Raw genomic sequence first — 67,238 nt, 5'->3', positions numbered from 1 at the left:
AGTCGACTGGTAACGGGCAAATCAGGTTCTGATTTGTTCCAAGCTCTATAAGAAGGAGCTTGGTATGGCCGGCCAAGGCGACGAAATTAGACTTGGTTAAAGCCTAATTAGTAGTCACAAGAGTGCTCAAGTGTTTGTGGAATCCAAGAGGTCTTGGTGTGTTGTGGTGAGGTTTCTCCACCCACAAGGAGCGACTTGAGATAGCCGGAGTTTCCGGGGGCTAATCCACCGAAGGATCGGGATCGTCCACCTTACGGACAGCCGTGGAGTAGGAGCATCATCTCCGAACCACGTAAATTGACGTGTATTGGTTTGCTAGTTCTTTTCCTTGTCTTTAGCTTTCGTATTCATTGCTTTAGTATTTGTATTTCCGCTTGCGCACTAACAAATACGTAGGAAGCGAGTATTTGGGGGCGCCGTCTATCCAACCCCCCTTAAAGCCGGCCGACCGATCCCCCAACAAGTCTTGTGTGGTAGAGTCCTCCAAAGCTAAGGCAAAGAGCTCTAGGGGGAGCTCTAAGAGTCAATTTGGGACCCATGGCCAATGGATCTCAGGTGGATTCTACTTGGGGGTCTAGAGGAGCCATGGAGTGTGCCAAATGGTTTGGAGATGGATTTGAGTCTCAAACCTAGGGATTTGGCACACATGGTTTGTGTTTCATGCAAGAAATATGACATTTGGGGTCATATAGCATGATAATTGGTTTTGGATGTATATATGCCATATAAACCAATGCTAGGGATGCATTGTGGGTTGGTATGGGCAAATACATCAAAAGGAAGCCAAAACTAGGACTTTAGGTCAAGGTTCAATTGAACCATTTAGCTAGTTTTGGATTTTGTGTCAATCTTGGGATTGGTAATAGATATATTTTTTAATATATTTTTCCCAAGTAGACAAGGGTACAATAGACCTCTCCACAAAATTTGGGAATTTTTGGAGGTCTAGGGAATTTCTGGTGCATTTCTGAAGGTGGCCTGAAAAGGCTGATTTTTTCAGAAATAGGGTACCAGTCGACTGGTGCAGATACCAGTCGACTGGTAACAGTGTTTTTGAGCACAGAATGGTAGTCGACTGGTAACAGTGTTTTTCGACCACAGAATGGTTCTGTAAGGTTCTGTCGAAGGGGGCAGTCGACTGGCACTTAGGGCAGTCGACTGATACCAGTCTGAAATTGGCTTCAGCATTGGTTTGTGACCATGTCAACTCACATAGATGTATGGGATCCAAGGGGGATTAATACATGAGTTTAGGGTCAATTTAGATGACAAGTTTTCAACAATTGGGATATTGTTGGAGAACTTTTTGGATGTTAGGCAAAGGGGGAGAAGTAAGGTTTAGTTGGGAAAACCTTAGTCCTTTTGCGTAGGGGGAGCCTTGGGATAGGTTCTTAAAAAGCCCTGTGATAAAATCCTAGCTCAATGGGGAGCGTAGGTGTAGGGGGAGCCTTGTGATAGGTTCCAATACTTGGTGCATTGTTTCGGCGGTTGCCAAGTGTGTAGCCTTGGCAATGTAAGTCCATTCGGTGGTTGCCAAGTGTGTAGCCTTGGCAACGTAAGTCCATTCGGCGTTATAAGTCCAAGTGTGTAGCCTTGGCATCGTAAGTCCATTCGGCGGTGTAAGTCCAAGTGTGTAGCCTTGGCATCGTAAGTCCATTGTTTTTAGCATGCTTATTTGCTATATGTTTTCCCTAACTTAAACGTATTGCCAAACACCAAAAAGGGGGAGATTGTTGGAGCAATCCCAATGGTCCGCGGGACCATGTGTTTTGGTGTTTGGGCAAAGGGTTTAAGTTAGGTTTACCCTCGTTATTTGATATGTGTACTTGAGTTGTGCAGGACTACAGGTGACACATGTGACTCAGGTTGACGGCTTCGGGTCCGATGAAGGATGGCATTGAGGACAAGCCGCGGGCTTGAATGCATCTGAGGGATCGTGGACAAGGCAGCAAGGACAAGGGCCGAGGGAAGCGACTTCGAGGCATACGCGAAGGATGGCATTGGAGACAAGCCGCGGGCTTGGATGCATCCGAGGGACGAGAGCCAAAGGAAGTAGGCTTGAAGGCAAGAGGTCAAGGCTGCAAAGAAGAGTCAAATGAGTCGTGAGGGTACGAGTACATGAGAGATTGTACTCGGAGTAAAATCCTAGTTTTAAGGTTTTACTGTAGCGGCACTGTAGCAGGGACTGTAGCGCATTGTAGCAGTTACTGTAGCAGTCGACTGGTGTATGGACCACTGTAGCAGAGAGCCGTTGAGATAGCCGTTGGGCTGGCATCAGTCGACTGGTGCAAGGACCAGTCGACTGGTAACGGGCAAATCAGGTTCTGATTTGTTCCAAGCTCTATAAGAAGGAGCTTGGTATGGCCGGCCAAGGCGACGAAATTAGACTTGGTTAAGGTCTAATTAGTAGTCTACAAGTGCTCAAGTGTTTGTGGAATCCAAGAGGTCTTGGTGTGTTGTGGTGAGGTTTCTCCACCCACAAGGAGCGACTTGAGATAGCCGGAGTTTCCGGGGGCTAATCCACCGAAGGATCGGGATCGTCCACCTTACGGACAGCCGTGGAGTAGGAGCATCATCTCCGAACCACGTTAAACGAACGTGTATTGGTTTGCTAGTTCTTTTCTTTGTCTTTAGCTTTCGTATTCGTAATTAGTATTTGTATTTCCGCTTGCGCACTAACGAATACGTAGGAAGCGAGTTATTGGGGGTGCCGTCCATTCAACCCCCCTTCTAGCCGGCCATCGATCCTCCAACATAAATGAATTGATCGGCTGATCGATTCAGTGACCTTCTGCTCACAGGAAACACATCCCAATCGATCCATTGATCGATTGGGGCCCTCCAATCGATCGACCGATCGATTGGGGTTCTGTTTTCCTGAAAGTGAATTTTAGCAGAATTTAGAAATACCCTAAAAATTTTACAAAATTCTAAAAATCATGAAAACTCTTGTAGACATTATTTAGGGTATATACTATCACAGAAAAATAGTTTTCTAAGAAAATACATCTTATTTTCAAAGATTGACATAAAATTGGAAACTTGTAAAAACTTCAATGTTTCTTCCAAGTTTGTGTTTAACTTTTCAATGATAATTACTATCAAAAGATAACCTTCGCTAAGGTTTTCCAAAGTATATTTTAAATGATTTTCAAAACTAATTTCCAACCATCTTCTTTGGGATCAATACATATGACTTGTACATTAGCTTTCCCAATGATTGGAGTATACATCACTGTGTTTTGATGAAATCAAAACTCAAATACATGCACTAAATCAACATCTTGAGTCTTGTTCATCATCATAATATCTCACTTGTATCTAATGTGCACTAAAACGCATACAAGTTAACTTATAGTCTTTGTGAGATATAGATTTTGATTTTGCCCTAAACTAAGGATCATGCATATCTATCTAGGCATTTTAGGAATTATGAACATCTATCTAGAATGTCACTTGTTAGTAAATTCCATTGTCCTTAATTACAAGAAAATTAAAATGATGCATGATGATTTATAACATACATCAAAATAAGTAATTTTAAAAAGAAAATATATTATAGCTAACCTGATGTATGTATGACATGATATGGTATTTTTGTTTATTTTCATAACAAGCATGAATGCAAAATATGATGTCATTGCATATAATGGGCAAATAATCATGACAATTAGCATAAATAAAATATACTTAGATAATCTATCTACGTATCTTAAATCCTTAGCTAAACTAAAGATGATCCTAGAACTTGACATTTCTTTTACCTTTTCTTAGTTGTGCCAATTAAAATTAAGTCCAATTCCTCAAATTTTGACACATTTTACTCTTCCAAAGAGTAATCAATTAATCATTTTCATTTTCAAAGGTTAACAAAGACCTTGAAAATGCCTCCAAGTGCCAACTTTATCAAGGTTCGATTAACCACCCTACTCATTTAGAGTTGACACTCTCTAAACCCATCTAGGGTGTAGAGAATATGCTCCTCGAAACCCAAAACCTATTAGTGCTCCTTGGATGCTCTAGGTACTCATTAGGGATAACTTCCCTAGTTATTTTCCTAATGATCTTTCTAGGTTTCTTAGAAGCCTTGGTCACTTCCTTTAGGTCAACTCTAAGGATTGCTTCCCTTGTGACCTTCTTAGTGACTTTCTTGGACTTCTTAGAAATCTTTGTCACACTAGTCTTTCCAAAAATACTCCTAGGGATAACTTCCTTTGTATTTTTGACTTGACTGCTAGACCTAGGGTTGGTTCCATAACTATATGGAACCTTATGATAAGAGGCTACATCCTTCTTGGTTTTAGGTTTGTATCTCAAACCTCTATGACCATTGGATGCCCCTTGTTCTAAACCTAAGTTATTATTTTTGGACCCTTGTTTTTCAAGTGTGATTTTTCTAAGGGTCCTCTCTAATTTATCAAGTCTTGACATCAAGACTTGATTTTCCTTCCATAACACCTCAACCTTAGATTTTTCACTAAAGCCTTGATTTTTCTTTTTCTTAGGCAAATATCTAGAATCCTTAGAGTTATTGGCTAAATTGTTTTCTACCCTCCTAGCCCTAGGTTGAGTTGTTTTAGCATGATAAGCCACATGATTTTCATTAATTCTATCATGCCTTCTATTTTCATGATAAATAGCATTAAAGTGATATAAACTAGACCTAGCATGCTTTTTATCATGTGCCAAAGGAATTGGTTCAACAAATGATACCTTAAGTTTCCTTTTAGAAGCTTCCCCTTGACTTGAGTTTCCTCCTTTGACTTTGACTTTGACCCATTTTTTTCCCTTAGGACATTGACTCCGGTAATGCCCTCTTTGATTGCACAAGAAGCACACTACGTGCTCTTTGCTCTTCTTTGTCACGGGAGTGATCTCTTTGGGTTTCTCCTTGCCCTTAGGTGTCATTTGGCTCTTCTTCTTAGCCAATTTGGGACACTTACTCTTGTAGTGTCCTTTTCCCCTATACTCAAATCATATAATGTGACTTTTATTATTTAAAATTGAAATAGTTATACCTTCTTTGCTTGTAGGGGTGGCACATAATTCTCTATTTGATTTTTCTTGATTTGCAGAGGTGGCACCATCTTCTTCTTCTTCATTTGACCCCGAGATGGAAGCCTCTTCTTGCTCCGATGTCAGTGAATAACGCTCCCCCTCAATCTTAGAGGTGGAGGCCTCTTCATCTTCATCCTCTTGCACATGAAACAAAGAGTATACTCCCTCTTTGCTCTTTTGGTTGCACTCCTTTGAGGATGAAGATTCTTGGACTTCTTCTTCGGAAGTTGAGCATCTCTCAACTTTGGAGTTCTCTTCCTCTTGGTCTTGCTCTAATGAGTCACCCTTTTTGGATTTCTCTTAGTTTGGTGCAGTGGAGGGTTCTTCATGAAGCTTGGCTAATTTTCTCCATAGTTCATTTGCATCCTTGTATTCTCCAAGTTTGCAAATGATTGTGCTTGGCAATAGACTAACCAATAATTTGGTTACCTTGTCATTCACCTCGCTTCTTTGAATTTGCTCTTGGCTCCATTTGCTTTTCATGAGAATTTTGTCTTTTGAATCTCTTGGAGTTTCAAAACCTTCCATTAGAGAAAATCATTACTCTATCTCTATCATGAAGAAATTTTCGATTCTTGATTTCCAAGAATCGAAGCTTGTCATTGTGAATGGTGGAGACACCCTTATGTCGTATCCAAGTCCATCTTGGAATTCCATTTAAAGTTGAACCTTTGATGAAGTCTTTGAATTTGTTGAACTTTGCTTCAACTTCTTCTTGCTCTAGCTCGTTGCCATTTCCGGCGATGATTCCAGTGAAGAGTGACCTCACTCTGATACCACTTGTTAGGATCGATTTGTAGCTAGAGGGGGGGGGGCGGTGAATAACTTGTTGTGCTTCAGTTGCTTGCTTTGATGATATTGTTACAGCAGAAAACACTTAAGCAACTCTCACAATGCTAACACAAGAGATTTACTTGGTATCCACCTCAAGAAAAGGTGACTAATCCAAAGATTTGACCCTCACTCACTCATCCATTATGAAATAACTCCTTCTCGGTAACTACCGGAGGTAGAGAAATCTCGTACAAGCTCACAATACAGCAAGAAAAAACGAAGAAGCAAATATAAAGAAAATCTTACAAGATTTTACACAAATAAAACCCTAGCTAGCTTCTTCTTCTTGTGTGGAACACTTCTTGACCTTGGAAGTGCAGCAACACTTTGCTCCAAGAAGCTTCAAGAACTGGCGAAACCTGTGAGAATCGTAAGAGAGGAGAGCTTCGAGAGATGTCGAGTTGCTGCAAGGAAGATGAATTTAAACTCGATGCTTCCTTCGCAATGGTCACATCCCAATCGATTGGGGAGACTTGAATCGATCGGTTGATCGATTCAGAGCACCTCTATGCTTTACTGGAAACTATCTGAATCGATCGACTGATCGATTCAGGCTTTCTCGCGATCATGTGAGGAAACCATCCCCTAATTGATCGGCTGATCGATTAGCAGTGCCCAATCGATCGACTGATCAATTGGGTAGCATATTGTGCTCGCGATTTTGCTTCCCAATCGATTGATTGGGCTAGCCTTCAATCGCAACCCACCTTCAATCGATCGACCGATCCATTGAATCACAGTTCAATCGATCGGTTGATCGATTGACCTTCCTTTGACTTGCTTAACTCAAGTCCAAGGTTCCCAAACCCAACATCCGATCAATCGTGACCTATTGGGATTTCTTCACCAAGTGTCCGGTCAACCCTTTGACTCACTTGAACTTTTCTCCTCATGTCAAGTGTCCAGTCAACCTTGATCCACTTGGACTTACCATCTCGTGTCAAGTGTCCAGTCCTCCATGACCTACTTGGACTTCCTTCCACCAGATGTTCGGTCACCCTTGACCTATTTGGATTTCCTTGTGCCAAGTATCCGGTTACACCTTTGACTTACTTGGACTTCCCAACACTAGGTGTCCGGTCAACCTTGACTCACCTGGATTTCCACGTGCCTGGCTTCACTCACCAGGTCTTTGCATCTGTCTAGCTTCACTCACTAGGATTTTCTATCTGCCTGGCTTTACTCGTCAGGATTTTCCATCTGCCTGCCTTCACTCATCAGGACTTTCTCACTGTCTGGCTTCACTCATCAGGACTTTCGGCTAGCTTCACTCACTAGGATTTTCCCACTGCCTGACTTCACTCACCAGGACTTTCACCTAGCTTCACTCACTAGGATTTTCCCACTGCCCGACTTCACTCATTGGGACTTTCACCTGCCTAGCTTCACTCACTAGGTCTTTCACCTGGCTTCATTCACCCAGATTTTCCAACTGCCTAGCTTCACTTGCTAGGTCTTTCACCTGCCTAACCTCCAGGTAGGACTTTCCCAGTCAAATATTTCGTCAAGCCTTTGACCTACTTGACTCTCATTCGCATCTAACTGATTAGTCCTAGACCAGAGGAGAATTATATCAATAATCTTTCTAATCGGACGATTACTCTTGCAATCTTTATATATTGTCAAACATCAACACCCAAATATCGAGACTCAAACCTTGCTTAAGCTTAGTCAACCTGGTCAACCTTGACCCAGGGGATATTGGACCAACAACAATATGTTGGTACCCCATGGTAGTTTTGATATGATCGACCAAGTCAGGTTGGGTCTTGTTAGTGTTTAACTCTTGTGTTTAAGTGTACAGGAGCTTAGGAATACAGGAAGTTGAGCGGAAGACGCATCTAGTGAGAAGGACGACATGGGAGAGAGCCAGCGGGCTCGGTGCATCCAAGAAACGAGGTGTTGCTGAAGAGTACACCGGTGGACTAGAAGGATGCACGCGGCGGTCCGAGGGACAAGAAGTCGGGGAGGAAATCTGCTCATGGAGAAGGCCAGAAAATGGGTTCGGGTGAGCCCTATTCCGTTTGGCCGAAATCACCCTAGCAAACGAAGCAGCAGAAGAGCCAAAAAGGAGCTGTGGAACTGCTGGAGGCACCTTCATTGGAGTTAAAGGTGCCTCCATTCCTTTTAGTGGGAAGGCGCCTTCAACCCACATGGAAGGTGCCTTCAATCTGGCAGATTTGAACGTTGCCGAGGATAATGTTTTATCTTCGACAGATAAAGTTCTATCCCTTGAAGGCGCCTTGAACCTTTATTGAAGGCACCTTCAAGCTATGGATAAGATTCTACAGGAACTATAAAATTACTCCTGGATCTAGGAATAGGTAACAACTTATGTATTGATTTCCTAGCTACTTTCTGAGCTTCCAACGAGTGTAAGAGGTTTTTTCGCCTTTAAAAAAGGAGATCTTTAGTGCGTTTACTTATCTTGGATTACAACCTCCCCGGTTGTAACCAAGTAACTCTTTTGGCCTCATTTTTTTTGTTGTTCATTTATTCTATTTTTTTGTCACTACTGATTTGAGTTAAAAGTCGAGGAAGGTTTTTCTTAACAGCTAGTTCACGTCCCCTCTCTCCGGCCTACCTGGGGTAACACAACGCACTTAAGCAGGGGCCTAGAGAAGGCTCTCTTATACAGCTAATCTCCGACCAAGGTGAACCGTCTAACCCTCTTTCTTAATAGTCACGCTGCCTTCTAGTCGACTAACTTGCTACCCGATCGGAGGAACTCAATTAGCAGTGTTCTCCAGTCGATCGAGAAGACTACTCTCTCCATTCGGTCGATGTGCGCCACCAATGAGACCTGCTCAATCGGCTGGCTGAGCATGACTAGTGATAATGAATTAGCTAACTTAGCTAGTTCATCTGCTGCTTGATTGTTCGATCGGGAGATCTTCTGTATAGTGACCTCTTGAAAATTTACCTTTAATTTCTCGAAAGCTTCTGCATATAACTTGAGTCGGGAGCTGCTAATCTCGAACATCCCTGATAGCTGTTGGGCGCCCAGCTGAGAGTCCGAGTGAATGAGGACTTTTGTTGCTCCAACATGTCGCGTTGCATGTAAGCCGACTATCAAGGCTTCATACTCAACTTTGTTGTTAGTGGGTCGATAATCCAGCCAAACGGAAAGTTGCATCTGGTCTTCCCATGGTGAAATGAGAAGAATGCCGATCCTGCTGCCTTGTTGAGTGGACAAACCATCGACATATATTCTCCAAGTTGCTACTGGTTTGGCGTTCTGGACCTCTATGATGAAATCAGCCAAGGCCTGAGCTTTGATCGCCGTTCGGGGTTGATACTGAGCATCAAACTTGCTTAGTTCAGTTGTCTATTTGATTAGTTGCTCAGATGCCTCTTGATTGAGGAGGACTCTTCCTAGGGTACTATTGGTTATGACGATGATCGGATGAGCGAGGAAGTATGGATGGAGTCTCCGAGCAACAAGCACCAAGGTGTAGGCTAATTTTTTAAGACCAGTGTAGCGGGATTCAGCGTCTTTCAATATATGGCTTAAAAAGTACATGAGTTGATGTTCATGGCTGTTCTGCTTGACTAATGTCGAGCCGACCTCATAGTCGGTGGACAACAAATAGATCCAAAGTGGTTCCCCGACGCTCGACTTAGCTAACACAGGTAAGGAGTTAAGATACTCCTTGAGTTCTTCCAACGTCTGGTCACACTCTACATCCCACTGGAATCTTGTCACTCAACGCAACACATTGAAGAATGGTAGACTCCGATCGGATGACCTAGATATGAATCTGGATAATGCTGTGATTTGTTCGGTTAGCCGTTGGGCCTCTTTCAAGCTACGGAGTGGGGGCGTGTCTTGTAATGCCTTTACCTTGCTCGGATTCGTCTCGATACCCCATTCGATGATGATATATCCGAGGAAGCGTCCACTCTTAGCGTTGAATAGATACTTGCTCGGGTTCAGCTTCATCCCATATGTCCTCAAGGTTCAGCATGTTTCTTCGATATTTGCACACAGATCAGCAACTCAGGTTGACTTTATTAATATGTCATCGACATATACTGTTGGAACCCCAAGGTTGTTTTGGTGTGATCAACAAGTTAAGTTAGGTCCTGTGTGTTTTTAACCTTGTGTCTAAGTGTACAGGAGCTTAGGAGCACATGTAGTCGAGAGGAAGACGCAGCTAGCGAGAAGGACGACACGCGTGCGTTCAAGGGATGAGGCACTACGGAAGAGTACACCGGTGGACGAGAAGTAAGCGTGCGATGGTTTCGAGGGACGAGAAGTCAGAGCGAAAGACTGTTCGAGGAGTAAGAGACGCAGCTAGCGAGAAGGTCGGCACGGGGTGCAACCGAGGGATGAAGACTGCGGATGAGTACGCTGGCGGATGAGAAGGAAGTACGTGGCGATTCCGAGGGATGAGAAGCCGGAGCGGAAGCCTGCTCGAGAAGACCGAAAGTTGGGTTTGGGTGAGCCATATTCCGGATGGCAGAGATCACCCAAATGAGTAGAATACTCGGTCTGAGACAAACGGAGCCGGAGCAGAAGACCCGGGCTAGAAAAAATCAACAGGGTTGACTTTTCCCATCGGGGCGCCTGGACCTGTCCGGGGCGCCCGGAACCCTTCCAAGCGCTCGGAGTTGATTTTTTGACCAGATCACGTCAAACGCGGTCGTTGGGGGATAAAGTTTTATCCCTCTCAGGGCGCCCGGAATCCCTTCGAAGCACCCCGACCAAGGCTATAAATACAACCTTGATCCAGAAGCTTTTCAACGAACTCAAGAATTGTAATTTCAACGCTTGTGTGCTTTAAGTTTAGAGTTGAGATTCTATTTCTGTGCTTAAACGCTGTAAGAGGCTTCTCCGCCTGAAGGAGATATTCTAGTGTACTTCATCTTCCTTGGATTAACAACCTCCCTGGTTGTAACCAAGTAAATCTCTTTTGTCTCTTACTTTTAGTTTATTTGTTTAATTTATTTATGCAAGTGTTCTGTTGAGAGTTCGAGAAGGGTTGGTTTTTGTTTTTGTGTTTGCTGGCTATCCAACCCCCCTTCAAGCTGACCCGCAACGGTCCAACAAGTGGTATCAGAGTCGAGGCACTTCAGGAGGACTAACCGTCAACCGAAGCAAAGATAATGGCCGGACCAAACATCTACCCACCAGCATTCGAGGGGGAGTTTGCTTTATGGAAGCTACGCATGAAGGTATATCTAAACACAGATTTTGGTATTTCATTAATTATGAAATTTGATTATGAAGCACCAAAGACAACGAATGGAGAAGAAATCAAGAAATATCTCTGGAACGAGAAGCAACGTAACAAATCGATGGCAAACGCTCGGGTTGAATTTCATCTTCTAAGCGTAATACCAGATGAAGATATTGACAGAGTCGGAAAATACAAAAGCGCAAAAGAACTTTGGGAAAAGTTCTTAAAGATCTATGAAGAACCAGCTGAAGTCGAATCCAACTCTTCGATGGACCAAGTCACCATCAAAACAGTCCGAGAATGAGGAAACTGCCAAGACAGCCGAACTCTATCCTGAGGACATAGAAAGCTCATCCCATATGAGCATCGATGAAGGGGGAGAGACTTTGGAAGAAAGCAACACAACAGGGGGAGAATCAACAACTGACAAGATAAGTCAGGTATGGTCTCTACCTTCTGAGCAATTGGTTAAATCAATTGAAAAGTTGCCTGAAGATTTTTGCAAATTCGAAATTGAATCGTCAAAAGAGTTTTTCGGATTAGAAAATCTTTTGTTGAAAGAATTTAGCAAATTAGAAGCATTGCCAAAAGATTCTTGTAAGTTACAAAATACTTTGTTGAACGAATCTTGCAAATTAGAAACATTGCCGAAAGATTTTTTACTAATTATGTTGTCGAAAGAATTTTCTGCATGCTTAATATTGTTTGTTTTAAATCTAGAAAATTATGATTTGAGAAATTATGATAGACTAAAATGAAAATTTAGATATCATAATGATATTAAAGAAATGACAATAACTTGAGAATGAATTTTGTTTAAATAAAAATAAATAAATAAATATTTTTTCCTAAGTTAAAAGTTTTTTTGAAATTGGAAATTTCTGCTTAAATTTTTACTTAGAATTTTCAAAAATATTTTTACAAAATTGCCTAAGTCAGAATTATTTTTACTTAAAGCGATACTTAGAAAATTTTTTTTAGACTGCTCCTGTGAAAATTATTGCAAAAATTTTCAAAGCTCTCAAAATTTTCTAAGTCTCAACCCTTAGATTTTTTCGGAACCCCATTTTTTTTATGTGATTAAAGGGGGAGAAGGAAAAGTCTAAGTCTAGGGGGAGGTAGACCAAATCTAACTTTTCTATTTTTTACACTTTATTACAAATTTCGTTAGTTTATTTTTTTATGTCTATTTTTACCCTAACTTAACTTGGGTTGCTCACATCAAAAAGGGGGAGATTGTTGGAACCCCAAGATTATGTGTGATCAACAATTTAAGTCAGGTCCTGTGTTTTTAACCTTGTGTCTAAGTGTACAGGAGCTTAGGAGCACAGGTAGTCGAGCGGAAGACGTAGCTAGCGAGAAGGACGACACGCGGTGCGTCCGAGGGACGAGACACTGCGGAAGAGTACGCTGGCGGATGAGAAGGAAGCGTGCGGTGGTTCCGAGGGACGAGAAGTCGGAGTGGAAGACTGCTCGAGGAGCAAGAGACACAGCTAGCGAGAAGGTCGACACGAGGTGCGACCGAGGGACGAAGACTGCGGATGAGTATGTTGGCGGACGAGAAGGAAGCACGCGGTGATTCCGAGGGATGAGAAGTCGGAGCGGAAGCCTGCTCGAGAAGACCGGAAGTTGGGTTCAAGTGAGCCATATTCCGGATGACAGAGATCACCCAAGCGAGCGGAAGACTCGGTCTGAGGCAAACGGAGTCGGAGTAGAAGACCCGGGCTGGAAAAAGTCAACGGGGTTGACTTTTACCTCTGGGGCGCCTGGAACCCTTTCGGGCGTCCGGAGTTGACTTTTTGACCAGATCATATCAAACGCGATCTGAACGTTGGGGGATAAAGTTTTATCCCCCTAGGGCGCTCGGAATCCCTTCGGGGTGCCCCGACCAAGGCTGTAAATACAACATTAGTCCAGAAGATTTTCAACGAACTCAAGAATTGTAATTCCAACGCTTGTGTGCTTTAAGTTTAGAGTTGAGCTTCTGTTTTTGTGCTTAAACGTTATAAGATGCTTCTCCACCTGAAGGAGATATTCTAGTGCGCTTCATCTTCCTTGGATTAACAATCTCCCCGGTTGTAACCAAATAAATTTCTTTTGTTTCTTACTTTTAGTTTATTTGTTTAATTTATTTATGCAAGTGTTCTGTTGAGAGTTTGAGAAGGGTTGGTTTTTGTTTTTGTTTTTGCAGGCTATCCAACCCTCCCTCAAGCCGGCCCGTAACAGTCCAATATATACCTCCAAGTTACGGCCGATCTGTTTCTAAAACACCTTATTCATAAGCCTCTGGTAGGTGATGTCGTCGTTCTTCAGTTCGAACGACATGACGTTGTAGCAGAACGTTCCATCAGTCATGATAAAGCTAAGCTTCTCCTGATCTTCTTTGGTGAGCGACACTTGGTGGTAACCTTGATACACGTCGAGCATGCAAATCAGCTCGCAGCTCGCCGTAGAGTCCACCATCTGGCCTATTCGGGGCAGCGAATGGAAATCCTTTGGGCACGCCTTATTTAAGTCACGGAAGTCAATACATACTCGCCATTTGTTGCTCGACTTCGAGACCAGTACGACATTAGAGAGCCAACTCGGGAATTGGACTTCCCGGATGTGGTCGACCTCTAGTAACTTCTCTATTTCTGCCCAGATGATCCGATTCTACTCCGTGTTGAAGTCCCTTTTCCTCTGCTTTATAGGTCGGACATCTGGTCGAATATGAAGCTCGCGTTGGGCAATGCTCGGTGAGATTCCAGGGAGCTCGTGGGTCGACCAGGCGAACACATCATGATTCCACCTGAGGCAGGTGGACAACTCCATCTTTTTCTCGCTCTCCAGATCGGCGACAATGAAGGTGGTCCCATCAGATCGATTCAGGTGAATCTGGACTTCTTCATTTTCTTCATAAACCATCGCCGGGGGCTTCTCAATGATGGCGTTAACCTTCAGGTGCGGGTTTTTCCGGGCGGTCCTTGCTTTTGATTTGACCATCTTGATGTAGCATCGTCGGGCGGCCAATTAGTCTCTTTTGACTTCTTTCACCTTGTCGTCCACCGGGAACTTAATCTTTTGGCAGTAGATGGACACCACCGCTTGGAACTCGTTTAGGGTCGGTCGCCCTAATATAACGTTATATGCTGACGGTGCGTCTATCACAATGAAGTTTGTGGTCCTTGTCCTCTTCAGGGGCTCCTCGCCAAGTGAAATGGCTAGCTTAGTCTGGCCGATCGGAAACACTTTGTTGCCTGTGAAACCATAGAGTGGGGTTATCATCGGTAGTAGCTCGCTTCGATCGATTTGCAACTGATCGAATGCCTTTTTGTATATGATGTTCACCGAGCTCCCTGTATCAACAAAAGTTTGATGGATTGTATAATTGGCAATTACCACTCGGATGATCAGTGCATCATTCTAAGGGACCTCTATTCCCTTTAAGTCTTTAGGGCCGAAGCTGATTTCGGGTCATTTAGTTTTCTCCTTGCTGTAGCCAACGTCGTGGATCTCGAGCCGCCAAGCATGCGACTTCCTTGCTCGATTAGAATCTTCGTCAGTCGAACCACCTGCGATTATACCTATCTCCCCCCCGAGCGGCATTACTCCGGTTCTCTTTCTCCCGTGCCAAAGGTTCATTCCTCTCGATGAAGCCTCGAGCGAGATTTGGGTTGTTCCCATGCTGAGGCTGATGGCGGCGTGGTTCGGGCGTTGTCCTTTCTCCCTCCCTTTGGATGGTTGATCGACGTCTTTGTCGCCGATTAGGTGACCATGATTGACGGCGATATCCTTGCTAGGTTGGCCTACTAGCTGTCAGGTCATAGCAGTCCTGGGAGTTGTGCGTTGCTGACTGGTGGAAGGAGTAGAACATCGACGTCCACACCTTGCCTTTTGCATCCTTTGGATGAGCGGCCGCCACATGCTATATGACATGTGTCCTAGGCTCGTGTGGTGGGGCTTCTTCTAATCGAGGTCCCTTGGGAGGTTGATGGCTACTCGGTTGCCGCTGTTTAGATGCTTCTGCAGACTCTGCATGCATCTTCTTCTTCCTTATCACCTAGGATTCTTCCACGTTGATATATTCGTTGGCCTTTTTCTGTAGGTGGCCAAAGTCCTCCGGTTGTCTCTGGATGAGCAAACGGAAGAATTCCCCTTCCGTGAGCCCTTGGGTGAAGGCGTTTACTAACATGTTTGAGGAGACTGCCGGGATGTCCATTGTCGTCTGATTGAAGCGCTGGATATAGGCCCTTAATGACTCTCGGGGCCCCTGTTTCAAAAAGAATAGATTCACACTCGTCTTCTGGTGACAGTGAATGCTAGCGAAGTGGTGCAGGAAGGCCGCTCGAAAGTTTTTGAAGCTGTGGATCGAGTTGCTCGGCAACCACTTGAACCAGCGTTGCGCTCATCCAGATAACATGATGAGGAAGACTCGACACTTCACCCTATCCGTGTACTGGTGAAGCGTGGCTGCGTTATCAAATTTGGCCAAATGGTCATTGGGGTTGGTCGATTCATTATATTCCTCGATCGTCAGTGGGGTGTAGTGTTTCGGTAGAGGTTCATTTAGAATCCCCTTCAAAAACTGTTGATTGATCCGCTCAGGCGAATTATCCTCTTTGGGCGCCTTCCTTTTCCTTGTATCTTGAGCGGGTGCCTCATCCGAGGGAAATTCCTAGTCTCTATCTGCTTGGGCCCTTTCTTTCGCTGGAGTCCATAACGACACTCGGTGTAAGGGGATCATCGTATGAGGTGCTTCCCCACAGGTACCGATCGACCTCTTATTCAGGTCCCGAATGGAAAGTTGTTCCGTTCGGTCCCCTCGCTCAGCCTGCGACTTGCCGCGAAAGCTGTGGGCTCCTGCACTTGCCAATCGACCAGCGCCTATTGTTGCTGTTGCTCCAATATCTTCGTCGCTCGAGCCTGTATTAGTGCGTCAAGATCCTCTTGCGTCAGCATCACTGTTGTGAGTCGTCCAACGTCTTCCATCTTCTCGTTCGGATGTAGCCTACGTTCCCATATACGACGCCAAAATGGTCCAGTTCGAAGGTGCGAAGCTGGAAAGCCAGAGATGTGGCAGTTCCACTGACTAGATGAAGACCTCGCTTCTCTCTGCAAAACAAAACCAAAGCTAGGGAAGGGGTCCCTGACGTTGGCCCTCCGGCGCTCAAGTTAGAAATTGAAGAAGAAGAGAGTGAAAGTACTCGGGCAGAGATTCATCTTGCCTTTCTTCATACTTGGCATACTCTTTTATACCTTTCTTAGTGACCCTCCATCTTCCCTTGTTTAATGATAATATTAATTATCGATGGAAGACATCTTTCTCTTGGCTTCTTCTCATTTAATGATAGATGGAGTGTTCTCTTTTGTTTTCTTTTTCCCTTATTAATTATCTGTCTTTTCCTCTTTTATTATTTTATCGGTTCAGTATGTGTACAGTGCCAATGCCATACCTCGAGCCGAACAGGTGGTCCGCTCGGCTCGGGCTCCTGGCTCGCTAAGTTTGCTCTCCTGTCGATCGGGTTGACTAGACACTGGTTTACTCAGGTGGCCGACCGGACCATGATCCCTCCGATTTTCAGATGAACCGCTTCCCGCTCGTGTGTGGCCGAATCTTACTTATGACCTGACGTTGACCGCCTTGACTTTGACCTACACCGTGATAATTGACTTGTGCCAGATAGACTCCTCTTTATCACCACATCAATATAAAAATAAAAACTTTTTAGATTAAATAATTTTTTTTTTGAAAACTTACCTTAAACAAGATTATTTATCAAATATATAATAAATGATGATAGAAGAAATCAAAAGCTTAGCTGATGAACTTAAACAAAAATGAGTATGCTACATTTAAATTAAAATATGTTTACATATTATAGCTTGGTAGTCTTACATTATTTAAATGTACATATAAAATCTTTCTTTTTTTTATTTGAATACTAACAAAACATTAAAAAAAATAAAATCAAAGTAAAATTAAATCAGACTTAAATGCAAACTAAACAACAACAAAAGATCCCCGGAACGTCCGTTCTGACTGTTCCGTGTCCCTTCCTACGAACCTATATAGCATCATCAAAACTTACTTTCTCCTCGTATTAAAATCAAATATTTATATTTCCAAGACCACAAAAGCATGTAGTCAGTCCGAGCATGTCTAACAAGTACTTTCAGCGCCCTCTGCCGTTCAAAAATAAGCCAATCGATCAACTGCTTGCCGCCCTAAAAAATCTTAGAGAAGTTCCTGACCAAATTACCAATGTCAAAACAACTAGAAAGTGAGACCAAGCTGCAAGTTCATTCACAAATTGTGTATGTCCCTTTCGGTCCATGATGTCCTCCACCTTCTTCAGACACTGTCCGACCTTACTCAAGAGTTTCATGAATAACCCATATAACAACCCAATGCCTTTCTCATACTCCTGATTCCCATTCTCGAAGACCTTCTTAGATATTGCCTCCTTTGTATTCCTCCAATTCTTGACCGTACCTTCCATTGCCCAAAAGAAGCCATCTAGTTTTTCTGAGACTTGGTTGGTGTCCCTTGAAAGTGCCACATCCTCTAGACCGACAAGGCCGGCAATAAACAGATACACATCCGACAGCAAGTTAGTGCATCCCAGAGGAACAGCGTCGGGAGCAGATAGAAAGTTAGCTAATGTGCTCCAGCATTCAATGTAAAGGTGATCGTTAAAGCCTTTGGCTCTGAAAATCAACTCACAGAAGGTTAGGACAATGGGGGCGCACTGAAAGTGCATGCACTCCGGTAGGAAGGCATCATTCGAGTTGAGAAATATCCGAATCGTTCTGAGGTCACTGTCATGGATCTCTTCAACAGGTGAAAGATACAAACTCACGAGCAGCGATGGAATGCCCGAGTAGCATAAAGCGTCGAAATAAGTTGGAGATTTTTCTTTGTCCTCTTTTGGTTCAGATTTTGGGATACGAAGAAGAAACCGTCTCATATGCAGCTCGATGTTGTTCCTTTGCAGATTGAGGGCGTCGGGTACCCGTACCCGACGGGTGGATAGAAGGAAGCAAATGGAAGACCTGAGATCTTCGGCCATCTGAAAAGCCACCGAATTCCTGGTGCTCCGAAGTCTCGCCGTCGTTCTTTACCCCGCAACGTAGGAGAGTGGATTGGCCATGGATCTGGCGGACGGAATAGATCAGCCGCTGCTCGGCGCATGGGATCCTGGTGATCGATTGGATTTTCTCGATGACCGAATGGACGGTGTCCGATGGGCGGGCGCGGACGATGAGAATCCCCTGCGACAGAAATCGGACAAAGAACTGTAACTCGGTGGAAGGCGGCGGAGACGGTCTCCGGCGAGCAATAGGCATGCGGTGTGAGTCACTGGAATCAGCGACGGTGGCAGTGGAAGGGGAAGAGAAAAAAAGGGGCAGCAGGATTCGAGCATCTTCGATGGGAATATGAATGTTGGGTATTGATCGGCCCAGTCTCGATCTCTCGATGGATGCCATAGCAGTTAGTGGTCGTGGCGGCGGAGGCGGAGCCGCGGAGGCGAAGGCGGAGGCCTATCGGGGAGGAAGAGCTCAAGAGGTTTAAAAGAACGCATAATGGTGATGGAAAGAAAAAGGTGCGGGCCTCGTCCGTAGAGAAAGCGATTTAACCGGGTCAGCTAGGCAAGGGCGTGTATACGTGGCGGTGATGGCTTCGCTCTTTTCAATTGAGCATTTTACCAAAAAAAACACCTCTGATAGTTTATATTTACAAAACTGCATCGTAATAATTATATTTTACTACCAGCTGTAAAAATATATTTTTTATTTTCAATTTTGAGACACACTAAAATTGAAGGATGTATTCTTCTTCTACTTTAAATATTATCTCAAATTGATTTGCATCCACATCATTTTAAATTTTCTAGCACATTGGCACACTCAATTATTAATCTTTTGTTTTTAAAAAATATTTTTTTTAAAAAAATTAAATATTTATATTTTTTTATGCGACCACCTTAAATTTAAGGGAGTGATAAATATTTATTTTATCTAGTTCATAAATTTTCAAAATTTTGATTTTTTAAAATAAAAATAAAAATAAAAATAAAACGAACTCATTCATTTATGGAACTGTCTGAACCGGACCGGGCCATGGGATGCTCGTCGGAATATCGCCATGCCAAGCCCGGAACTGAAACAGTTCGAATTGCCTCTAAAAAATCCGTTGCGGTCCGCAGTTTAACGCTTTTCCTTCCTCTCGATTCTTCTTTTTACAGCCTCCGCCCTCCTCTTCCTCTCCGCCCCGCACGCCACCTTCTTCCACTTCCTCCCAATCTCCCCCAGAATCCATGCTCTCCACTCGGATTGCCGATCGAATCCGCTTTCTCAAGCTCGTTTCGGACAGTTTCTTCGTCGTCGGCTACGGGAAGTGGTGCTGAAGCGGCGGATCTGTTCGCCGCGAATTGGGTCGTAGTGCAGGGAAACCCCTCTGTCTTTCAACTCGACGGGTTTGGAGTTTCTAGGGGATTTACACAGCGGGGGTTTAGAAAGCAAGGGATTCCTGACATGGAATTCGGTCCTTCTGATAGCAGTGGTAAGCTTTCTCTAGCATCCCTTCCTTCAGATCATGATAGTCTCACGATTTTAGGGTTACCTTTTTGGGTGTTTATTTTCTAGAATTTCATTAAAAAATTCCAGTGAGTATGAGAAATTTCTCGAAGATAGCTCTTTCCTAGAAAGCGGCAAGGTTGTGAAATTAGGATAGTTGAATTTTTTTCCTGGTTTCCATTTATCTGGAGCTTAAGCTAATATGGAAATGAGCGAGCGCTAGAAGGATGCTTTCCTTTTATGTCTGAGCAAGGGGATAAAAGGTAATGCCAAGTAAACAATAGTACTTACCCTTTCTCTACTCTCCATCATCCTACTTTCACCTAACTACGGTGTTGGTGCTGAACTCAGTTGGTCCCGTTCTTTACACTGTTAGCTTTTATTATAGACCCCCTCTGTTGGCATCTGTACTAACGACATCTTTAAGAACTTCCATGGTTATTCATGAGAAACAAGGAATTTTCCCATTAGTGGTGCAGTATACTTTAATATCCAACCTAGGGCTCCTCGCCTAGGAGAATCCTTATTTCCGGCATTGTTGTAACTGCTGTGAGAGCAACTTTTCACATCCACATCTTGGAAGGAAACTCAGATAATACCTGAAGCATTCACCAATCCAAATTGGCAAATTATGTTCAATGTTGATCAATATGCCATTGCATGTGCTTCCACAATGCTTTCGTGTCAACATCATTCTGCCACTGTTACCAGCAATTCCTTTTGGTTTTGGTGCTTATGTTGCTATTCCATCAGATGGTACCACTCCCTCCTCACACTATGTATTCAATAAATGATCTGAAAGGCCTACATACCCTGGAGCCATTGGCAACATTTATGGAGTTCATTGCCCTTTTCTATTAGTGCTAACATAGTAATGTATTATGGTAAGTCACAAATGGGCAACACAAGTTTTGCATGATTTTCCATTTACAAGTAATTTAATGTCATTAACTTCTTCCTAAAAAACACAAATGAAGGACACAAACTCTTCCTTCTTTTTTCTCCTAAAATAGAATGCATCTTTGCTTCCTCATTCATTCTCTTGAAGTTAGACCTCTCTACTCTCATCGCTCCTCTTCTCCCAAGTTGGCTTCTCTATTGCCTAATGTACAGGTTCTCTCCTCATTTCCTAGAACTAACCCTAGATGTATTCATTCAGGTGAATGAGATCTGCAAACAAATCTTACAATTTTCCATGGAAATTTTAGTTTTTCGCTGTATCTCAAACATGTCCGAGAGATTGGTTAGGATCAAATTGGCTCTTGTTGACTTTAATCTAAGTCAGTTGGTTCATATTGATTTATATATCAAGATTGATATCGATAGTTTTTTTCTTTTCTTGTATAATAATAAGACATTGCACAATCAACATGCATTTAGCAATAGGATAGTGATGCAACACTGTAATCGAATCAAGATTCATACAAAGAATTGAGATGGAATTGACATGCCTTGATGAAAAAAAATCTGGGACAATTGGACATCCTTTATAGATGCTGATGTGGTGATAAGAGAGAGCTCACCTGTCACGGGTTAAATAACATGGTATCGGTCAAAGTCAAGGCGGTCAACGTCGGACTTACGGTTATCCCGGTCAGCAAAGGAGTGGTCGAGTTGACATCACCCGGCCGGTCGGGGCATCATGTGTCGGTCGGTAGAAAAACAAGCCGCTCGGACCGCCCGTCCGGCATAAGGAATGACATTACACAGGAGCAGACAAGAAAGCAAAAGAGAACACGCTGTCTATCATTAAATATGAAGAAGCCAAGACAAACAAGAACACTACATTTATCATCAATGCACGGAAGTCAAGACAAAGAAGCCTTCCTCTGGTAATTAATATCATTAAATAAGGGCAGATGAATGATCATAGAAAAATGTATAAAAGGGTACGCCAGGTATGAGGAAGACAAGATTTATCTATTTATCGAATACTGTTACGCTTCCGCAAGTGCACGGATACGTCGTCAGTAATAAAAGATTATCGATCCCACGAGAACTGGTTATAAGCACTAGCTATTGTTCACGTAGAATTAACTAAACTACCGATGGTTATAAGTTAACTATTTCCTAAGAGGAAAGGTAATGGGGAAGTAGACGTGAGAACTAGCAAAAGAGAGAAAGGTTAACTTGGTTTGGGAAGGGTTCAAGGAGTTCAGTTTCGTTGTGGTGGAACCTGATGCATCATATTCTATCTTTTCCTTATTGTCAATCAACATGCATTCGTCGGAAGTTAAAGCTGCCATCCTTAAGCACTAAACAGAGAAGTTCCTGTGAAATCCTGTTACGGTTAACCCCTGTCACTAGGGCGCCTCGGTAGATCGTAAGAATACAAATCTAATCGGTATCATTAAGGATAAAGATGGGTGTTTGGTTCGGTCTCTTACTTCCTTGTGGAGAAGTTGCCTCTCCTTTCAAGGGAGTATCCTAGATGTCCGTGAACAGGTTATCCTTGTCACTAGGGCCCTTCGGGTATACGATCTAAGATCCTTTTTTACGAAATTAGCAATTCTACAGAATCGACTAATATGAAGAGATAATCTCAGCAGCGAGTCTCATGCACATCAAATAGAAACAAAGCAAACGAAATCATCCAATAAGTAAAGGCATAAATATGAGTCTTACATCAAACCCTATCCACAACTACTCCCTGATCCTAGAACAAGGGATCTACTCCATAGATGCCGGAGAAAAACCCAAAGACATAATAAAAAGTAAGCATACAATCCTCAAACGAGAAGAGAGAAAGAGAAAAGATACTTATCCAATAACGTCGAGTGATCTTCGGATCTAATCCTTTGCTTCTGGAGTTGATGCGATGATGACGGTGATCTCGGAAGTCCGGGATAGCATGGAATGACACTAAGGTAAATCCTTTCTGACGTCTCGCCTCCTCCCCCCGAGAAGAAGAGCTAAAAACCTTTATATAGGCTAGGGCACGGGCGCCGCACGGCCCGTGCCACGACCGTGCGAAATCTGCATGCCCAAGCTCTTCTTGTCTTCGGGTAAAGTGGCACGGCCGTGCCACGTTTGCACGATCGTGTCTTGCTTTGGCTCAGGCTGCATTGCACTATCGTGTGAGGTTCACACGACCGTGTGGATTTTGGCTGCTGGTTGTGAGGCATGGTCGTGCAAGGTTGCACTGCCGTAATCTACTCTCTCTCGGTGAATGGCCACACGGCCGTGCAGGGTTGCACGACCGTGCTCTGCTCTCTGTCTGGAATCGCCACACGACCATGCAGGGGTGCACGGTTGTGCTCTGCTTTGCTCAGGTGCATCGACAATCGCCGTTTTCGCTCCAAAAGTTGTTCCTGTCAACACAAAACCAAATAAAGAGCAGATTTCCGACAAAAGAGTAATAAATACTGAATAAACGATAAGAGAGATAATCGTGCAAAAAATATATACAAACAAAGCAAGTGAATGTGCGTTAAAGCATGCATAAACGATCATAATATCTACGCACATCAAATACTCGTTCTCTCTTCTTGATTCTGACTTAAGCGTCGGAGGACCAACGCCAGCGAGTCCTTCCCTGGTTTTGGTTGTTTTGCAGGATTAAAGTCTTCATCCCGTTAGTAATAACCTCATCCCCAACTTTCCAGCTTCCTTCATTCGAACAGGATCATTTTGGCGCCGCTTGTGGGAACGTAGCCTGCATCCGAATAAAAAGGTGGAAGACGCTGGACGACTCACAACAGTGACGTTGACGCAAGAGGATCTCGATGCACTGATACAAGCTCGAGTGACGAAGATATTGGAGCAACAGTAATAGACGTTGGACGATCGACCAAGACATGAGCCTGTTTTCTCTGCAGCAGATTGACAAACTGAAAGAGAAGATCGAGCGGATCAACTTCCCGTTCGGGAGCTAAATAGGAGACCGATTGGCTCTTATGGGGACACTGGTAATATGCCAGTCCCCTTTAATCGAGTGCTACCCTGGGCTCCCCCAGAAGAAAGGGGTCGAGCGAATAGAGACCGGGGATCTTCCTCGGATGAGGCGCCCATACGGGACGCACAAAAGGAAAAAACGCCGAGGGAAGACAACTCCCCCTAGCGGGTCAACCAACAATTTTCGGAGGGGATCCTGAACGACCTTCTGCCAAAGCATTACACCCCGCTGACGATCGAGGAGTACAATGGAGCAACCGATCCCGATGACCATTTGGCCAAGTTTTACAACGCGATCACCCTTCACCAGTACACGGACGGGGTAAAATGTCGAGTCTTCCTTATCACTTTATCTGGATCGGCGCAACGATGGTTCATATAGTTACCGAATAGCTCGATCCACAGCTTCAAAGACTTCTGAGCGACATTCGTACATCATTTTGCTAATAGTTGCCGCCACCAGAAGACGAGTGTGAATCTGTTCTTGGTGAAGCAAGGGCCCTGAGAGGTCCTAAGGGCCTACATACAACACTTCAATCATGTGGCGATGGACATTCTAACAGTCTCCTAAGATGTGTTGGTGAACGCCTTCACCCAAGGTCTCATCGAGGGAGAATTCTTCCGATCGCTCATTCGGCAACCACCGAAGGACTTTGGTCATCTCCAAAAGAAGGCCAACGAATACATTAATGTAGAAGAAGCCCAGGCGACAAGGAAGAAAAAGACGGCCGCCGAGCCCACAGGAGCATCCGAGCGGCGTCAACCGAGCCGTCATCAACCACCTAAAGAGCCCCGGTCGAGAGCCCCTTCACATCAGGAGACTAGGCCGCATGCCGTACAGCAAGTGGCGATCGCTCGTCCACGAGGCAAGAGATGAGTACCAATGTTTTGCACCTTCCACCAGTCGACGACGCACAACACAAGGGACTGCTACGATCTGACAGCCAGTAGGTCGGTTTTGCGTGGATACCATCGTCGATCGCCACCTTCAGATCGGCGTCACCGAAGCCGATCTGCAGAACGAAGGAAGGAGGAAAGGACGACCGAGCCATGCTACCACCAAAGGAACTAAATCCCTGCCCGAGCCTCCTCCAAACGGACCAGACCGTCCACAAGGGAAGAATATAATTGAAGTAACGCCACTCGTGGGGGGGGGGAGAGATAGGCATGATCGCCGGCGGGCTGACCAGCGGAGATTCTAACTAAGCAAGGAAGTTGCATGCGCGATGTCTTGAGATCCACATCGTTGGCTGCATCAAGGAGAAAGTTGAGGGACTCGAGATTAGCTTTGGGCCTAAGGATTTGGAGGGAGTGGAGGTCCCCCATGACGATGCATTAATCATCGGAGCGGTAATTGCCAATTATATAGTCCATCACACTTTTATTGATACAGGGAGGTCGGTGAATATCCTGTACAAGAAGGCATTTGATCAATTGCAAATTGACCGAAGTGAATTGCTGCTATGTCGACTTTGCTCTACGGCTTCACGGGCAACGAAGAGTTGTCGATCGGCCAAATCAAGTTGGTCATCTCACTCGGAGAAGAACCCTTGAAGAGGACAAGGACCACAAATTTCATCGGCCAAATAATGTTATAGGTCGCTCGACGTTGTTACGTCGAGATGGTCAGAATGGAAGCATGAGTCGCTCGGAAGACACCTCGCCTGGAGGTGAACGCCATCATTGAAAAACCCCCGCGCTGGTTTACGAAGAGAAAGAAGAAGTTCAGATCCACCCTAATCGCTCGGAAGCAACTACCTTTATCGCTGCTGATCTGGAGAGTGAGAAAAAGGCGGAGCTGGTAGCTTGCCTTAGACAGAATCACGATGTGTTCACTTGGTTGACACATGAGCTTTCTGGTATTTCGTCAAGTGTGGCTCAGCACGAGCTACACGTCCGACCTGACGCTCAGCCAGTGAAACAAAAGAAAAGGGATTTCAGCACGGAACAAAACTTGGTTATCCGAGCAGAGATAGAGAAATTGTTGGAGGTCGACCACATACGAGAGGTACAATTTCCGAGCTGACTTGCTAACATCGTCCTAGTCCCAAGTCAGGCAACAAATGGAGGGTCTATATAACTTCCACAACTTGAATAAAGCGTGTCCGAAGGATTTCTATCCGCTGCCCTGGATAGACCAGATGGTTGACTCTACGGCCGACTGCGAGCTGATCTAGATGCTCAACGCATATGAAGGTTATCACCAAGTGCTGCTCGCTCGAGAAGATCAAGAAAAGGTCAGGTTTATCACGACTGATGGAACATTTTGTTACAATGTCATGTTGTTTGGAATAAAGAACACCGACGCTACCTACCAGAGGCTCATGAATAAGGTGTTCCAGCGGCAGATCGGCAGTAGCCTAGAGGTATATGTCGACGACATATTAATAAAATCTCTAAGAGCTAGTGATTTTTGCACAGACATCAAGGAGACCTACCAAATTTTGAGGGTTTATGGAATAAAGATGAACCCGAACAAGTGTCTGTTCGGCGCCAAGAGCGGCCGATTCTTGGGATACATCGTCAGGGATCGAGGCGAATCCGAGCAAGGTTAAAGCTCTGCAAGATGTGCCGCCACCACGCAACTTGAAGGAAGCCCAACGGCTGATTGGGCATATTACTTCTCTGCCCAGATTTATATCCAAATCATTCGACCGGAGTCTACTGTTCTTCAAGGTGCTGCGTCGGGCTACAAAATTCTAGTGGGATGCGGAGTGCGATCGGGCGTTTGAAGAGCTCAAGGATTATCTTAACTCCTTGCCTATATTAGCTAAGCCGAGCATAGGAGAGCCGCTCTGGATCTATTTGTCGTCCACTGATAATGCGGTCAACTCGACATTAGTTAAAAAGAATGAGCAAAAGCAACAACCCGTGTATTTTTTAAGTCATATATTGAAAGATGCTGAATCCCGCTATAGTGGTATGAAAAAATTAGTTTACGCTTTTGTACTAGCCGCTCAGAGACTCCGCCCGTACTTCCTCTCCCATCCAATCATCGTGATGACCAACAGTACCTTAGGAAGAGTTCTCAACGTAGAAGCATTCGGTCGGCTGATCAAGTGGACAACTGAACTAAGTGAGTTCGACATCCAATACCAGCCCCGAACGACGATAAAAGCTCAGGCCTTGGCTGATTTCGTCATAGAAATCCAGAACGACGAGTTAGAAGCAACTTGGAGAATATATGTTGATGACTCTTCTTCTACCCGACAAGACAACAGGATCGACATCTTGCTCATTTCTCCAAGGGAAGACCGAATGCAACTTTCCGATCAGCTGGATTATCGCGCCACCAATAATAAGGCTGAGTATGAAGCCTTGATAGCCGGCTTGCAAGCAGTGAGGCATGTCGGAGCCACAAAGGTCCTCATTTATTCGGCCGCCTAGCAGCTAGCGGGGGCGTTCGAGATTAGCAACCCCCGACTCAAGTTATATGCAGAAGCATTCGAGAAGTTAAAGACAAATTTTCAAGAAGTCACTGTGCAGAAGATTTCTCGATTGGACAATCAAACAACAGATGAACTAGCTAAGTTAGCTAGTGCATTATCACCGATCGTGATCAGTCAGCTGATCGAGCATGTTTCATTGGTGGCGCACATCGACCGAATGGAGGGAGTTGCCTTTCCGAGCCACTGGAGAACACCATTAATTGAATTTCTCTGATCGGGTTGTACGCCGATCGATTAGGAGACGACACGTTTATTAAAGAAGAGGGTCGGACAGTTCACATTGGTCGGAGATCAGCTATACAAAAGAGCCTTCTCTAGGCCCTTGCTAAAGTGTGTTGGACCAGAGGACGCAGTATACATCTTGCAAGAAATGCACCAAGGCTCCTGTGGGAGCCATCCAGGCGGTTGTTCGCTAGCTCAAAAGATTCTCCTGGCCGGATACTTCTGGCCAACTCTCCAAGAGGATGCCGCTCGGACGACAGCCACATGCATGTCCTGCCAAAAGTATTACAATATTTTGCACCGACCGACCGAAGAGATGAAGTCATCCATGGTATCTTGCCCGTTTAACCAATAGGGCATGAACATTGTGGGATCATTTCCCATGACAACAGGTCAGCGAAGGTTCCTACTCGTTGCTGTGGACTACTTTTCAAAATGGGTAGAGGCTGAGCCCTGGCGAAGATAAGTGAGCAGATGGTCATCAAGTTCATCTGGCAGAACATCCTATGTCGGTTCGGCATCCTCCCGGCTTGTCTGGGATAACGGGCGGTAGTTCGCGGGTCAGAAGTTCGGGTAGTGGTGCGAAGACTTTTACATCCTGTAGGCCTTCACCTCAGTCGCCTATCCTCAGAGCAACGGCCAGGCGGAGGTTACAAATCGAGAGATCCTCAGAGGCTTACGAACCTGGCTCGACCATGCAGGAGGTAGCTGGGCCGACGAGCTCTCAAGTGTCTTGTGGGCACTTCGCACGACCCCAAAGGAGGCGACCGATGTAATACTATTCCAGCTGGTGTATGGAGGAGAAGCGGTGGTTCATGTAGAAGTTGGAGTAGAATCCGACCGAGTGCGACTCTACGACGAAGGGAATGGCGAGCGAAGGCTAATGGAGCTGACTTGGTGGATGAAGCGCGGGATAAAGTGGTCGTTCGGCTAATGGCTTATCGACAGCGGATGAGGCACAACAGGAGGGTGATCCTAAGGTCCTTCCAGGTCGGTGATCTAGTGTGAAGAAAATCAAGTCGGTCGGCGACGTCACCAAACTCGAAGCTCCATGGGTGGGACCTTACAAGGTCGTACAGAAACTCCGCTCGGGGGGCCTATTACTCGGAAGACGAAAACGGGAAACGACTTGAGCGGTCGTTGAGCACAAATCATCTTCAATCTTACAGGCCCGGGTGAGAGGTGCGTGAGCAAATATAAATGTACTTGTGTATATGCCTTCTGAATGTAGGACCAATATGAATAAAAACCAAAGTTTTCCAGACTCTTGGGCCGATCAGGCCATGTTAAAAGTCGAGTGGTGACTATAAACCCCTGTCGCCATCAATGGTCGAGCGGCGACCTTAAACCCCTGTCATCATCAACGGTCGAGCGACGACCTTAAACCCCTATCTTTGTCAACGATCGCGGCGACCTTAAACCCCTGTCTTCGTCAGCTATCGAGCGACGACCTTAAACCCATGTCTACGCTAAAACAGTCAAGCGACAACTTTGAAAACAAAACGGACCGACCGGCTAAGTAGATAAGCCATTGCCAATCGGAAGAAACATGAGGCCACACGAGAAGAAAATAAAGCTTGAAAATTGAGCTGAAAAATTAAAATATTAGAAGAAAATAAAGGTTAGTCGGATGGACAAGCATTCATTGAAACTTTAAAATTTTTAGAGAGGCAAAACGCTCAAACTGGCTCACTCCATATAATCTAAGACATCATCGGGCAGTGACTAAGTCAGTTTGTCCAGATTGATGACCTTGCTTGATAGAGCGGCGGGGAAGTAGTCGCCTTCCCTGAGTTAGCTAAACGTCCCTTCAATCGGCAGGTCGAACAGACGAAGAGTCCGATCGGCGACTTTGTCATTAAAAGCATCTGAGCGGATGTATGTTTGCTTCATGAGATAAAATCTACTCGACTTAGCTTCCTGATAAGTCTCAAAGCCGCTCGGGAGGCCTCTAGGTCTTCCTTTAACTTGCTCAGCTCTTCATCTTTGGCGTCGAGCTGGGCCTTTGTTGCAGTCTGCTCGGCCAACCATCCATCCCGCTCTGTCTTCAAGGCAACCTTAGCATCCTTCAAGTTTTGGGCCAACACCTGAAACTCTTTATTTTTTATCTCTAGATCTTCAATGGCCCGGAGTTTCCTAATGTTGGCCGAATGGATTTTGGATTCAAAGGTGCTGGTCTGTTTATTGAGTCGAGCTAATTGGGTGGCTTGCTCGGTATTTTTTCCCTTCTCCGCCTCTAGCTGCTTAGTGCTCTTTGCCAGATCGACTCTTAGTTGAGCTATCTCAGTATTCATCTGCTCCAGCTGCGTTTGAGAAGCAGATGATTAGCCGTTCAGCGTCTTCAGCTGCTTAACTTCTTGCTCCAAAGAAGCAAGCCTTTGACACATGGCCAGATTCTCTACCCAAGACTCTCTACCCAATACTGCGAGGAACCGGAAACATATAAAAGTCGATTGGAGATAAATTAAGGGCATACAAAAACTTACCCTAGTGGACATCTGGGTATGACTGTCCACGAGTGCCTTCGGAGGCATGACTGCTGCACGGGCTCGGGCGTCATCCCATATCTGTGCGAGCGACCCCTGAATGATTATTTGGTGCTCGGGGGCTCGAGATTCAGCGTCGTCCGACTCGCGCCATTCCTCATTCGGAAGATGGAGAACCGCCGTTATGTGGCGTTGGTTGCTCGAGGCTGATTGGGCCAAGGTCGCTCTGCTGGACGACCGAGACATTGACTGGATGCCAGACTTTTGATCTTCGTGGGCGGCGACATGAAAGTAACTGACGGCGCGCAAATTGTTCCCTGTGGCAGATCGAATAGGGATGGTGTACGATCAGATGACATAGAGGGAACGGTCGCCGTGGCAGGAGCTGGCGTCGAAGTTTTAACCTATTCAGCGGAGGGAAGGCGGGGGCTAGTTCTGGTGGGGGTCTGCACAATGGAGGAAGTGGAGCGGGATGTAGCCTCCACCTGACGCCTCTTGCGGCTTATCAGTGGCTCCCCAGAAGAGGTCGAGTCCGACGCCCCCTCCACCGGAATCACCGGCAGCCGTGCGGGGGGAGGATTCGATGCACCAACCGCTCCACTGCTGGGCGTTTGGTTGGCTATCCCTTCGCTCACTAGTGATAGCGCTCTCACACTCTCTTTGAGCGGGTCTTCTTGCAAGCCGATCGACTGCAAACCGTGGCTCTCCAACTCAGCCACAACCGCCACATTGATCCCAGCGTCCGTAAGCTTGACTTTGCCGGCCAGACATGCACGCAACATGACATGAGCTGCAAAAGAGAAGGAAAAATCAGTTAAATTCAAAAGTTAAGCCAAGAAAGAGCGTACCTAGGCTAGACGGAAGCTTCGTGCGGATCAGGCTGTGGCCGAATACGTAGAGGACTCCCTCATGCAGCAATTTGTGAATAAGGTATTTTTGCCCGACCAATTGTGAAGCTGCGTCAAGGTAGTCCGGTCGACTCTTGTATTTCTTGAGCTCTGGAGGATTTGACGCTTCTAATTGCCATATGGTTGGGAAGTTCGACTGCTCGAGAAAGCGAACAAAAAAATAGTATTCCTTCCAATGTTTATTGGAGGACGATATCTTATCAAAGAAAACAAGGCCCACTCGGGCTTGGAAAAGAAAAGTCCCCTGCTCGGACAACTTGGGATAGTAAAAATAATGGAAGAGCCGAGGAGTAAGGAGTATGCCGTGTAGGCGGAATAGAATGACGACCCCGCACAGCAGTCGAAAGGAGTTCGACGTTAGTTGATGTAAGGAGATACGAAAATATTTGCAAACGGCTGAGAAGAAAGGGTGGATCGGGAACCGCAGACCGACGGTAAATTGGTCCTTGAAAAATGTTACGAAATCGGACGGCGGTTCATCCGAACGGTCAAAGGAAGAAGGAAGACCAATTTGATAGTTAGGCGGAATTTCATATGCAACCCTCATACTCTCCGCATCGCTTGCATCGAACCTAGACTCAATGAAGGTATACCAGAGTCCAGGGACGACGGTGGGAGGCTGAGATGAGCTTTCCATTGAAAGAGCGAGATCGAAGATGAACGATAAATGAACACTAGATCGAATCGATCGAAAACCTTACACGGAAGATTACACAGAATCGATCAAAGAAGCGGGAGGTTACCAGAGTATAGGAGGATCACCGGCGAATAAGCGAAATGCCACAACGACGAAGCTCGAAGACGAAGGCACGAAGTGGAGAAGACGACGACACACGCGAGGCTTATACACCTCACGGCCGATCGCACTCAATTATTCGATCCAAGGTTTCGAAAACCTAGAAGACGATCTGATCGTGGAATTCAAAATGACACTAGTCACGTCAGCAAAGGATATCTGCCTGTCTTGTCTGGCGTGCGGCGACAGAAAGAGGAACACAAGGCATACGGTTATCAGGTATCATTTAATGAATTTAATTAAAAGGGATGACCGCGCTCGACCATAATTGTCAAGGATTTCCACGGGCTTTGAGAAATATGGGTGACATCAGCGACGACGAAGACCGCTCGAAGAAGCGCATTCGGAGAATTCTCCAAGTATCGCCGCTTATTGCCCCGCTCTACATAGAGAACAGGTTACACTCCGATCGTCCATTGACCATGGTTAGACAATGATCGAACGCCGTTGGTTGATGCTCCGATCAGACATAAGGGACCGAACATTCCGATCGGATGTAAAAATCGCCAAGGACCAGTTGTCCAGTCAGTCGGACCTGTAGCCTCCTTCGACTAAACTTGAGGGGGAGACTTGTGATGCGGTGATAAGGGAGAGCCCACCTGTTATGGGTCAAATGACACAGTGTCGGTTAAAGTCAAGGCGGTCAACAGGCGATCAACGCCTGGCTTACGGTTATCCCGATCGATAAAGGAGTGGTCGAGCGGACATCACCCGGCCGGTCGGGGCATCATGTGTCGGTTGACAGGAAAATGAGCCGTTCAGATCGCCCGTTCTGTGCAAGGAATGCCATTACACTGGAGAAGACAAGAAAGAAAAAGAGAACACGCTGGCTATCATTAAATATGAAGAGGCCAAGACAAAAAAAGAACACTACATTTATCATCAATGCACGGAAGTCAAGACAAAGAAGCCTTCCTATGACAATTAATATCATTAAATAAGGGCAGATGAATGATCAGAGAAAAAGGTATAAAAGGGTATGCCAGATATGAGGAAGACAAGATTTATCTATTTCTCAAATACTCGTTCTCTCTTCCTGATTCTGACTTGAGCGTCGGAGGGTCAACACCAGGAACCCCTTCCCTGGTTTTGGTTTTGTTTTGCAGGATTAAAGTCTTCATCCCGTCAGCAATCACCTCATCCCCAGCTTTCCAGTTTCCTTCATTCGGACAGGATCAAATGCTAACCTAAATAGGAAATAATCGAATTGCAAACTAGGAAATAGATCACTCTACATTAAACTCCTACCAAAAGTATCATATAAATTAAATTTAACAAAACTATTTAACACCCTAAAATAAAATGATTTCCATCTTGAAGCACTTCCTCTTAAACTTAAAAGCTTATTTTTCTAAGGAGGTGATTTTTCCAAAATAAACTTTAATATAAAATTTCTAAACTCACTTTCTTTGATTGTAGTAGATATTCATCGATTCATTTTCAATTTTATTGTCATTGTCAAGTGTCAATACTGTCTTTGGTTGACAAGAGAACAAGGAAGACAAGAATGACAACACATGAAATGATTGAGGAGCTCAACTTCGAATTGACTTGTTTGTTCAGTTATCTTTGCTACTGTGAGGTTTTGAGATCTAGATTCCTTCGTGTTTCTTCATTGTTTCGTCCTGTATATTTCTATTTCAGAGTTATGATGACATGCCACACTTGTGTTAGCTGAAACTATTTTTATATGAGTCGAACTTAAATGTAATATGTGCACCCTTTTTTTTTCCAGAATGATGAATCCCATATATTAGTAGAAATTATACATCAAAATATCAAGTTCCCTACATTTTTTTTACGAGTTTGCTTGGAGTGTGATGGTATTTGAGTGGATGCAGGAACTGATGATGATTTTCCACCACCCCTTCAAAACAGAGGTGTAAGACAACATATGACTGGTAATGGGAGGACAACAGTTGGTGCAATTCCATATGCTAGGGTGCAAAGTGATATGGAGATCCAAATACATCGTCTTGAGCAGGAAGCATACACTTCAGTTCTTCGAGCATTTAAGGCTCAATCTGATGCCATTACATGGGTAATTGTTTGCTTGATTTGTCATAGCTACTCCATTGGTTTGGGTTTTCATGTTGTATGCCTGATGGAGCGATTTCTTCAGGAAAAAGAAAGTCTAATAACTGAACTAAGAAAGGAGCTCAAAGTGTCAGATGAAGAACATCGAGAACTATTAAATAGGGTGAATGCAGATGATATTATTCGAAGAATAAGGTATGCTAATGAATCTAGACTCAGTTTAATATGTTTTGTTATAGTTATCAACTTTTTATAGGGAATGGAGACAAGAAGGTGGACATCAGTCTGGGGTTTTTAGTAATGTTCAATCAGATGTTCCTGCACCCAGTCCTACTATTTCAGCCTCCAGAAAAAGGCAACGAACACAGCCTGTTCCATCATTGTCCTTGGATGTACCATCTACGGGATTGCACTCACAGCCTGTTGCAGTTCCAATGCAGCCATCACCATCAGCTGCTAAAAGGACAACTACAACAGGACCCAAAGGCAAGAAATCTAAGACTGTAAGTTATCTGGTTGATGAAAAATATCTTGTAGTTATTTGTGATTTAGTCATTACGCAACTTATAGATGCCTCCTACATCTTCTATTTAAGTGATATTGATATTGCAGGGTCAGGCAGTACCTGGTGCTTCTTCAATGAAGTCTATGCAGTATTCTTCTTCAGGTCCTAGTGGAAGAGGCCATATGGCAAATAAGAATTCTTCTAGTGCACCTGGTCCAGTTGGGTTAGCTAAAGCAGCACTATATGACCCACTAATTGGGCGTAAAGTCATGACTAGATGGCCTGATGATAATAACTTCTACGAAGCTGTTATTCATGATTACAACTCAGTGGAAGTAAGTCTGTGTAGTGATTTTACTGTTCCTCATCTTTTTTACTGCATTATTAACTCTCGAATATTCTGGGCACCAACACTTGACAGGGTTTGCATGCACTGGTTTATGATGTTGGCACGGAGCACGAGACATGGGAATGGGTTAATCTGAAGGAGGTAAGTTGATTGTTTCTTTTATTTAAGAACTGCATGATTCATGTTTTGCTCTTTAACTGTTTCTAACAATTTGAGTAGTTATAACCAAGATTAACACAATCATATTCCAACCATAGAATCACATTATCCTAGGGCCCAAATCATGCATAGTGATTTGGAACCTCACTAAATGCAATGGAATCTGGTTCCCATCCCCAGATCAGTTGTATTGGCAATTTTGCTGAGACGAGTCTGTCTTACTCGCTGGAAGGTTAAATGGAAGAGGAGGGGCTAGGCTGATGTGAGTCAGGGTTTAAACAAGAAATTGAATATGTCTGTGTCATTGCTGTTCTTGTAAGGTCCTCCATGTTGCCTTCCTATGTTCATGCAGTTGCCAATTGACGTCCAACTGTTCCAACCATCTAAGTATCTGGGGGGCAGCACTCAAAGCTTCACATTTATGGAAACTCTGCTCACTCTTTTCTGATTTTAGATGGGGTTTCATTGGTTTTTTAAAATACATTTATTAGTAGAAAATAGCATCTAAACAATAATAGGAAATTATGTGCAAAACATCAGGTAAGTGTGATCCACACAAGGTTTAATGTTTCCACTTGATTGTATGTTGGGTGTCAATCACTCTGAGGAGGTGGAAGACGACCAACAATGATGGTGGACACTGCTGTTCGCTATTCTTTAGTGGATGAATTAGAGGTATTATAGGAATTTTTAATTTTGGTCAGAGCTATGTGAATTTGGATCAGTCAGAGTACTTATTCAGTAGTGGTCAAGGCATCATTGATTACTACATGGTGTGTGTAAGGTGACTGCCCTTGTCAGAGAGACCTGTTTTTAGCAGTTTCATTTGTTGAACCAGAGATGGATAAATAGGTAGATGACTTGTATATTATTCTGCATAGGGGCATAGGAGAGTGTTTACATGGTTTTATGTTTTCTCTGTGTTCCTCAAATATCTCACAGAATGCTCAAAAGATTGTTTTTCTTTTTAAAAATGTTGTTTACATATTGCCTCATCGACCTCCTAATATTTTTGCATTTGTTTTTTTACCTGATAAAATACTTTTTTTAAGCATTTCTTTTGGTTCTTATCTTGGGAACAAATTAACGCAGACAGTATGATACAAGTGAAAAGAATTCTCCTTTACTAAACTTGAAGCTGAAGATGTGTTTTGTTTTACCGTTAGCTTGCCAAGCTTCTCTCATTTTATTGCATAATTTTTTCATCTTCTTGCTATATTAGACCATTTTCTTAAATTCTAAAGTTGGGGGCACTTTTTTTTTAATTAATTAGGAAGGGGAGCCTTGGCGCAACGGTAAAATTATTGCTTTGTGACCAAAAGGTCATGAGTTCGAATCCTGGAAGCAGCCTCTTGCAAAAAGCAAGGTAAGGCTACGTACAATTGATCCTTTCCCGGGACCCCGCATGGCGGGAGCTTCGTGTACCAGGCTGCCCTTTTTATTCATCACAAATAAACCTGGAGTGATTTGTTAAGTTTGGCAATGACTTTGTCATAGCTAACAAGTTTTTTACTTGATGCCTTATGAGTGGCAATGTGCTAAATGGCGGTTGAGGTGGCGCCTAGGCAGGAGGCGGACCTCAACAACACCGCATTTATGGAAGGCAGCGATTTATGACGGTCAAAGTCCACCTACGCGGTGTGTTAGTGATTTCAAAACAACCAACCTCCTTCTACTGAACCATCGTTGCTGTCGTTGTTGCCACACCATTATTAGGTTAAGCGTTCCGGTTTTGGACGCATCGCTCTTTGGTGGCGCATCCGATACCATTGTCGGGCTCAGACATTGCTTCCGGGCCCATCGCCACGCTTGGGTGACGCGACTAGGCTTAGGTGACGGGTTTGGACTCATCGTTGGGCTCAGGCGATGTGTCTAGACGCATCGCCCGAGTCCAACGACACGTCCGATGCCGAAGTTGAAACACCAAACAAGTTTTTTTTTTAACTTAAGATTTAATTAAAACTTTACATTAATAATTTTAATCAACCCCTATCTATGATTGAGATAATTTAAATAGACTATTTAAATAGACTTAATTAAAGCCTAATAAAATTATCCTATTATATATATATATATAAATTAGATTAACTTTTTTATTTTAAGTTAATATCTTTTATAGTAAGTTTTTTTTCCTAATTTTTTATTATTTATTTAATTATTGAAGCTTAATGGTGGATAATGAATAATAAATAATATTACGTATACAAATAGTAAAAAAATTCAACGGCTAGGCACCGCCTACGCTTACCACCATTTACCACATTGCTGAGTGGCAAGTGATTATTAACTAAATCTTCTCAAATTTTAGTTATTAGTGCATAATCCATCAGCTTAGGACAGTCCCAACTAATGAAAAATCATTATTGGCTTCAGGATTGACATCATGAGCAATAATGATTTATCATCTAGTTTGATGTCAATTGACGTTTCTTAATCATGTAACTCCCATGATATGCAGATTCCCCCTGAAGATTTAAGGTGGGATTGTGACAATCCAGGTATCAGTCATCGTCCTGGTCTAGGTGTTGCTCCAGGTGTCCCTGAACGTGGGGCTAAAAAACCATCAGGCCGTAGCAGAGCAATTCCAGGAGCAGGAAGAGGTAGAGGAATCATGAAAAATCAGACAAAGAAACCTATACAACCACCCCAGGATGGCATTGGCAAGAACACTGGTGATATTGAGATCCTTGACACCAAGATACTTATTAAAGAAGTATGACTTGTAGAACTTCACTGTGCCTTTTGCCAGTCAAGTAATTTTTAACACAATTTACCTTTCAATCAGGTGGAGAAGGTTTTTAGCGCAAGCCAGCCTGATCCTAAGGGTATGAAGGATGCCAAGAACTTGTTGAAAGTAAGAAAATTTTGCCCATTCCATGTATTTCGCATGATATTGTTCTAAATTAATGTCGAGAGCTATGCTTGCAGACTCATGAACAATCATTGATTGCTGCAATTGCAAGGCTTGCTGATGTATCAGATGGTGAAAGTGGTAAATATGCATGATAGATACTGTTGTCCTATCTATTTCCTTCATTTTATCATTGTAGGTTTCGCATATGACAGTTCCTAAGCAATTTGCAATTCAAATTAATCAACTGAAAATTCCTTCTTTGATTTTCCACTATTAGTCACTTTCTTTCAGGTTTTTTCTCACTGAAACTAATTTGCTGCCTTTTGTCCTTGGCAGAAGAAGGCAAGCACCAGTATTCACATGGGCAATCCATGGAGCGGGATCGGGGATGGAGAAATCACATGATTGCTAGAGCTGGAGAACAAGAGGGCTATGATGGCAATCACTTGGGTGGGGACGACGACGACGATGACACATAACTTACGGCCCCAAAACGTTTGGTCACAAGTTTATATGCCCTGCCATAGCTAATGTTAAATTGTTTCTCAGAGAATGACCACACACCTAGCTTCTTAGAAGATAAAATGCCAAACAAATCCTCACTTCCTACGTCGCAATGCATGGTTCTATTATCATGTAAATCTCTGGAAAATGGGTTCGAATTCTCAGTAAACCTATGTACCAAAATGCATCTTTACAACCCTCATAAACTCGAGCTCGAGGAATGTGTTTGGCAATGCAGAAGTATATCACCTGATCTCCATAAGTTAATTCATGAAATCAGAGGCATGTAACATTATTGTTTATTGGTGGTGAATCCATCAATGAGTGGTGATCGAATCACATATTTCAGGCTCCAATTCTAGATGGTCCACTCACTGCAACACCTTTGGTTCTGTTAATTAACATAATTGAAATAGTTCGCTCTACCTGCCGATCAACCATAGTGAATTTAATAATCACGGGATTCTTCTTGCTTATGTATGTATATATATGTTTACTCTTTTTACCAAGATGAGAATCATCATCATTGTGCACACTTGAGCATTATAACTTGATGTACATATACCCATTGCCGATAAAATTGTTTATATAAGGGTGTGAATCGCATGTATTACCTCCGTATGCTATATTGCTATATGGTTATATAAGATGAGAAAAATAGATACTTGAAGAACAAGTCGTCCTATTTAATTACTCGGGCTTGGATTGAACAACGAAGTGTATCAATCCACTGGAGTTATTGTCATCCACTAATTACGTACTACCCGTTGGCCTCTGCTTCCGACGCAACCTTCTCGTCTTCCGGGGCATTTGCTGTTTGCTGTGGCTAAACATCTCGATATCCACGTCGTCTGCTCATCTCCCATCCTTTATCGAAATATAAACGGTAATTTTTGTTGGCCAGAATCTGGTCAGCTAGAATTTTTTATCCTCCAATTAGAATGCATGCATGTACATGCATGTAATTAATGTACACAGATGATATTATTAAAATATCCATGTATACACTTGCATGTATTGATTCTAGCTGGTCAGATTTTGACCATTTAACATTACCCAAATATAAAATGCACATTATATAAGGCAAGAAATCCCAAACCTACACACAATTTTCTGCGTCAGGAAGAAGATCAAACTGTTTAAAGGATGGAAGTCAGGCAATTTTCTGCGTCAGGCACAAAAGAGCAAACTGTTTCTACGATGGAAGTAAGCATTCATATTCATATTCATATTAATTCTCTCCTTCGATCCTTCTCTTCTTACTCTCTTGCTGTATTTGCTTTCTTGTATTGCAATTGCTTGCAGGTCAAAATCTTGAACGGCAAGATCATTGTTAAGCTCGGAACAAAGCGTGACTTGCTCGATATAACCTCTGCAAATTGGGATGAATTGTCAGGCGACGGAAGGGTGAAGCAGATCCTTATCACTTACAGCCAGGATGCCATCAATTCTATCCAAATTGCCTACGAACAAAATGAAAAACTAAAACTCACTCCTAGGCGCGGCGGTGACGGCGATAATTTGTACGCTGTAAGTTATTTAGTTTCTCGCTATATATATATATATATATATATATATAATTTTTATTCTTTCTATTCTATTTTCAAGTTCACAAAGTATTATCCTAGCAGATGGGCCTTAGGTTCAACGAGCACTTTACCTCCGTTAGAGGGTACTTCGGAGTGACAAAAACTACCAACTACACGGTGATCAGGTCGCTCCGCTTCGACACCAACCTTGGTTCCTTCGGGCCGTTCGGCTCCGAAGAGGGTACGCCGTTTAGCTTCAACTTCCACAACTTTTGCGGCTTCCACGGTTGCTCCAACTCCAAGTATCTCATCGCCATCGAAGTTCACCTCGACATTTCGAATCTGATACGCTTTCAGTACCCTACAGAACCGAATGACGCGCGGAGGCCTTCGCTCTATCAGACCAGATAAATCCTGCCGGCACTGCCACGGCCGTGATTGTTGCATATTCCCTTGCGTGTTCTATTAATTAATTAGGGAAATCATTAATGCATGGTTTTATTTAGTGTATTTTTTAATCTTTGTTGTGCGTAAAATTAAGTAAATATCTTGGCAGCCAGTTGATTTGTTCATAGAAAAATTGGCTTGGGCGGAGGAATTAATCCAGCGTTGGCTAGTTGACGTCGGTGTGTTTATAGATCCGTTATATTAATGGCAATTTTATCGATGTGATATGAGGTACATATAGGTATATATATTGTGGTAAAAAGGTGAAACGCTTGTCCCTAGCACCCCCGTCGTATCCGACCCAAGGCCATCACGAGAAAGGTAAATCGTAGCATTCGAGCGAGCATGTGACAGACAGGGTGTAATACGGGGATAGGGGATTTATTCCCCAGCTGCCTCGAGGATCGATCCTGCGACCTTATTGTGGCAACACCCGCCACATACAATCTCGGATGACCCGCGGGATCAAGTGCATGATGAGATATATCAAGTGCATGATAAGATAAAATTTAGATCATCAATTTCTGAGAATCGATCCCTAACTAGTACTTGTCAAATATAGGAGATCCCTTTTAATAAAAAAAAAAGAAGGAAGGAATTCCATGATAATATTGCTGCCAATTGCTTCCATTAATTGTGTTCTCATGATCAACCAAAGCATACTTGTAATGAAATTTATAGGTAAATTATAGGATTAATTTATAACCGACCGTGGTTAGTGAGTGGCTGACCCCAATGACTAGTGGCGAGGCAATGACATCAATGGTGGCATAAAGATGAATACGTTCATCCTCAGCGCTCCTGCTAACTTATCTCATGGTCAACGGATGAAGTAAATCACGGATGATTATTAACCTTTGGAATAATGACTAGCACATAAGGGAGATATTTATCTTGACTTTGTCAAGATTCGAACCCAAACCTCATGATAGTAATACCTCATACGTTGACCACTAGATTCATCCGAAGAGACAAGATAATGACATTAATGAAGTATAGGCATGGTGGTGATGCCACAATTTTCTAATTGTGTAAACTACATTTAATTTTGATCATCATTATCATCATACCAAACCATATAATTCCTAACTTATTATATATTATTGTTAAATAAAGAAAACTAAATATATTCCTTTTTTTTTTTTTTTTGCGCCTCTATTCAGATTACATATCAGATTCTCAATGGTTTCGGAGAAAATTGACATCATTGAGAGAAATATGTTCCAAAGATAGATGTAAGCATGCATGCATATTGTTCAAGATGATTTGTATTTGGCAGACATGGGCCACGAAAGAGGTGCTCGACGGCATGGCTAGACCATGTCTGTGGCGAAAATAATTCAGACATGATATGATTAAGTTTCCACATCGTTAATTTGTTATTTGTATTTTTTTATTTATTTTTTTGATAATTTCTTATTACTCGGTTAAGTTCCCACATCGTTAATTTGTTATTTGTATTTTTTTATTTATTTTTTTGATAATTTCTTATTACTCGGTCTTCCTATTTTTATAGATCTAGTGTTTATCCGATCCTATTTTTATATATCTCATAATCTTTGCTTTTATCATTTGTGGTGTATTTAAAGAGTTATAGAGACGTGTAGAAGGTATCTCTCGACGTAAGGTTTTCTTTCCTAAGTTAAATTTCTATTTGTCCTATTCTTCTTGTATACTCCTGTGTGCTGTGTATTGGGTGTGCTATTCTTTGATTCTAAGCCAACATCTGGTATCAGAGCCTTGGTAGTACAGAACACCCAAGAATCTACGATTCCACAAAAATGTCTGACATCCCACAAGTTGCTGTGAAGGAGAACAGCGGAGTGCCATTTCCCTATCCAATGCTAAGCCCTCACAATTATACTGTATGGGAAATAAAGACAGAAGCGATTCTTGATGCTCAGGGAGTCTGGGAGGCGGTGGAGCCAGTGGAAGGAGCTCAGGTGGATGCAAAGAAGGATAAAAAGACACGTGCATACATCTTGCAGTGTGTCCCCGAAGACATACTTCTCCAGATCGCAAAAAAGAAGACGCCGAAGGAAGTCTGGGACAACCTCAAGACGAGGTATCTTGGAAGTGATCGAGTGACGAAGGCATGCATATAAACGTTGAAGAGCGAGTTTGACGCCCTTCGGATGAAGGAGACCGACACGATTGATGAGTTTGCTGGCAAACTTAGTGCTATGAGCAGCAAGTTCTCCACTCTTGGTGCCACGCTTGAAGATTCATCTTTGGTAAAGAAGTTACTTGATTCTGTTCCTGATAAGTTCTTCCCTATTGTTGCCGGTATTGAGCAGTTTCACGATCTTGAGACGATACCATTTGAGGAGACTATTGGACGACTGAAGGTGTACGAGGAACGAACATTACGATTACGCGGTAACACCAACAACACTGAAGGAGAGCTCCTACTTACTCATGCCGAATGACAAATGCGACAGAAGGGGAGCAACGTGGACACTTCGTCAGGAGGAAAGGGGCGTGGGTCCAGCAGCCCTAGTCGTGGCAAATGGCACAGTTGTGGCCGTGGTACGCCAAGCCAAGACAGTACAGGAGGCACTAGCGGCAACGACAGAGGCACTCGTGACAAGAGACATATAAAGTGTTTCAATTGCGAGAAAATGGGACATTATGCGTCTGAATGCTACAACAAGCGGCGTGATGATGAGGCTCACCTCACTTGCGCCACCGATGAAGAGCCAACACTGATGATGACCGTGTCCCACGTGGAGTCTGACACTAGATGTGAGCGGCAGGATACCATTTTGCTTAGTGAAGATAGGTTGCTACCGGAGATGTACTGCGACGTTAATAAAGGAGATAAAGACGTCTGGTACCTTGACAACGGTGCCAGTAACCACATGACTGGCCATCGTGAGAAGTTTCAAGAACTAGATGAAACCATCACCGGGAAGGTGAGGTTTGACAATGGATCAACCATTGAGATCATAGGCAAGGGGACGATTGTGTTCGAATGCAAGAACGACGATCGGAAGGCTCTCCATGAGGTATACTATATTTCGAAACTTTGTAGTAATATCATAAGTCTCGATCAATTGACAGAAACTGGGAACGAGGTGCACATGAAAAGAGATACTATGAAGGTGATTGATAGGAGCGGGAAGATCTTGATGCTGGTAAAGCGAACACAGAATCACTTGTACAAGATAACCTTGAAGATATTCAAGCAAGTGTGTCTCCTAGCAAGACCAGAAGACCCAACCTGATTAGGGCTCATGCAAAGCAGTGAACCGACAGTGCGCGGGGCACTGTCCATGTGCAAGTCTGCAGGAGGCAGACTTGGCATACATCCGAGTCTGGGCATGTGCGCAAGGCATGCCAAGCGGAGCGGCAGCGCGGGGTTGCCCAAGCCTAAGTCATACAGGAGGAAGACTTGGCAAACTAGCAAGCATGGCATGGGCGCAAGCCATGCCAAGCAGAGGATTGGCAATGCACTGGGCACTGCCCAAGCCCAAGTCTGTAGGAGGAGGACTTGTCAGCGAAGCGAGCGTGGTATGTATGCAACATATGCCAAGCAGCAAAGGCGGACAGATGGACTTGTCCGTTGTGCGAGCAGATGGACTTGCTCGTGTTGCCGAAGGAGCAGACAAATGGGACTTGTATGTGGCAACGAAGGTGCGGGCAAACGGACTTGCCCGTGGCGCCAAGGAAACGAACAGACAAGACTTGTTCGTGGTGCCAAAGATGGACAGATGGATTGTTCGTGGGTGCCAATGAAGCCAAGATATGGTCAAGCACAAGGGACAGATTGTGATTGAGTTCGTTAATACCGGAGAACAACGAGCCGATGCGTTAACTAAAGCATTGCCATGAGTGAAGTTAGCTGCCATGCGACAACGACTCAGCGTCCGTGATTTACAACCATGTCAGGATTAGGGGGAGTAATGTGGGAAAAATAATCCAGACATGATAAGGTTAAGTCCCTACGTCGTTAGTTTGTTATTTGTATTTTCGAAAACTTATGAGTACGAGTTTATAAACTCTAGATCTACATTAGAGTATGAGTTTTACCCTTGATGCGTGCCTTTCGCGAATTCCGCTCGTCCAAGGAGATGCCGGATCTCAAGTTGTCAAGGTAGACAACTCTCTATGCGTATCCACACAAACACAAGAAGGATATAACCAAACTAAAGTGTGTTAGCACCTTAGTAGGGTTCGACCAAGGTAGGATGAGAGGGAGAGAAGAAAGAACTCAAGGAGGAAGAAGAGTTGAATGAAAAATTCATTCCCCATTCATTTTGTGTGGCCGGCAATATATATATATATATATAGATCCGGCGGTTAGAACAGGGGACCCCCATTTTGAGGGGTCAACGTTACGTGGAAGTCAAAGGGCCAGGTGACCGACCGGAGAAGGGCGGACCGGTCGGCCGACCGGTGAATAACCGATGGCAAAAGGCGCCCCGACAGGAGTCGGGGTTCCGGCGCTCAATTGAACAGTAACGAAGGGCCGAGCGGAAGTCATGCTCAGCCGTAGACATAAGGTAACATACTGCTAGCAGTCCCCCCATAGCACCTTACCGAGGATCTCCCCAGCATACCGATGCATATGGAGGGCCGGACGTTATGTGAGTGCTGGCCGGCCGGACGTGAGATGAGTGCCGGCCGGCCGGACGGGAGACGAGTGCCGGCCGGTCGGACGGGAGATGAGTGCCGGCCGGCCGGACACCCCGGCATGGAGTAGGGAGAGAAGGACAAGGAACATCTTATGACAGCTGTCAAGTCCTATAACTAGGCCATACTCCAAATCTGGCGGCAAGGTGTTCTGCTGTCCCATCGAAGACGTGCCTGGACTATAGCAGTATGGTGTCAGGTAAGCTTTCTGACAAACACATACCGAGGTATGGGCTAAGGACATGTATCTGCCTCGGTAGGTGTGCGTGAGCTCTTTTACCGCTCTATATAAGGAGCCTTATACTTCGTCGGAGGTACGCGTTCTTTGATATTCGGAGCCACCTTTTGTTGTCCGCTTGCCTGACTTGGCCGGTGAAGCAGAGAAAAAGGGATTTCAGCGCCGAGCAGAATGCCATCATCCGGGCGGAGGTTGAGAAGCTTCTGGAGGTCGGCCATATACGCGAGGTACAGTTCCTGAGCTGGCTGGCGAATGTAGTATTAGTCTCCAAGCCGGGCAACAAGTGGAGAGTGTGCATAGATTTTCGGGATCTCAACAAAGCTTGCCCGAAAGACTTTTATCCTCTGCCGCGGATCGATCAACTGGTGGACTCCACCGCAGGCTGCGAGCTGATATGTATGCTCGACGCTTACCAAGGCTATCATCAAGTGCCGCTCGCCTGTGAAGATCAAGAAAAAGTCAGCTTCGTTACAGCCGACGGCACCTATTGCTATAATGTGATGCCGTTCGGATTGAAGAACGCGGGAGCCGCATATCAGCGTCTGATGAACAAAGTGTTCAAGGAGCAGATCGGGCGAAATCTGGAAGTATACGTGGATGACATTCTTATCAAGTTCGTCCGAGCGGCCGATCTCTTCGAAGACATGGAGGAAACTTTCCGAACGCTACGGAAATATGAAGTCAAGCTAAACCCCCAGAAGTGTCTGTTCGGAGCAAAAGGAGGGCGTTTCTTGGGTTACATAGTGACCAAGCGGGGTATCGAAGCGAATCCCAGTAAGGTGAAAGCTCTACAAGATATGCCGTCTCCAAGAAATTTGAGGGTAGTGCAGCGTTTGACCGGTCGGATAACTGCTCTGTCCAGATTCATCTCCAAGACCGCTGACCGGAGCCTACCCTTTTTCAAAATATTGCGCAAGGCCACTAAATTTCACTGGGACGAAGAATGCGATCGGGCGTTCGAAGAACTAAAGGCATATCTGAATTCTCTGCCTGTGCTAGCCAAGCCAGCCGTAGGTGAGCCTCTTTGTATCTATTTATCTTCAAATGAGCAAGCAGTCGGCTCGGCATTAGTGAGGGCGAGCGGAGAAGAGCCTGTATATTTTCTGAGTCATATTTTAAAAGATGCTGAATCTCGCTACAATGGGCTCGAGAAGTTGGCCTTCGCTCTGGTCCTCACCGCTCGGCGCCTTCGTCCATACTTCCTGGCGCATACCATCATTGTCAAAACTAATAGCCCGCTCGGACGAGTATTATTGAATCCAGAAGCGTCCGGACGACTTATTAAGTGGACAACGGAGTTGAGTGAATTCGACATTCAATATCAACCCCGCTCGGCAGTGAAAGCGCAGTCCTTAGCAGATTTTGTGACTGAGGTGCAGAATCCAGAGCCGGAAGCTATGTGGAAAATATTTGTGGACGGATCGTCCACTCGGCTCGGAAGCGGGATTGGAGTACTGCTGCTCTCTCCCCAAGAAGAAAAGATGCACTTATCCATCCGGCTGGATTATAGAGCTACAAACAATGAGGCTGAGTATGAAGCCCTCATAGCTGGCTTGCAAGCAGCTCGGCATGTTGGTGCCGGTCGGGTGATGCTGCATTCAGACTCTCAGTTGGCCGCTCAGCAGCTCACAGGTACCTTTGAGATTAACAACGCTCGGCTCAAACTCTATGTCGAAGCCTTTGAAAAACTCAAGGCCGACTTCAGAGAGGTTATTATCCAAAAGATACCCCGAACAGAGAACCAGGCGGCCGATGAGTTAGCCAAACTTGCAAGCTCAATAACGCCGGTCGCCATCCAGCAGCCAATTGAACAAGTATCTTTGGTGGCGCACGTCGACCGGATGGAGGGCCTCACGTTTCCGAGCGACTGGAGGACACCCATCATGGAGTTTTTGCGCTCGGGCGCCACACCGTCCGATCGGGATGAAGCCCAGCTATTAAGGAGGAGAACCGGCCGGTTCACACTCATTGGAGATCAATTATACAAGAAGGCCTTCTCTCGCCCGTTGTTGAAATGCGTGAGCTCGGAAGACTCAGCGTACATCCTCCAGGAAGTACATCAAGGATCATGCGGAGGGCATCCGGGTGGACGATCGCTGGCTAAGAAGATCCTGCTGGCCGGATACTTCTGGCCAACCTTGCAAGCAGACGCCGCTCGGACCGTGTCAACGTGCCTTTCTTGCCAAAGGTATCATAACTTCTCACACCGACCGGCGGAAGAAATGAGAGCAGCTACTGTGTCCTGTTCGTTCGACTAATGGGGAATGGACATTGTGGGTCCATTTCCCATGGCAACTGGGCAGCGGAAATTTCTATTGGTAGCGGTCGATTATTTTTCCAAGTGGGTGGAGGCCGAGCCGCTAGCCAAGATCACTGAGCAGATGATCAAGAAATTTATCTGGCAGCACATTATCTGTCGGTTCGGCATCCCTCGCCGACTTGTTTCCGACAACGGACGGCAATTCACTGGGAAGTTGCTTGAAGATTGGTGCAAAAGTTATGGCATTGAGCAACACTTCACGTCCGTTGCATACCCCCAAAGCAATGGCCAAGCTGAAGTAGCCAATCGGGAAATTCTTCGCATTCTGCGTGCTCGGCTCGACCATTTGGGAGGAAGTTGGGTGGATGAAGTGCCGGGCGTCCTATGGGCCATCCGAACGACTCCAAAGGAAGGAACGGGCGTCACGCCTTTCCATCTGGTATACGGCGGCGAAGCGGTGATTCCTGTCGAAGTCGGCGTCGAGTCCGTCCGGATCCAGAATTATGATGAGGGCAACGCCGAGCGGAGGAACATAGAGCTGGATTTGGTTGATGAGGAGCGAGCCAAGGCGTCCGTCCAGCTGATGGCGTACCGTCAACGGATGAAGCAAAACTACAACTGGCGCGTAATACCCAGATCATTCCAGGTCGGCGACCTTGTCTGGAAGAAAGTCAAGCCGGTCGGCGACGTCGGCAAGCTGGAAGCTCCTTGGGCGGGCCCCTTCTAGGTTATCGAAAAGCTCCGCTCGGGCGCTTATTATTTGGAGGATGAAGACGGGCGCCAGCTGGACCGACCTTGGAGCGCGAATCATCTCCAGCCTTATCGAGCTGGGTGAAAGGTGCACTGATGTAACTCATTTTTGTATATATTCTAGTCGCCCATGTCCTTGTAATGCAGGAAGCAAAAATGATTTAAAGGACGGCTAATGTGTTCGCCGAGCGGCTGTGTCAAAGTTAGCCTTTAAGGCCGTCGAGCTCCGACGCTAAAAATCGAGAGACGAACCGGCGTCTATAAACCCTCCGAGCGGAAGGCCGTCGAGCTCCGACGTTAAAAATCGAGAGACGAGCCGGCGTCTATAAACCCTTCGAGCGAAAGACCGTCGAGCTCCGACGTTAAAAATCGAGAGACGAGCCGGCGTCTATAAACCCTCCGAAGGAAGACCGAGCTTCGACGTTAAAATCGAGAGACGAGGCCTATAAACCCTCCGAGTGGAATGCCGTCGAGCTCCGACGTTAAAATTGAGAGACGAGGCCTATAAACCCTCCGAGCGGAAGACACGAGCTCGACGTTAAAATCGAGACGAGCCGCGGCCTATAAACCCTCCGAGCGGAAGATCGTCGAGCTCCGACGTTAAAAATCGAGAGACGAGCAGGCGTCTATAAACCCTCTAAGCGGAAGACCGTCGAGCTCCGACGTTAAAAATCGAGAGACGAGCAGGCGTCTATAAACCCTCTGAGCGGAAGACCGTCGAGCTCCGACGTTAAAAATCGAGAGACGAGCCGCCGTCTATAAACTCTCCGAGCGGAAGACCGTCGAGCTCCGACGTTAAAAATCGAGAGATGAGCCAGCGTCTATAAACCCTCCGAGCGGAAGGCCGTTGAGCTCCGACGTTAAAAGTCGAGAGACGAGCCGGTGTCTATAAACTCTCCGAGCGGAAGACCGTCGAGCTCCGACGTTAAAAATCAAGAGATGAGCCGGCGTCTATAAACCCTCTGAGCGGAAGGCCGTCGAGCTCCGACATTAAAAATCAAGAGACGAGCCGGCGTCTATAAACCCTCCGAGCGGAAGACCGTCGAGCTCCGACGTTAAAAATCGAGAGACGAGCCGGCGTCTATAAATCTGCCGAGCGGAAGACCGTCGAGCTCCGATGGTAAAAATCGACGTTAAAAGGAGGGCAATCGGAGCCTATAAAGCCACAGGACGGGTAGCTCTCTGCGTGGTCCTACTCGGTTGTAAAGGCCGACCTCAGATCGGGCATGCCGATGAGGCAAGAATAAAGAAAGCGTGGGGCCGAGTGGCTCCTTTATAAAATGTACATGGGACGCGAGAAAACTGTGACCGAGACGAAAGTAAAGATGGGATGCTGGTCCAACAAACAAATAACAAAAGGAGACAATCCACTTACGCTGAGCGGCGGACAGACAAAATTTATAATATTCGCCCCGAACGGCAGGCATACAAAAGATTGCACACTTAGAGAAATTACATAAACCCCTTATTCACTATCATCAAAGTTAAAGAGAGAGTCGGGGATGGAGCCCATCATGGCCGCCAAATCTTTGGGGGGGGGGGGGGACGGACAGCTCGGTAGGTATGTGGCCTTTGGTCTTCAGATATTCCACTGCCACTTTGATCGCCTCTTCAAAAGTTAAGGACAGCTTGTCGCTGAACTTTTCGCCAAATTCATTCGAGCGGACGAATGCTTTGCGCGCTTCCGCCGACCGACCTGGCTCCCCATCTTGATATTCTTTAAGAGTGGCTCCGGAAGCGTCAAGGGCCGCCTGGAGATCTTGCAAAGCCCCTTCCGCTTTAACCTGGTCGGCCGAGCGGCCCTCCCGTTCAGTCTTGAGCAAGGCGTCTAATTCCTTCACTCGCTGCTCTAGCCCCCGGTTCTCTACCTTCATCATATCCATGTCGTCGATGGCTTGGCGCTTCCGGGTGGTCGCGGTCTTTATCTCCTTGTCCCACTGCTTGACCAAAGCCTCGAGTCGAGCCGCTTCGCTCGACAAGCCAGAAGACTTACCCCGTTCGGCTTCCAGCAGCTTTTTGGCCTTCTCCAGAGCGGTCGTTGACTGTCTGCTTTCTCCCGCTGCTTTGAGCTTTTTCAGCTCGTCCTCCAGTTCGGCTAGGCGATTGCTGATAGCAATCTGCTCCACCCAATTCTGCAAACGGACAGGAGCAAGTTAGAAACTAAATCCAAACAACTAACAAGGCAAAGAACATACCCCAGTCGCCTGTTGTAAATTGTCGTCGCCTAGCTGACCGGGAGTCATCATTGCAATTCGGAGCCGAGCATCCTCCCAGGCTTTGGCAAGAGGGCCCGTAAGGGTGATCTGCTGTTCGGGGACCATTGGCCGATCAGCAGCCGCCATATATTCCTCCGATGGAAGGCGCAGGACAGTTTTTATCAATCTTGGGCCGCTCGGATCACCTTGGGACAAAGCCGCTTTACTAGACGGCTCACCGCTTGAGGAAGGAAGGTCGCCCAATCGCCTAAGGCGACGCATGGTTCGAGGAGGACTGGCGGGCAACACCTCAGAGGTAGCCCTTGGAGAGTCGCGCGGCGTGGGGGTACTCTCTATAGAGACCGTCCCGGACAGCACTGGAGTTTCATCGCCCCGCACGGACTGCTGTTCATCAGATGGAATTGGTTGAGAAGCTGGTTCTGGCCGTCTGCGTTTCCTAGCTGCCAGGGGAACTTCGTCGGCCGAACGGCCCTCTACCTCGACTTGAGTAGAAGGCTCTATATCGCCCGCAGCCTCGCCGAGAGAGGCAGAAGCGTCTAAGGCTTCGGGGACACTCTGAGTCCCCTCACCCTCTCCGCCGGCCGGACCAGCTGAGTTCAAGCTCCGCTCGGCGATCTCCCTATTCTTGGCCGCCTCGATCTCAGCGGCTCGCAGTTTCAGCCGCTCGGTAGCCTTTGCGCGCCACATAACTTCGGCTGCAGAAACAAAGAATAAATCAGTTAGAACAAAAGAAACGGGAAGATAAGAGAACTTACTCATGCTGCAAGGCAGATCGGCTGGGATAGAAGACAAGCCGAATATATACAGTACTCCCGGAAGGAGCAGCTTGTCGATGTGATAGCGCTGGCCGACCAGCCGGTCGGCTGCATGAAGGTAGGCCGGATCGCCTTTAAACTTGCCGAGCTCCGGTTGCGCTGGCATCGCCGTCTGCCATTTGATGCGGAAGGCCGGTGGCTCGGGGAAACACATGTAGAAAAAATGCTCCTTCCAGTGTTTGTTGGAGCTCGGCATATTATCAAAAAGGACAAAACCTATCTTAGATTGGAAAACGAAAGTACCCCACTCGGCTTGCTTAGGGTAGTAGAAGTAGTGGAACACTTTGGGGTCCAACGGGATGTTGTTCAGTTTAAACAGAATTACCACCCCGCTCAGCAGCCTGATTGAATTCGGAACTAGCTGGCCGAGTGGGATGCGAAAGTAGTTGCAAACTTGCAAGAAAAACTTATGGGGTGGAAAGCGTAGCCCGGCCAAAAATTGGTCTCGGAAGAAAAGAACGGTGCCGGGCGGCGGTTCATGAGGCTGGTCGGCGGGAGTGGCTAATACTATGTGGTGGTCGGCAGGGATTTCATAGGTCCGAGCGAGGCGCAGCGCGTCCTCCTCATCAAACCGACTCTCCATGGTCGTGTACCAAAGACCGGGAGCGCCGGCGGTCGGCTGTGAGGTACTAGTCATGGTATAAGGCAAGGAACGAACGCGGAATGAAAGGAAAAGGAAATAAAGCAAGGAAAGAAGGGGGCAGAATGATAGAGACAACTAACAGGAAGAAAAGGAGGGAGGAAGCGAGGAAAAGAAAGGCTTACGAGCAAAAGGATGGTCGCAAGGGGCCTTGATGTCGCCGGAGAAGAAAGGAGCAGCGGGGCGTCGGGGATCGATGAAGCCGAAATGCGGCGAAGAAGAGAAGTTGCGAGCTTTATAACGTCGGCCGCAAGCAGCTTCCACCGTCCGATTCAGGTCGTGAAGAACGAGGCCATCATCCAGCCGTTCATTTCAAACGGCGGCTGTCCCATCGGAGGTAACGCCACCGCCATACGCTGACAAAAGCGAGATCGCCACGTGTCAGCAGGATACAGGTCACATTTAATGAGCGCCCCTTACCGCGCACAACACACGTGATTGGCATTAGGGGAGAGGATTAAGCATGGATTCCAAGGGAATACAAGGCACGGGCAAGACACCGCCGAACGGATGAGCATCCCTAAGCCTGGCCGAGTGGACTAATGTAGCGACCGTTACTCAGTCAGATCGGTAGTCCAGTCAGTCGGACTTCGCCTCCTTCGACTAGACTTGAGGGGGAGGCAAGTGATCCGGCGGTTAGAACAGGGGACCCCCATTTTGAGGGGTCAACGCCACGTGGAAGTCAAAGGGCCAGGTGGCCGACCGGAGAAGGGCGGACCGGTCAGCCGACCGGAGAAGGATGGGCCGACCTCCCGGGCGGCCGACCGGTGAATAACCGATGGCAAAAGGCGCCCCGACAGGAGTCGGGGTTCCGGCGCTCAATTGAACAGTAACGAAGGGCCGAGCGGAAGTCATGCTCAGCCGTACACATAAGGTAACATACTGCTAGCAGTCCCCCCATAGCACCTTACCGAGGATCTCTCCAGCATACCGATGCATATGGAGGGTCGGACGTGATGTGAGTGCCGGCCGGCCGGATGTGAGATGAGTGTCGGCCGGCCAGACGGGAGACGAGTGCCGGCCGGCCGGACGGGAGATGAGTGCCGGCCGACCGGACACCCCGGCATGGAGTAGGGAGAGAAGGACAAGGAACATCTTATGACAGCTGTCAAGTTCTATGACTAGGCCATACTCCAAATCTGGCGGCAAGGTGTTCTGTTGTCCCATCGAAAACGTGCCTGGACTGTAGCAGTATGGTGTCAGGTAAGCTTTCTGACAAACACATACCGAGGTATGGGCTAAGGACATGTATCTGCCTCGGTAGGTGTGCGTGAGCTCTTTCACCGCTCCATATAAGGAGCCTTATACTTCGTCGGAGGTACGCGTTTTTTGATATTCAGAGACACCTTTTGCTGTCCGCTTGCCTGACTTGAGCGTCGGAGGGTCGTCGCCGGAAACCCCTTCCCGGCCTGACTTCTTTGCAGAATCGCCAGAAGTTCGCACCAGCATTCGAAGACCCACGTCAGCAACCAGAGAGCGCCACGTGTCCAGCATCCGTTGATTCAATGGACGGATATATATATATATATATATATATATATATATATATATATATATATATATATATATATATATATATATATATATATATATATATTGGTAAACTTTAATGCAAATAAAAGATAAATAGTGCTGTGTGTGATCTGATCCATGATTCATGATCACAAACTACTGTAACATGAAATGCTACCAACCAGTTGCCCCTCAAGATTGGATACAGAAGGAAATCAACCAGAAAATTAATATTTATTGTTTGTACAGCGAAATTTTGATTGGCATTGTAGCTTTCATTTCAATGGATCACAATCGCAGCACGGCAGCAGTTATGAGTGGTAGCATTTTTGTTGTTTTTTTATATGTGAAATTTAGTTGCTCCAAACGGTCGGAATTGTTAGTTGCATGGAGACAAATAACATAAGTATTGTAGTATATGACCATGGGTGGGTTTAGGGTTCATGGGAATTATATAAATAGAAAAATATGAATATTTACTTGAAATGTAAAATAGAAAAAATATAAACTAATGGAAGCCTAAGTACAAGAGTAAAATTATTATCGTATTATATAAATTCGTTTATCAGAAACCATCTTTATTTTATAAAATAAAGTAAAATTGCTTATAATAAACTATTCTTCAAAACAAGAGTTTTGTGTACCTATCTTTCAGAAGTAATAATGATAACTAAAATATATTAGATGGACTGCGGTAATTATTAATAAACAATTAGTTGTAGTTTTATTTTAATGTGGTCCATTTGTCTATTTTCCATATATTGTCATGTAATATATTATATAATTAATAAAATGAAATTTTGCTTTGCTGTGAGTTGTTGTTGTTGTTGTTGTTGGAAGATTTTTAGTATAATCATATTCCTCGGATTAAGGTTGATTAGTTTAACTAATCTCGAGTAGATTTGAACTTGAGATTCAATGTTTGGACAATAGGTGGAAAGAGTTCAAATAGGTTATGGTTGACAGGATATTTGACGATATGTGATATAGAATTTAAGTAGGTTATGGAGGACCGGATACTTGATTGGAAAGTTCTAATTGAGAATTAGGCAAGGGAAAGTCCAAGTGGGCCAAGGAGGATAACACGTTGGCAAAAGAAAGTTCTAACTGTGGTTAGGTAAAGAAAAGCCCTAAGTGAGGTTGGGCAGGGTGGAAGTCTACCGAGTGACTAGTCCTAACTTGAGGATTAGGCAAAAGAAATTCCAAGTGAGTAAAGGAGGATAACATGTTGGTAAAGGAAAGCCTTAACTAAGGTTAGACAAGGTGGAAGTCTATCGAATGCTTAGACCTGTAGTTAGGCAAAGGAAAATCCAAGTGCATCAAGAATAACCAGACACTTGATGAGCAAGTCCTAGTAGGTGAAGGTTGACATGATGCTAGGCAATGAAATGTTCAAGTGGGTCAACGGTTGACCGGACACTTCGTGAGCAAGTCTTAGCAAGTCAAAATTGAACGAATGCTAGGCAATGAAAAATCCAAGTAGGTCAAGGGTGTTGGTGCATTTGACACCAATGGTTAAATCTAAGTTTTGATGAATGACGAGTGAATTAAAGTTATATGTTTTGTTAATTTAATCTTATTACCGAATGCGCATGGTTGACTAACTTGACGGGTCAAGAGAACCAGACACCAGGCAGGAAGTCCAGTCGATGTGCGATTCCTGATTAGCGAAGTCCAGATATGAGATTCTGGTAGAGGGTTGGGATGTTCGATTCTCGAAGGGTTGAAATCCGGATGTATGATTTCGGCAGGAGGTCGAGATGTTCGATTCTCGATTGGCGAAGTTCGGATGTGTGATTCTGACAAAAAGACATGGTGGATCAGATTGGACGTCAAGGAGGTAACTTGACATTTGGTAAGTGGAGGTAAGTCACTAGAAGAGAGTGACTTAGTGAGAACACGTTCTGTTTGAGGGGACAGTAGGCATTGTTGTGTTTAGGTCTATTTTAGATCTCTAAACTGAGATTTTGACTAGTTCCTGGTCTTAGAAGGATAGGAACTAATTATTACTGCTATTTTATTATTATGCTAACTTTATTTTACAGGTTAGATATTTGTGTTGAACTAACATATTTTACAGTGCAAAAGGAGCACAAAATATCTTGAATGAACAGTGCCTTAGGCGCCTTCTAAGCAATGGAAGGCGCCTTGAGCAGGGCTATGGAAGGCACCTTTGAGAGTTTGGAAGATGCCTTTAGTCAGATAATGCAAAAGACCTCGACAACAATAAGAGCTAATTTTTGGGGGATAAGAGTTAGTGTGGAAGGCGCCTTCCATCCCCTTTTAAAGGGATACTCGACCAAGACATTGTACACACTTCTACTACAAGCTTCTACGCGTTCATTCGACATTCCGAGTGCTCCAACTTTGTGCTGCTGCTATGCTACGATACTACTATGCCCAACTACTACTGAGAAGTCGTCCAACACTGAGCTCGATCCATTAAAACTACAAGTGTTGGATAACAAAGTTTCATTTTGTAGCTAATTGTTGTATAAAGGAAAGTGTAGCTTGTTACACTTTTCCTATTCCTTTTTGTACTCAATCCCCTCTTTTGGCGGTTTCGGAAGAGGTCTTTAGTGGATTATCCGTCGATATGTCCGTGGGACCTAGGTCTTGGAGTAGGAGTCACTGAAAACTCCGAACCAAGTAAAATTATCCAAGTTTGCATACTTGAGTTCTTTCTTTTTCATCTCTGTTTCTATCTTTTCTGCTGCGTACTTTTGATTTCAAAAAAAAAAGACAAGTTTTTCTAAAAATATGTGATTCACCCCCCTTTTAAGTGGATCTCAATCCAACAAGTGATATAAGAGCAAGGCAACTCTGAATTGTGAAACCACCAATCAAGTAGGGGGTTCTTTTTTTAAAAAAAATTATATATCATTTTTTATTAAAAAAATATTTTTACACCTTTTTTTCCTTTTTTATTTTTTTTCATCATTAGTCAGAATTAGTGAAATATCTCTTCTGGCAAAATTTGTCATTATTTTTTTTAATATTTTATTATTTTTTCCTCAAAATTAGTGAAACACCTTTATTTTTTTTTTATCTCCCACACTATTTACCCCAAGACATAGTCTTAGAATTTTCATGAGTTCTTTTTGGTGTTGGAAAATGGTGAACAAAGAAATGCTCGGGTGAAATGTTAACAAACCACCTCCATATATATGAGATATACAAGGATGAATTCAATCTATAGAGGATGCAAATGGAAAGCTTCGTCCTGATGAATGACTTCAATGGTGGCATACCGCTAAAGCAATCTTCTCAGAACTCGGAAGCAAACCAAAAGATAATAAAGTTAATTTTAAATTTATTACCTAACCAAGTTACATGCAGAATAGTAAAGGTCAAAGATGGTCACAAGTTTTGGACCCGCCTGACCAAGCTTCATGAGGAGTCATTGACGCTAGAGGATCAAGTCAAAAGTGAATTCAGGCTCGAGTAAAATCTAACGGAGAAGCCTATTGAATTAGGAGGTGCGCTTAATATTAGTATAATTTACCAAAATACCCCTATCAATAATAGTTTAAATAATTTGCATGATAATTTAGATAAATATGATATTATCCCAAATATGGTGCATGATAATCTAGATTTGCATGATTCAAATTTAATTAAATATTAAAAACTATAAAATAATCTATATATTTTGAAGAATTCAGTTAATAATTTTGCCTGATCTTGTCTGGTTAAAAAATATGATGTGCCTGTTGGGTTTTTCGGGCCGCGAAAACCACGTTTTCGCGTTGCGGAAATCCCGAATCACCCTAGCCAACGGATCTCGTGAGAAGAAAAATTTAAAAAACAAAATTACGAGTACGAGTTTCTTCTTAGATCTACTCCTAGATCTACATGAAAAGAGTTATACCTTTGAAGGGAAGCCCTTCGCGTTCCCGCTCGTCCAAACGGTGCCGGATCTCAAGAGTATCAAGATAGATACTCCTCTAGAAGTATCTACACGGACAACTTAGGTGGAGAAGACCTAAACAAAGGTGTGCTAGCACCTTGATAGGTCACGGCAAGAAGAGGAGAGGGAGAGGAAGAGAGCTCCAAGAGGAAGAAGAAGGAATAATGCACTTGAATGAGGAAAATCAATTTCATTCCCATTCAAAAGTGGCCGGCCACTTTCAAGTTGTGTAACTCCCAAAAAATTGCATTAAGTGCAATTAATGTGAAGCTATTAAAGAAAATGACTTTGTAACTTCCATGAGGTGGCACCCATGATGATGTGGAGTAACATCATTGGTCCACATCAATGCCAACTCACAATGAGGTGGCATAAAGTCAAGTCAAACTTGACTTTTAATCTTCCTCTCAAGTCAAGTCAAACTTGACCAAATCTCTTCCATGGTTGATCTAATCTAACCATTTGATTCAAGCCAACTTAATATAATGAATCTAATTCATTAAATTAAGTTGATTTAATGAGTCATAATCTAAATTAGACTCATTGAATACATGAATCCACTTGAGTCCAACTCAAGTTAGCCCAATTAGGATTACTCTTAATCCAATTTGATTCATCAAATGAATCTAATCCTCTTGGTTCATCATATAAACCTAATCTCCATCTAATTGTCTTTAGTGTGTGACCCTATAGGTTCTTGTAACGTTGGCAATGCCCTAAACCCATTTAGGAGCATAAGTAATGAGCGGTATCTAGCAACACATCATTACTACCCAAGTTACAAGAATATTGAGATCCAACATCACCTTGTGACTACTAATTGTGACTCCTCACAATATATGACAAGTGTCCTTCTATCCTAGACATCTAGATTGGTCAATGTGAGGCATAAACCGTGTCATCCTCTGACCAATCTAAATCTTGAACTCCAAGTAGACTCACTAAATCAAATGAGCTCAATATCCTATATTGACTCATTTGGGCATGGCCATGCACTTCGTGGTCTCACTCTATCAAGAATACCGATGTCTCTCCCGTCATATAGGAGGGATAGATCCCATCTACATCACTCACATCCCTCTGCATAATTTGTTATATACCCAGTAATCGCCTTTATAATCCACCCAGTTACGGGTGACGTTTGACGAAACCAAAGTACATAACTCCTTATGTAGGGATCTATGGTGACTTCAGGTCTAAGGACTAGTAGTCATACTAATAGCCACATGAGAAAGTATATGACACTCATATAACGATCCATGATACTTTCTCATGGCGGGTCATTCAGTATACATTCTCTAATGTATACCCATGTGTCAACTTGATATCTCTATATCCATGACTTGTGAGATCAAGTCATCGAGTTGACCTACATGCTAGTCTTATTGCATTAACATTGTCCCTGAATGTTAATACTCGACTAGGAATGATTAAGAGTAGTGTTCCCTATATCATCTCACTATCAGTTCAACTAACCGATTGATATAGGTGAGAACCGTCTACTCAAGGACATTATTATACTTAGTTTATTTGACGCCAATACAAGTAAGTATAATAACCAAAATCAAAATGCCTTTATTTATATAGAATATAATACAATAAGTCCAAAATACAATCATCAAATGATTGGCTCTAGGGCTCTAGCTAACAATCTCCCACTAGCACTAGTGCCAATCAGTGTAGGCTCTAAGCTCAAATGACCTAGTGTGACCATCATGCTTCTTCTGTGCCAAAGCCTTGGTCAAGGGATCTGTGATGTTAGCCTCTGTAGGTACTCTGCAAATCTTCACATCTCCTCTCTCGATGATCTCTCGAATGAGATGGAAGCGCCGTAGTATGTGTTTGGTCCGCTGGTGTGAGCGAGGTTCCTTCGCCCGTGCTATAGCTCCATTGTTGTCACAATAGAGCTCAATGAGGTCAGCAATGCTAGGAACCACCCCAAGTTCAGTGATGAACTTGCAGATCCAAACTGCCTCCTTTGCTGCCTACTCGGCTTCTGTTGTAGAATCAGCTACTGTATCCTGCTTCGAACTCTTCCAGCTGACAGCACCACCATTAATGCAAAATACGAACCCCGACTGCGATCTATAGTTATCCTGGTCGGTCTGGAAGCTAGCATCACTGTAACCCTTTACAGCTAGCTCATCATTGCATCTATATATCAAGAAATATTCTTTAGTCTTTCTTAAGTACTTAAGAATATTCTTGACCGCTATCAGTGACTTTCACCTGGATCTGACTGGTATCTGCTCGTCATGCTCAAAGCATACGAGACATCAGGTCGAGTACATAGCATGGCGTACATGATCGATCCTATGGCTGAGGCATAAGGGATCTGATCCATGCGGTCTCTCTCCTCTCTAGAAGAGGGACCTTGAGTCTTCGAAAGACTCACGCCATGTGACATCGACAGAAATCCCTTCTTGGAGTTCTGCATGGCAAACCGTAGGAGTACCTTGTCAACGTATGTACTCTGACTTAGGTCAAACAATTTCTTAGATCTATCTCTATAGATCTGAATCCCTAGAATGCGGGATGCCTCACCGAAGTCCTTCATTGAGAAGCAACTCCCTAGCCAGGTCTTGACAGACTGAAGCATAGGGATGCCCTTCCCAATGAGTAATATGTCATCCACATACAATATGAGGAAGACAACTATATCCCCTACAACCTTCTTGTGGATACAAGGCTCATCTTCGTTCTTGATGAAACCAAACTGTTTGATTGCATCATTGAATCGAAGATTCCAGCTCCGAGAAGCTTGCTTTAGTCCATAAATAGACCTATGCAGCTTGCATACTATGCTAGCATGCTGTGGATCTACAAAACCCTCAGGTTGTGTCATGTACACATCCTCGAGTAGGTTTCCATTCAAAAACGCAGTTTTGACATCCATCTGCCATATCTCATAGTCATGGTAGGCTGCAATAGTAAGCATGATCCGAATGGACTTAAACATCGCTACTGGAGAAAAGGTTTCATCATAGTCAATACTATGAATCTGCTTGAAACCTTTAGCTACCAAACGACCCTTATAGATAAGTCCATCCATGTCAGTCTTTCTCTTAAAGACCCACTTACACCCAATGGGTTTTACCCCTTTAGGTGGATCAACCAAAGTCCATACTTAGTTGGTGTACATGGATTCCATCTCGAATCTCATGGCCTCTAGCCATTTCTCGGAATCTGGTCTCATCATAGCTTCCTGATAGGTGGTAGGCTCATCCTCTATGAGCACAACGTCATCATGGTCAGACAAGAGAAATGAGTATCTCTCAGGCTGATGACGTACCCTATCAGACCTGCGAAGAGGTATGTCTACTTGAACTGGTTGTTGTTCCTCAACTCCTTGTGGAACAACATCATCCACAACACTTTGTGGTTCCAGTTCAATTTCCATCGAGGCATCAGTGCTATTGTTCGCATCTTGAACTTCTTCAAGATCGAACGCGCTCCCACTAGTCTTTCTAGAAACAAAGTCCCTTTCTAGATAGACCCCAGTCTTTGCCACAACTACCTTGTGCTGACTGGGAATGTAGAAGTAATATCTCTTAGTTTCCTTGGGATATCCAATAAAGTAGCACTTGTCGGATTTGAGTCCTAATTTGTCTGAGACTTGACGTCGAACGTAAGCCTCACATCCCCAAATCCTCATGAAAGACACCTGGGCATCTCTCTCAGTCCATATCCTATATGGTGTCTTTATCACGACCTTGGATGGAACTCGGTTGAGTATAAAAGCTGTCGTGTCTAGAGCATAACCCCAAAGGTATGTCGGAAGATCTGTGTGACTTATCATAAATCGCACCATATCTAATAGGGTACGATTCCTCCTTTCGGATACACCATTCCACTGTCGTGTTCCAGGAGGAGTGAGTTGGGATAGAATCCCACACTCAGCTTGGTAGTCACGAAACTCATGGCTAAGGTATTCTCCACCTCGATCGGATCGAAGTATCTTAATACTCTTGCCAAGCTGGTTCTGTACTTCATTCTTGAATTCTTTGAACTTTTCAAAGGATTCAGACTTATGTGTCATCAAGTACACATAACCATATCTACTGAAGTCATCAGTAAATGTGATGAAGTACATATAACTGCCTCTAGCAGCGACATTGAAAGGGCCACATACATCACTATGTATGAGTCCTAACAAATCAGTCGCTCTCTCGCTGTGCCCACTAAAGGGAGTCTTGGTCATCTTGCCTCGTAGGCATGACTCACATATCTCATATGATTCAAAATCAAATGAGTCCAGCATACCATCCTTATGTAGCTAGGATATTTATATGACCTAAGCGACAGTGCCAGAGGTAGGTTTGGTTCATGTCATTTGACTTGATCCTCTTGGTATTTATGTTATAGATAGGGCTCTCAAGGTCTAGAATATAGAGTCCATTTATCAGAGGTGCACTACAATAGAACATATCGTTTAAATAGACGGAACAACATTTGGTCTTTATAGTAAACGAGAAACCTTTCTTGTCCAAACAAGAAACTGATATAATGTTCTTAGTTAATGCAGGCACATAACAACAATCGACTAACTCTAGTACAAGCCCAGAGGGCAGAAATAGAAAGTAAGTCCCTACAGCAACAGCAGCAACTCGTGCTCCATTGCCTACTCGTAGGTCCACCTCGCCCTTTGTCAATGCCTTGCTATTTCTCAGCGCCTGCACATCAGTACAAATGTGAGAAGCACATCCAGTATCTAATACCCATGATGTAGAAATAGATAGATTGACTTCTATAACATATATACCTGAAGTGGAAGTCTCACTTCGCTTCTTCTTAAGATCCTCCAAACCTTGGCTCTCAGTATGCATTCTAACAAGTGGAAGCAGGTAGCATCCTTGGCGACCCCTCCTTTAGGCTTCAGTGCCTTGCCTTTGCCCTTGGTTTGGGACTTTCCCTTGCCTTTGGGCTTGCCCTTGCCCTTATGTTTCTGAACCATCAGAATAGTTGTGGGCTTAGCCTTCTTAAGGTTTAGCTTAGCAGTTCTTAACATGCTAAGCAGCTCGGGCAGTGGCTTGTCAATCTCGTTCATATTGTAGTTTAGAACGAACTGACTATAGCTATCCGACAAGGATTGCAAGATCAGATCAGTGGCCAGCTCTTGGCCAAGTGGGAACCCCAACCTTTGTAGGTTCTCTATGTACCCAATCATTTTGAGTACATATGGGTCTACAGGAGCCCCGCCTGACATCTTGCATTGAAACAGTGCCCTGGAGATCTCAAATCTCTCATGCCTCGCTTGACCTTGATACAGTTGACGAAGATGTTTAACCATATCGTAAGCGCCCATTAACTCATGTTGCTTCTGAAGCTCAGAGTTCATGGTCGCGAGCATTAGACAAGACACATCTAATGCATCATCTTGATGCTTCTTGAAAGCATCTCGGTCAGCTCGCGGGGCAGTGGCAGGAGGAGCCTCCGCAGTTTACGTTCTTGGGTGAGAACTATTCTCAGGTTCCTGTACCAGTCCAGGAAGTTTGCTCCGTTGAGCTTGTCCTTCTCGAGGACAGATCGCAGGGAGAAGGTGTTCGTATTCGACGTCATGGTAATCTACAACAGAAATAAAAGCAGAAATAAATATCATATTCTTAATCATTTAATTAGGCCTTTAACTAAATGATGCTCCCACTGAATTCTATAATTCATGTGGGACAAGATCCACATCATACTAACCCTTGAGTTAGCTTTGGCTAATACGCCCAAGACTTAGTATGATCGGTAGGTAACGATTACCAATTACATCTCTATGCAACTCTTGTTTATAGAATCAAAATCCGCATTTATATTAAAACTCGAGTTAGCTTTGGCTAATACGCCCGAGAGTTAATATATATGTGATTTTGACCTAACTTTCCAACCGTTGGAAGAATGCCTATAGTTATACTCGATCAAACCGAGTTAACTAGGAATACTCAATCTAATTGAGTTGTACTCACCCATGCGTTGATAGGCGGGACCAAGATTGTCCCTCCGTACCCTACCAAGATAGTATGTGTTGCTCTGCTTTGGCAGATTCAACAACTACATGCGATCGAGGTAGTAGTAGGTATCACGACACGGTAGGCATTAGAGTTGACCTAATTTAGATCTAATCTAAATGATGATGCGTATCAAATACTTGATTTAGATCTAATCTAATCGTGGGGTGCATCATATGCACGATTTAGATCTTATCTAATCGCTAGGCACTAATTAACTACTTAATTAAACATGCATCACATACATATAAGCAATTAATTAAATTATTTTGTGATTGTGTCATGACCCTACTACGATCTTCTCAAGCCAATGAGAAGATCGGATGGTCAACCTAAGGTCAACAACTTCTCAAGCTTCTTCCTTTGACCACCTTGTGTTGCTCGCACCCTCCTCGTAACTCCGTCTCGTGTGGACCTTCCACCGCTTCAAAATTACATTACAATTTTAAAACTCGAGTTACATTCGAGTATAAATCTAATTTACAACCAGAATAAAAGAAAGGCACGACGCGCAGGTTGCGAAAATAAAATAAAAAATAAAAATACAAGCACGCACATCACATAACGGCACACAGGCCGTATTATGAATTACAACACAATTGTCCAATTGAATTGTGTCTTTGGGCCATGACTATCACAAAAATAATATATAATTCAAAATTATATATTTTTCATAATTTTCTGTAATTTTTCATAATTTTACAGATTTTATGAGTAAAATTTTCCCTGCGGTCCCGATTAGCGATTTCGGGCGCAATCGCGGAGCAAATCCCCTTGCGGGGTTAGGGGCAGTACCCCTACCTGCGATCTAACCATCACGAGTTGCTCCTAAGCGATCCAAGAGCGCCTTAGCCCGCTGTCCCAAAAGATTTTGGGTCGAAACATTACCGTTTTTGGAAAAACTTCTCGGTAGTCGAAGCCTACAAGTGCCGAAACACTTGTGCTTCGCTTCTACGAGAAAATTACCCATTAAAACTATAAAAACATGAATTTATAGAAAGTTTACAGATCTATATTTTCATAAAAATATGAATCTAAACTCGTACTCACTTCGCACGTGGCTCTGATACCACTGTTAGGTTTTTTGGGCTGTGAAAATCGCGTTTTCGTGTCGCGGAAACCCCGAATCACCCTAGCCAACGGATCTCGTGCGAAGAAAATTAAAAAAACAAAATTACGAGTACGAGTTTCTTCTTAGATCTACTCCTAGATCTACATGAAAAGAGTTATACCTTTGAAGCGAAGCCCTTCGCGTTCCCGCTCGTCTAAACGGTGCCGGATCTCAAGAGTATCAAGATAGATACTCCTCTAGAAGTATCCACACGGAAAACTTAGATGGAGAAGACCTAAACAAAGGTGTGCTAGCACCTTGATAGGTCACGACAAGAAGAGGAGAGGGAGAGGAAGAGAGCTCCAAGAGGAAGAAGAAGGAACAATGCACTTGAATGAGGAAAATCAATTTCATTCCCATTCAAAAGTGGCCGGTCACTTTCAAGTTGTGTAACTCCCAAAAAATTGCATTAAGTGCAATTAATGTGAAGCTATTAAAGAAAATGGTTTTGTAACTTCCATGAGGTGGCACCCATGATGATGTGGAGTAACATCATTAGTCCACATCAATGCCAACTCACAATGAGGTGGCATAAAGTCAAGTCAAACTTGACTTTTAATCTTCCTCTCAAGTCAAGTCAAACTTGACCAGATCTCTTCCATGGTTGATCTAATCTAACCATTTGATTCAAGCCAACTTAATATAATGAATCTAATTCATTAAATTAAGTTGATTTAATGAGTCATAATCTAAATTAGACTCATTGAATACATGAATCCACTTGAGTCCAACTCAAGTTAGCCCAATTAGGATTACTCTTAATCCAATTTGATTCATCAAATGAATCTAATCCTCTTGGTTCATCATATGAACCTAATCTCCATCTAATTGTCTTTAGTGTGTGACCCTATAGGTTCTTGTAACGTTGGCAATGCCCTAAACCCATTTAGGAGCATAAGTAATGAGCGGTATCTAGCAACACATCATTACTACCCAAGTTACAAGAATATTGAGATCCAACATCACCTTGTGACTACTAATTGTGACTCTTCACAATATATGACAAGTGTCCTTCTATCCTAGACATCTAGATTGGTCAATGTGAGGCATAGACCGTGTCATCCTCTGACCAATCTAAATCTTGAACTCCAAGTAGACTCACTAAATCAAATGAGCTCAATATCCTATATTGACTCATTTGGGCATGGCCATGCACTTCGTGGTCTCACTCTATCAAGAATACCGATGTCTCTCCCGTCATATAGGAGGGATAGATCCCATCTACATCACTCACATCCCTCTGCATAATTTGTTATATACCCAGTAATCGCCTTTATAATCCACCCAGTTACGGGTGACGTTTGACGAAACCAAAGTACATAACTCCTTATGTAGGGATCTATGGTGACTTCAGGCCTAAGGACTAGTAGTCATACTAATAGCCACATGAGAAAGTATATGACATTCATATAACGATCCATGATACTTTCTCATGGCGGGTCATTCAGTATACATTCTCTAATGTATACCCATGTGTCAACTTGATATCTCTATATCCATAACTTGTGAGATCAAGTCATCGAGTTGACCTACATGCTAGTCTTATTGCATTAACATTGTCCCTGAATGTTAATACTCGACTAGGAATGATTAAGAGTAGTGTTCCCTATATCATCTCACTATCGGTTCAACTAACCGATTGATATAGGTGAGAACCGTCTACTCAATGACATTATTATACTTAGTTTATTTGGCACCAATACAAGTAAGTATAATAATCAAAATCAAAATGCCTTTATTTATATAGAATATGATACAATAAGTCCAAAATACAATCATCAAATGATTGGTTCTAGGCCTCTAATTAACAGTGCCAACTATCAAGATGGCAAAATCTTTATTTTTTTTTAAGTTACTGATGAATTCTTAGGAAGGAAAGGAAATTCACAACCATTACAATTATAATTTTAGTTCTCTAATATAAAAACCAGAGTTCTTTGGCATTAAAACCATGCCTATTGGATTTTTGTGAAGTGGACAGGAGAGATAATCTCATTGCTGGCGATTTCAGATAGAACTACCAATGAAAGTAATCAAAAAAAAAAAAAAATTGTTTCAACGATTTTGAAAAAGAAAACTTTATTGAAAGTGCTTGATGGCGTGGCAGAAGCCTTCATCGAAAGAGACTTTTGTTGGAACCCAACAAGCATGGTGATTGGTACAGATCAGGACACATCTGTGACGACGGTATTCTGGGGAAACAAGTGTCTTTCAAAACTATCCTCTTTTCCTTGGAGGGTGTGGCTAATCTAATGAATTAGGTGTTTACACTGACGCAAAAGCAATGACAAAAACCATCAAAGCAGAGCAGTGAGCAAAACCCGAGCCTGCTCTGGAAAAAGAAATCAGGGTCCAAAAGCAGTTAGTGTTCTCTCTCCGCTGTAGAAAATGTTGGAAAAATTTGAATGGAAATATGACGTGTGGATTTTAGTCTCATAAAAAAAATGAAGTTTTTTGGTTGATTCAGAATAAAGGGGATAAAAATTCAGGATCCGGATGACATCAACTCGAGGGGTCTTTTTGTGAACCTCATTATTTGTAACATCAGTCAGACAACTTATTAGCCAGCATACAAGACAAGGAAGATTGTCAGCTTACCTGCACGCCACGTGACAAGCTTGCTTACTCACCACGTGGCAAGCTTGCAAGCAAGCCACAACACGTGGCAAGCTTGCAAGCAAGCCACAGCTTGCATGCAAGCCACAACTGCTTGCATGCAAGCCACGTTGTGGCTTGCTGGCATTTTTGGCAACGTGGCTTGCTCGTTATGCTTGCAACGAGTTTGCAAACAGCAGAACAAAGGTAACAGAGGTCTATATAAGACCTTGAGCGGATTGAAGCAAAAGGCAGAGAGAAAAAGAAAGAAAAAGGAGAGAAAAAACTCAAGTGATGTGAGTTTTGTCCTCCTTGAATCCCCATGTTTCCTTCCCTTCTGTTCCACACTTCTTTTGCTCAACAGACATAGTGATAATTTTCGGATCTAATTCAGATCGTCACGACAACCAGTGCTCGGTTGTACTCGTGATTTTGCCGTTTTAACTTGGGAAACAGACGTCCACTTAATCCTCTGAGCACCGCGGAGGGACCGAATCTGTTTTAAGGAGACAGCGCTCTGCTGGACTCGGCATCCACTCTGAGTTCATGTTGCAGCTCTCGACATCCTGTCAGCAACTCTCAGCAGCAACGTGGCGCCGCTCGATAACTCACGGTGTCTACGACTCATCTACTCGGCGCGTGGCTCGACTCGCTAGAGTCGACAATTTGAGATTATCAGCTCAAACCGACTTGATTGTAAGTTGTTGTGACTCTGGTACGCACTCAGAAGCGTGGAAAAGAGCTTCTGAGATGATCACACAGATTGTAACGGGTTTACTCCCAACAAAAC

The 67,238-nt window shown here is 44.2% G+C and overlaps 3 protein-coding genes across 3 annotated transcripts; all 3 read left to right on the top strand.

Moving 5' to 3' along the window:
• The first annotated feature begins 19,236 nt into the window (after positions 1–19,236).
• On the top strand, positions 19,237–38,153 carry LOC122020612 (protein EMSY-LIKE 3-like). Its single transcript, XM_042578614.1, has 10 exons — positions 19,237–19,620; positions 33,231–33,430; positions 33,512–33,621; positions 33,683–33,929; positions 34,039–34,266; positions 34,353–34,421; positions 36,898–37,152; positions 37,225–37,293; positions 37,368–37,431; positions 37,630–38,153. The coding sequence occupies exons 1-10, from the start codon at positions 19,593–19,595 to the stop codon at positions 37,770–37,772; spliced, it is 1,413 nt and encodes a 470-aa protein (XP_042434548.1). The 5' UTR covers positions 19,237–19,592; the 3' UTR covers positions 37,773–38,153.
• Positions 38,154–38,943: 790 nt separating this feature from the next.
• On the top strand, positions 38,944–39,737 carry LOC122019066 (jacalin-related lectin 3-like). The gene is made up of 3 exons (XM_042576574.1): positions 38,944–39,003; positions 39,103–39,327; positions 39,429–39,737. The coding sequence occupies exons 1-3, from the start codon at positions 38,944–38,946 to the stop codon at positions 39,735–39,737; spliced, it is 594 nt and encodes a 197-aa protein (XP_042432508.1).
• Positions 39,738–42,205: 2,468 nt separating this feature from the next.
• LOC122019065 lies at positions 42,206–43,000 on the top strand. Its single transcript, XM_042576573.1, has one exon. The coding sequence runs from the start codon at positions 42,206–42,208 to the stop codon at positions 42,998–43,000; it is 795 nt and encodes a 264-aa protein (XP_042432507.1).
• Positions 43,001–67,238: the final 24,238 nt, after the last annotated feature.

Source organism: Zingiber officinale, chromosome 9A, assembly GCF_018446385.1.
Source record: "Zingiber officinale cultivar Zhangliang chromosome 9A, Zo_v1.1, whole genome shotgun sequence".
NCBI lineage: Eukaryota > Viridiplantae > Streptophyta > Magnoliopsida > Zingiberales > Zingiberaceae > Zingiber > Zingiber officinale.
Note: the sequence above shows the minus strand (reverse complement) of the source record. Positions and strands in the feature narration are given on the sequence as shown.

Excerpts from the sequence above, each read along its gene's own strand:
- LOC122020612 (XM_042578614.1), top strand. The coding sequence starts at position 19,593 with ATGGAATTCGGTCCTTCTGATAGCAGTG. Across the intron at positions 33,930-34,038 it reads AAGGCAAGAAATCTAAGACT|GGTCAGGCAGTACCTGGTGC; the intron begins GTAAGTTATCTG and ends TTGATATTGCAG. Across the intron at positions 37,153-37,224 it reads CCAAGATACTTATTAAAGAA|GTGGAGAAGGTTTTTAGCGC; the intron begins GTATGACTTGTA and ends CCTTTCAATCAG.
- LOC122019065 (XM_042576573.1), top strand. The coding sequence starts at position 42,206 with ATGCGACAGAAGGGGAGCAACGTGGACACTTCGTCAGGAGGAAAGGGG.
- LOC122019066 (XM_042576574.1), top strand. The coding sequence starts at position 38,944 with ATGGAAGTCAGGCAATTTTCTGCGTCAGGCACAAAAGAGCAAACTGTT. Across the intron at positions 39,004-39,102 it reads AAACTGTTTCTACGATGGAA|GTCAAAATCTTGAACGGCAA; the intron begins GTAAGCATTCAT and ends AATTGCTTGCAG. Across the intron at positions 39,328-39,428 it reads ACGGCGATAATTTGTACGCT|ATGGGCCTTAGGTTCAACGA; the intron begins GTAAGTTATTTA and ends TTATCCTAGCAG.